We start from the raw sequence: 72089 nt of genomic DNA on the forward strand, positions 1-72089 counted from the left end.
TAGCAATCCGGGAGAGGGTACTTGAAGCTATGTAGTAGCATGTTCTCCGTGTAAACCTGGTACAATGGCTAAGGCCGCCTGCTAGTGACTTACGCCTTAAGCGAGGGGTTGCAGGTTCGAACCCCGACCGAGGTAAATTTTTAAAATTTCTTATATTTTTTTCTTTTGTTTTTTTTTTACATTATATTATTTATTTCATGTGTTTTTCAATACATTAAAGGATCCTACATGCAAAAAAATTTTTTTCATTCGAGAAATTTCAAATACAGCTTAAAAACTGGAAAATTCCCGGAAAATTAGTTTATTTATATTATTATTTTTTTTACTGCTTTTACAATATTTTCACGAAAGCTTAGCATCCGAAAAATGCTCTATGTTTAAAATCAAGCGTCTTTCTTGGTGAAAGAACGCATAAAGGAATAAATAATAAAACAAAATAAAATGGCGGGAAAAAGGCTCAAATTTCAAAACCGTCTAACTCCCTTTAATATTAAGCTATAATTTTCAAACCCGGGCGGAAAGTTGGCCTCTATGAGCCGAACCACCCTACCGAGAAAATTTTTTATAGACCATATAGAGGGGCCACAATGGCCCCTCAAGTATTTTTTTAGCAAACCGGGAGAGGGTACTTGAAGCTATGTAGTGGCCTGATCTCCGTGTAAACGTGGTACAATGGCTAAGACCGCGTGCTAGTGACTTACGCCTTAAGCGAGGGGGTGCAGGTTCGAACCCCAACAGAGGGCAATTTTTTATATTTTTTTCTTTTGTTTTTTTTACATTATATTATTTATTTCATGTGTTTTTCGATACATTAAAGGATCCTACAAGCAAAAAAAATTTTTTTTATTCGAGAAATTTCAAATACAGCTTAAAAGCTGGAAAATTCCCTGAAAATTAGTTTATTTATATTATTATTTTTTTTAACTAATTTTACAATATTTTCACGAAAGTTTAGCATCCGAAAAATGCTCCATGTTTAAAATCAAGCGTCTTTCTTGGTGAAAGAGCGCTTAAGGAATAAATAATAAAAGTAAATAAAATGGCGAGAAAAAGGCTCAAATTTCAAGTCCGTCTAACTCCCTTTAATATTAAGCTATAATTTTCAAACTCCGGAGAAAAGTTGGCCTCTATGAGCCGAACCACCCTACCGAGAAAATTTTTTATAGACCATATAGAGGGGCCACAAAGGCCCCTCAAGTATTTTTTTTAGCAAACCGGGAGAGGGTACTTGAAGCTATGTAGTAGCCTGATCTCCGTGTAAACGTGGTACAATGGCTAAGGCCGCGTGCTAGTGACTTACGCTTTAAGCGAGGGGGTGCAGGTTCGAACCCCGACAGAGGGCAATTTTTAAAATTTTTTATATTTTTTTCTTTTGTTTTTTTTTTACATTATATTATTTATTTCATGTGTTTTTCGATACATTAAAGGATCCTACAAGCAAAAAAAATTTTTTTTATTCGAGAAATTTAAAATACAGCTTAAAAGCTGGAAAATTCCCGGAAAATTAGTTTATTTATATCATTATTTTTTTTTACTAATTTTACAATATTTTCACGAAAGCTTAGCATCCGAAAAATGCTCTATGTTTAAAATCAAGCGTCTTTCTTTGTGAAAGAGCGCATAAAGGAATAAATAATAAAACAAAATAAAATGGCGGGAAAAAGGCTCAAATTTCAAGTCTGTCTAACTCCCTTTAATATTAAGCTATAATTTTCAAACTCGGGCGGAAAGTTGGCCTCTATGAGCCGAACCACCCTACCGAGAAAATTTTTTATAAACCATATAGAGGGGCCACAAAGGCCCCTCAAGTATTTTTTTTAGCAATCCGGGAGAGGGTACTTGAAGCTATGTAGTAGCATGTTCTCCGTGTAAACCTGGTACAATGGCTAAGGCCGCCTGCTAGTGACTTACGCCTTAAGCGAGGGGTTGCAGGTTCGAACCCCGACCGAGGTAAATTTTTAAAATTTCTTATATTTTTTTCTTTTGTTTTTTTTTTACATTATATTATTTATTTCATGTGTTTTTCAATACATTAAAGGATCCTACATGCAAAAAAATTTTTTTCATTCGAGAAATTTCAAATACAGCTTAAAAACTGGAAAATTCCCGGAAAAATAGTTTATTTTTATTATTATTTTTTTTTACTCCTTTTACAATATTTTTACGAAAGCTTAGCATCCGAAAAATGCTCTATGTTACAAATCAAGCGTCTTTCTTGGTGAAAGAGCGCATAAAGGAATAAATAATAAAACAAAATAAAATGGCGGGAAAAAGGCTCAAATTTCAAGTCTGTTTAACTCCCTTTAATATTAAGCTATAATTTTTAAACTCGGGCGAAAGTTGGCCTCTATGAGCTAAACCACACTGTTGAGAAATTTTTTTATAGACCATATAGGGGGGCCACAAAGGCCCCTCAAGTATTTTTTTTAGCTATCCAGGAGAGGGTACTTGATGTTATGTAGTAGCCTGTTCTCCGTGTAAACGTGGTACAATGGCTAAGGCCGCCTGCTAGTGACTTACGCCTTAAGCGAGGGGGTGCAGGTTCGAACCCCGACTGAGGTAAATTTTTAAAATTTCTTATATTTTTTTCTTTTGTTTTTTTTTACATTATATTATTTATTTCATGTGTTTTTCAATACATTAAAGGATCCTACATGCAAAAAAAAATTTTTTTTTATTCGAGAAATTTCAAATACAGCTTAAAAACTGGAAAATTCCCGGAAAATTAGTTTTTTTATATTATTATTTTTTTTACTCCTTTTACAATATTTTTACGAAAGCTTAGCATCCGAAAAATGCTCTATGTTTAAAATCAAGCGTCTTTCTTTGTGAAAGAGCGCATAAAGGAATAAATAATAAAACAAAATAAAATGGCGGGAAAAAGGCTCAAATTTCAAGTCCGTCTAACTCCCTTTAATATTAAGCTATAAATTTCAAACTCGGGCGGAACGTTTGCCTCTATGAGCCAAACTACCCTACCGAGAAAAATTTTTATAGACCGTATAGGGTGGCTACAAAGGTCCCTCAAGTATTTTTTTTAGCTAACCGGGAGAAGGTACCTGAAGCTATGTAGTAGCCTGATCTCCGTATATACGTGGTACAACGGCTAAGACCGCGTGCTAGTGACTTTTGCCTTAACCGGGGGGGTGCAGGTTCGAACCCCGGTGGAGGTCAATTTTTAAAATTTTTTATATATTTTTTTTTTACATTATATTATTTATTTAATATGTTTTTCGATACTTTAAAGGATCCTACATGCAAAAAAAATTTTTTTTATTCGAGAAATTTCAAATACAGCTTAAAAACTGGAAAATTCCCGAAAATTAGTTTATTTTTATTATTATTTTTTTTTACTCCTTTTACAATATTTTCACGATAGTTTAGCATCCGAGAAATGCTGCATGTTTAAAATCAAGCGTCTTTCTTTGTGAAAGAACGCATAAAGGAATAAATAATAAAACAAAATAAAATGGCGGGGAAAAGGCTCAAATTTCAAGTCTGTCTAACTCCCTTTAATATTAAGCTATAATTTTCAAACTCGGGTGGAAAGTTGGCCTCTATGAGCTAAACCACACTGTTGAGAAATTTTTTTATAGACCATATAGGGGGGCCACAAAGGCCCCTCAAGTATTTTTTTTTAGCTATCCAGGAGAGGGTATTTGATGCTATGTAGTAGCCAGATCTCCGTATAAACGTGGTACAACGGCTAAGACCGAGTGCTAGTGACTTACGCCTTAAGCGAGGGGGTGCAGGTTCGATCCCCGGAAGGTCGATTTTTAAAATTGTTTATATTTTTTTCTTTTGTTTTTTTTTTTGCATTATATTATTTATTTCATGTGTTTTTCGATACATTAAAGGATCCTACAAGCAAAAAAAATTTTTTTTATTCGAGAAATTTCAAATACAGCTTAAAAGCTGGAAAATTCCCGGAAAATTAGTTTATTTATATTATTATTTTATTTTACTAATTTTGCAATATTTTCACGAAAGTTTAGCATCCGAAAAATGCTCTATGTTTAAAATCAAGCGTCTTTCTTGTTGAAAGAGCGCATAAAGGAATGAATAATAAAACAAAATAAAATGGCGGGAAAAAGGCTCGAATTTCAAGTCCGTCTAACTCCCTTTAATATTAAGCTATAATTTTCAAACTCGGGCGGAAAGTTGGCCACTATGAGCCGAACACCCCTACCGAGAAAATTTTTTATAGACCATATAGAGGGGCCACAAAGGCTCCTCAAGTATTTTTTTTTGCTATCCAGGAGAGGGTAATTGATGCTATGTAGTAGCCTGTTCTCCGTGTAAACGTGGTACAACGGCTAAGACCGAGTGCTAGTGACTTACGCCTTAAGCGAGGGGGTGCAGGTTCGATCCCCGGAAGGTCGATTTTTAAAATTTTTTATATTTTTTTCTTTTGTTTTTTTTTTACATTATATTATTTATTTAATGGGTTTACATTAAAGGATCCTACATGCAAAAAAAATTTTTATATTAGAGAAATTTCAAATACAGCTTAAAAACTGGAAAATTCCCGGAAAATTAGTTTATTTATATTATTATTTTTTTTTACTAATTTTACAATATTTTCACGAAAGCTTAGCATCCGAAAAATGCTCTATGTTTAAAATCAAGCGTCTTTCTTTGTGAAAGAGCGCATAAAGGAATAAATAATAAAACAAAATAAAATGGCGGGAAAAAGGCTCAAATTTCAAGTCCGTCTAACTCCCTTTAATATTAAGCTATAAATTTCAAACTCGGGCGGAACGTTTGCCTCTATGAGCCAAACTACCCTACCGAGAAAAATTTTTATAGACCCTATAGGGGGGCTACAAAGGTCCCTCAAGTATTTTTTTTTAGCTCACCGGGAGAGGGTACTAGCCTGATCTCCGTATATACGTGGTACAACGGCTAAGACCGCGTGCTAGTGACTTACGCCTTAACCGGGGGGGTGCAGGTTCGAACCCCGGCGGAGGTCAATTTTTAAAATTTTTTATATATTTTTTTTACATTATATTATTTATTTAATGTGTTTTTCGATACATTAAAGGATCCTACATGCAAAAAAAAAATTTTTTTATTCGAGAAATTTCAAATACAGCTTAAAAACTAGAAAATTCCCGGAAAAATAGTTTATTTTTATTATTATTTTTTTTTACTCCTTTTAAAATATTTTCACGAAAGTTTAGCATCCGAAAAATGCTCTATGTTACAAATCAAGCGTCTTTCTTGATGAAAGAGCGCATAAAGGAATGAATAATAAAACAAAATAAAATGGCGGGAAAAAGGCTCGAATTTCAAGTCCGTCTAACTCCCTTTAATATTAAGCTATAATTTTCAAACTCGGGCGGAAAGTTGGCCTCTATGTGCCGAACCACCCTACCGAGAAAATTTTTTATAGACCATATAGAGGGGCCACAAAGGCCACTAAAGTATTTTTTTAGCACACCGAGAGAGGGTACTTGAAGCTATGTAGTAGCCTGATCTCCGTGTAAACGTGGTACAATGGCGAAGGCCGCGTGCTAGTGACTTACGCCTTAAGCGAGGGGGTGCAGGTTCGAACCCCTGCTGAGGTAAATTTTTAAAATTTCTTATATTTTCTTCTTTTGTTTATTTTGAATCATATTATTTATTTATGTGTTTTTCGATAAATTAAAGGATCTTATATATAGAAAGTAATTTTTTTTGATCGGGAAATTTCAAATAATGCTTGAAAACTGGAAAAATCCCGGAAAATTAGTTTGTTTAAATTATATTATTTTTTTAAACACGTTTTACGATATTTTCACGACACTTTAGCATAGGAAAGTTGTTCTATGTTTAAAATCAATTCTCTTTCTTTGTCAAAGAACGCATAATGGAATAAAAAATAATATAAAATAAAATGGCGGGAAAAAGGCTCAAAATTTTAAGATCGCCTAACTCCCTTGAATATTAAGCTATAATTTTCAAACTCGTACCGAAAGTAGCCCACTATTAACCGAACCAGCCTACTAAAGTAAAATATTACAGATAGATTAGGGAGGTCGCAGTGACCCCTTACGTCTTTTGTTTAGCTAATCGGGAGAGGGTATTTAAAGGTATGTAGTATCACGAACTCCGTATAAGCGTGGTCCCACGGCGAAGACCATGTGCTAGTGACTTACGATTGGTGCGAGGGGGGACGGGTTCGAACCTCCTCAGTGGGCAATTTTCAATTTTTTTTCTTCTTTTGTTTATTTTGAATCATATTATTTATTTAAGTGTTTTTCGATAAATTAAAGGATACTATATATAGAAAATAATTTTATTTTGTTCGGGAAATTTCAAATAATGCTTAAAAACTGGAAAAATCTCGGAAAATTAGTTTGTTTAAATTATATTATTTTTTTAAACACGTTTTACGATATTTTCACGACAGTTCAGCATAGGAAAGGTGTTCTAAGTTTAAAATCAATTCTCTTTCTTTGTGAAAGAACGCATAATGGAATAAAAAATAATATAAAATAAGATGGCGGGAAAAAGGCACAAATTTGAAGACAGCCTAACTCCCTTGAATATTAAGCTATAATTTTCAAACTCGTACCGAAAGTAGCCCTCTATTATCCGAACCAGCCTACTAAAGTAAAATATTATAGATAGATTAGGGAGGTCGCAGTGACCCCTTACGTCTTTTGTTTAGCTAATCGGGAGAGGGTATTTAAAGGTAAGTAGCATCACGATCTCCGTATAAGCGTGGTCCAACGGCTAAGACCATGTGCTAGTGACTTACGATTGGAGCGAGGGTGGACGGGTTCGAACCTCGGCTGTGGTCTATTTTTAAAATTATTTTCTTTTGTTTATTTTACATTATATTATTTATTTAACGTGTTTTTCGATGTAATAAAGGATCCTATGTATAAAAAAAAAATTTTTTTTTGTTGGGGAAAATTCAAATAATGCTTTAAAACTGGAAAAAAACCAGAAAATTAATTTGTTTAAATTATATTACTTTTTTTAGCACGTTTTACGATATTTTCACGATAGTTTAGCGTAACAAAGGTGTTCTATGTATAAAATAAATTGTCTTTCTTTGTGAAAGAACTCATAATGGAATACAAAATAAAATAAATTAAAATGGTGGGAAAAAGGTTGAAGACCGACTAACTCCCTTTATTATTAAGGTATAACTTTCAAACTCCAACCGAAAGTAGGCCTCTATGAGCCAAACCACCCTATTGAAGGAAATTTTTAAAAATTAGGGGGGCCGCAGAGGCCCCTTAAGTCTTTTGTTTATCTCTCGGGAAAAGGGTACTGAGCACGGCCCCCGTTTAAGCATGGTCCAATGGCTATGACCAAGTGCTAGTGAGTTAGACCTAGAGTGAGGGGGCGGGGGTTCAAAATCCGGCAGCGTGTAATTTTTAAATTTTTTCTTTTGTTTATTTTACATTATATTATTTATTTAATTTGTTTTTCGATATGTTAAAAGATCCTATATATAAAAAATAATTTTTTTTTATTCTAGAAGTAACAAATCCCTAACTCTTTTGCTCAAACGCAATTCTTCGTAGTGTTGTGAAAAATTAATTTTGTGTCTTTATGGAAAAAAGATTAGTATTTATCACATTACACGCAGGCAAATTTTCCAAAAGAATGTTTAAAAAGTGGTAGGCAAAAAGATGGCGCAAACTTGTCTCAACAGCTACAACTTCAATTTTAAAAAAAATACGACGATCGATTGTAATACTGATTACGTGAATATTGAATCACTGAAAATTGAATTATTTGTGGTACTCACGGAAATGAAGTAGTTTTACTATCGTTTTTCAAACTTTTGTATGGAATTCAGAAATTTCAAAAACTTATTTTTACGTGACCTGCTTTAAATGCGTTAGTTATCCTTTTTAGACCCATGGAATTCATTAGTATACATGGCCAAATGCAGGGTACTCACATTTTGATAAAATTTAAAAGTGGTTTCGAATTTTTCTTAAGAGTAGTGAAAATTTCAGAAAGTTAGCTTCCACTTATTTTTAGCAGATTTAAATACTTCAAAGTATGTATGTTTTTTAAAAACTTAGCGACCACTTAAAAATGATTGCAAGCCGTGCTTATCCTTCCAAAAGAATAACGTGTCATTAAGGTTGACAGGTGAAAAAAGACACCTAAAGCAGAGAATGAGGTTATGTTTTGCATCAAATCTAACCTCATTAATAAACCACAATTTCAACAACATTTGCACCTCACAAAATAATATAACTAAAATAACTCAGAAATAACTTTCAGTTTAGATTGAGTGAAATTATTTTTACCTCAAATATACGTATTTGATTGAAGTGTGGAAAAATTAATTTTTGAAATCAACTACGAATAAACCTCGAATCAACCTTGACACCTAAAAACACCCTCATGTGAACCTCAAAAAAACCTCAATTTTTGCAAGGGTGGGTGTTTCATATCATATATAAAAAAAAATTTCACTGACAGTCTATAAAGTTAGACACCTGTTTTAAAAATATTGCAATCGCATAATTTCAATTCAAGAAACAAACAAAAAAATAATTATTAACATATTTTGGTGAACATTCTAAAAACTAAATGAATTTCTTCAGTATAAAATTCAAAAAATTGAAGAAAATCTCAATTATTTTAACATGAAAATATGCATTGAACTTTTCGTGCAAAATATGTTCAAGTATGCTAGAATTCATACGATTTAAAAAAAATAGAATAATAATCAAATGCGCTATGTAGTCAAAAATTCTCGCCGTTCTAAATATTTCCATTAATTCTTTATATCTAAGGTTAAAAGGGAAAAATGATCAACCATAAAAAAGAAAATTCGAAAAACGAGAGCAAATTATTATTATTTTTTTTAATTTTATAAATATAATATTGCATTACAGCTTACTAATGTATTTGGCTATTAGAAATTCCTTTGATACGATTATTTAGTATATTAATCCATAGTTTCTTTCCGAGTTCGAAAATTATAAGTTTTTATTAAAGGGGGATACGGGGTAATATGGATGCGTAGTGTCGGAACTTAATTTTATCCGTTCTTCAGCTACTATTCGTTTTTTCCAAAAATGAAATAATGATTTTTGGATACTAGATAAAAAATTGAAAAATAAATTTAAAAAAAAAAGATTAAAAAATTAACTCTTAACCGGGATTAACTCTGGACCCCACGGACTACACATAGTTGTGTGAACCAGGTGTGAACTGACCATGCAGCGCCTCGCACGTTGTAGAGCCGAATCTTATGCCTAAAGAACTTTTCTGTGGTTTTTCAACGGAACCTATTTTAGCCCAATGGACCGGGATCAAAACCCGGACTCTTCGGTCTACAAATTTCTAACTAGAACGCGTCACTTCTGGTCATGCCACGCCTCACATGCAGGTCGTCGGGCTACCAAAGCGAGGGTGCCATCCCCTCTGCAGAGGATCAAAATTGTGATGGCATGTCTTCGGCTCATCCTCAGGGATGTTTCCCAGACCGTCGCCAATAGCCCATTGTGCAGCTCTAGTGCGACGTAAAAGAACTACAACAACAACAACAACTTCTCTATAAGCGAGTGTTTTGTTTTAGCCCTTCCCTCAAGAAATAATCATTTACCAGGTTATGCTTCACATCTCTCCATTCACGAATTTACCCTAAACAGTGAGAATGTCCCTTGAGGTTAAACTTCTACACGGATCATTTATTTCAAGATTAAAGAACTCATGCAACAGAAATAGAAAGGAATAAACGTCGTAACCAAAACAAACGGAATAAAAATTAGGCTGAAAATTTAAATTTTTGTTTGTTTAAATAAGCTTCGAGAAATGAGAATAAATTTTCTCTAATTTTAAAAGACTATGAAGAATGGACCTCATTGAAGAAATCCTTATCTTAGGAATTCCTTTAAAGAACATTAAGCATATGTATTATCGTTAAAGAACATTTATAACATGTATGCTTTTGATGATTCTATATGCTTGGTTAGTTTTATTTCCACCCACTAAATGTTTAAATTAGTCATGGAACTAATATAAATGTTCAGTGGTATGCCATGCTTATTGTATTTTCTACTATAAATCACATTTTGAAATCTTAATCGCAAATTGCATACTAGTAATTTTTATAATGAAATACTGTAAAGTATTAATACTCAAGCAAACTCTTTGATTCTATGTTATGTAGGTTTTATAATTCTGTATAAAACTTAAATAATGCAAATATAGTTTTTTAAAAAGAGAATTGTAAAAAAATTTAAATTTCTGTTACATAAAAAATTGCAATTAGTTTTAAGTCAAATATGTTTATGTACGAATGAATTGCTTCTCAATTCTATTTGGTTTTTAGTATCACCCATTTAATTTAATTTGTTTCGGTTTTATTCATTTTTTTGTAATGTCCTGGAAAAAAATAAGTTTTTTCCTGTAAATATTCCTAACTACCAAAGAAAAGCAAAATTTCTTGATAATCAGGAATAAAAATTTTTTTACTACGAGGGGACTGTAGTTACAGACCATGTCAACCGTCATCTATGAAAAGGTACCCCGACATAGAATCAAGTTAGCATGCTTTATATACTAGTGAATGATGTTAAACTTTTGTAGTGGTTGTTACGCCCCAGTACTCCCCCACCAGAATTTTATCTGGGATATAATTCGATGAACAGATCTCACTAGTTGATGTACTTGTGAAAGACCGGGAGAGAGTCTCCGGATTTTTTGAGTGCTGAATGTGAGAGGTGTATTAACATCACAATCGAAGTCGCTCCTGTGTTGCCATTAGCAGTCGAGAGTATGCAGGCGTTGAGAGTGTAGGCGATGTGTGAATGTTCGAGACGAGACTGAGAAGCAACAGCGCAGGAGGTGAATGATGCATTCACAAATAGCAAGTCAACCGTACAATGTGGACTATCCATCGAAGTAGGCGTAACCGTTAAGAGCTTGCGAAGTGGGCGTTACTTGCGTGAGCAAATCACGTCCGGGTCACCAATGTGAGGGGACTGTAGTTACAGACCATGTCAACCGTCATCTATGAAAAGGTACCCCGACATAGAATCAAGTTAGCATGCTTTATATACTAGTGAATGATGTTAAACTTTTGTAGTGGTAGTTACGCCACACTACATTTCCATTTTTCTCCAGAAGGACTCTCTTTCAGCTTGCCCTTTGATTTTTGAGCCCACACACTCTATGGCGAAAGTTCTTGTTTTGTTTTGGTAAATTCTTTTACCCTTAACTGTTGAAGCCATTAGTTTTGTCACACCTTGTAACTACTAGCAGCTATGTAATTGATTTTGGTTGTATGAGCCAAATTTTTGATTTCTTTTAAATAAAACCTAGTTTTGTTTGCAGATATGAATAATTGAAGTTTGTTATTTTTGTGAAATATGACTAATTCATATGCCAATAATACTTCTTTAATGATACTACTTAAATTAAACTTAGGTTGTTTATTTTTTTAAAAATTTGTTTAAAAAGATGTGTGTTATTGAGGTATGTTTCACCTTTTTATGGGGTTGACAGATTTGACCCTGACACTTAAATGGTCTCAACAGAGAATTAAACTTCCACTAATGATTTTATTTGTTTAACTGCAATAGCTTAGCAATTTTTGGGCATTTAATTTCTAAAGAAAAATTAGCAAATCCACCATATAAATTCAAATTAAGTTTCAAGCATTTTACTTACCTAAAATATGTAAAAGTTATTACCAGTATACCAGTATATTACCAGTTTAAAAATCATGTTTGCAAACTCACTGCTCAGTGAGTTTGCAAACACATTTTTTAAACAACTCTCACAAGTAAAAACATCATATTATATAAACAAGGTATTTCTGAGAGCTTAAATAACTTCAGCTTATACTTTTCTCAAAAAAAAAAAAGAGAAAGGAAAAAGCTCAAAATCATTTTTGAAAATTGTACCATTACTGATAATACTGATGATCATAAAAAATAAAAGTAAGGAATTTTAAGGAGTAACACAATAGACTTCTTTATACAATCTTCCAAGTTTTGTATAAAAGGCTTACAGATATATTAATTTAAAATTTTTGATTTATTTTCAAAACAGTTATTGTTTAAAAAGTATGTCGATGAATTTAAAATGTTGTGAAAAAGAAAACAAATTTTAAAAAACCAGCTATGTTTATTAGAACTCCTTAGACTGCCCCAAAACTATTGCTGTTCAGAAATGAGATTTATCTATTTATATCTTATAACATCATATACAGGCTTGAGTTTTTGTATTTTGAAATAAAAAAGTTAATTTTTGCTGTAAATCATCTTTATAGGAAAAACAACAATTTGTTTAGTTTCTATGGACTTTTCTCCTTTTTTTTCTTAACATTCTAGTTCTAGTCACATTAGTCACTAGTCTTCATTCTAGTTAACAATTAAATTACTAAAATCAACTCTAGAAAATTTCTAATACTTATGTACAGTGTTTATGTTTTGTAAATATATTTGATTTTAACGAATCTTTCTCATGGTCAAGGGAAAAGAAAAAGATCCTAAATACTTTTTATATTTTCTTTTTAATATAGTATGCAAAGAAGCACAATATTTGTTCAATATATCTCTACAAATAGTTCACAGCCAGTGGCACACAAAATTTTTTTTCTTTCTTTCTCCTACGCCCACCTGTGTAAACATTTTCGTCAATTCAGGCATTTACAGGGCAGATTAGTTGGCCTCTCTTTCAGGGGCACCATATTAGGTGAGCCAACGTTTGGCACGCAAACATTTATTTCACGTTTTTCAATAAATATATTTATAATTTTTAAAATTAATGTTTGTTTTGTTTTATCTATTTACCTGTATTTTTAATATTTCAAATTAATTTTTTTATATGTTTAAATTAGCATATTTTTATAAAGAATTCTAAAAACTTTGAAAAAATTTTTTTAAAAGTTTTGAAATATTTTTCATAAAACTTTTTTTTAACTTTTTAGTACTTATTTGTTATTTCCTAATGTGATCTATTATGTCATTTCATTTTCAATATATAACTGTGTTTGTGTCAGTTTCCCCCCCTTTAATATTATGAAATGAAAAAAAGGTATTGTAATTTTCTTTTATTATACATATTTGCCACAAATTTTGCACTTTTAATTTGTCTCATACATAAGGGAAAACTGTTCTTTTCTAATCAGTTAGATATAGAATTTTTATTTTTCTATTTCGATCCTTATGAAACATACACTTAATTGTAAAACTTATACTTAGCATTTTAATTTTATTTATTTACTTTTAGTTTTTCATTTTTTGATATTCATAATGCATATCATTATTATTTAAAAGATTTTATTTTTCATATACTATGCACACACAAAGCCACCAGAACAACATATTATAATGGCCCCACTCTCTTTCTTTTTGTTAACCAGCACAAAACTTGTGTGAATAACCCAGAAAACCTTTCAGTGGCCTCAAACTGAATAGCACATTTAAATTCAGTGCCACATAATGTAATAAAATTTTGTTTGATATTATGATTTTACGCTACACACGGTGCCATCTCCTTATTAGTGTGCAAAAAATTAATCATTAAATCTTAAGTTATTCAGTTTTTTATTTATTTTTTGTAAATGTTTTTCTTATTTGCAGTTACCTGAAAAACTGCATATTTTTTCAGACTACTAGCTTTCAGGATTTGGGTGCATTATCCAAGTGCATTAATATGTGGATCCATGCACACATTTTATGCAACTCCCAACACTGTTTCTTCTAGATTAACAATTTTTTAGTATGAGTGATGAATAAAAATGTCATGATGAATAAAAAGCGAAAGAATTCACAATTATTTGCTAAAAATTATAGTTTGTATATTAAAAAGTAAAATAAAAATCACCTAAAATTTCCTAGAGTTAAAAAATTTATTGTAAGGCATCACACATAGTCAAATTGTTGTTTTTATGTTAAAGTTCATTAATATTTTTAATCATTAAATTGTTACATTAATAACTGTTTTAATAATATGCCAATTTGTTCTAAATTAAAACTTGCAAGCCATTTTTCAATAATAAATTTTAAGATGGGTTCATCAATAATTTCTACAGGAAATTGTAACTAACTTTCTAGAAAATTTTTATGAATATCTTTGCGAAATCTTATATTCCAATTTAAACTTTGTTTTATAGTATTTGTGGCAATGATACTTTATTATGCTAATATGCTTGATTTGATACTATATCAATATTCTCAAACCAATTAATATTGCACCTTAGTATGAGAAAATCTGTTCACCAGATTAACAATTATTCACAGTGTTCTTTTTATGCATTCTCCATAGTCTTTATGCTAATATATTCTTTTGCTGAATTGTTACTAAATTGTTAGTATAAATTTTTTACAGACTTATTCTGAAGCTTTGTGTGATTTTTGGAAAAATTTGTTTTAGCTAAATGAAAGAAGAAAAGAAAACATAGTTGTTCATTTTAATCCAGTTAACAAAGGTATTAATTCTTTTATTATTTTAAATATTATAAAGGGAGAGTAAGGGGAAAGTGGGTGCCTTGATTGTGTCAAAATTAATTCTGTTTTTCAGTGGCCAAACTCTGAATTACTCTTCACTAGTCAAAAAAATGCACCTATCATATTGTTGGGGATTAATTCAATGCATCTGTGTAGATGAGCTTTTTTTTCCGTATCAACTTTAATGTTCTTTTGTTTTTAAATCTAGCCTTATTACAATTATAAAATTATTTTTAGTTCAGCTTAATATACGTTTACCAATAATTCATAACAAACAATAAGGTTCATTAGTATCACTGTTCAGTATAACCTCTACTCTTGGGGTTAGACAGGGTAACACCCGATCTTTCTCCTTGATGTGTGTCTACGCTGAGCCCACGAAAGCTACAAAACACTGAAAGACGAAAATAACTGCATTCAAGATTGAACAAAAGTTTCATGGAACAAAGTTTATTGCTTCTTCCAAGCAAAAAACCTTATTTTCATATTTTGTGTAGTTTTTGAAGACAGCAGAATTGTAGTTTATACTTTGATATAAAAAATTCTCTGCAATTTTCTTTTAAAAAAGTGCTATAGTTTTCGTAATGAATTTTGGTCAGGCCCCCAGATGTTTGGTCAGCCCCCTCCCTTGAGTACAGTCTTGACTACATTACATGTAAATTGCTTGCATAATTTCCCTAAATTTCCTAATAAAAGGGAAATGTCTGCTACTTTTTTCTTGAAATTCTAGTAATTCTAAATTTTCCATAGAGTTAGCATTTATTCCTGGTCTTACCCCACTAATGGGGTAAGACCGGGTGATTCGACTTTTTCTAGAAAAAAATCATATATAACGAAAGTTGTACATGTGTGACTTTTCATGACTGTTATCTTGTACAAAACTAAACAATGGATATCTGACAGTTTCTATGTTGAGCAGATCAGCTCCAACACCCTTTAAATCTTAGCTAAACGATCTTTCCCCACTTTTCCCTATATCTGAGAATGAAAGACTGTGATATTGAACTAAATTTATGTATTATTTTTTTAATTACCCTTTTTTTAATAAACTTTTATGATTTAATGATATCTCACTGACATGTATATTTTTTTCCATAAAATTATAATTCTCTATTTATGTTGTGTTTTGTGGATAAATTTACAAATTAGATCACTGAAATGTAACATCACAAAACCACTTATGTATGATCTTTTGTGATGACTACTTGTTGTCATTCTATAATCTATAAAACAAAGATGGCAAATCTACGGCACTCGTGCCACTAGGTGTTCAGATGTAATGGTGGCACACAACAAGTATACTATAAATTGCTTTATTTGCTTACATTTACTGCAAAACGTTTTTAAAAAATCTCTAAGACTGACAACATCAAAGGTTGATTCAGAACCGAGTACCATTGTGTGCAGAAGTTAATATGCAGTTATTTTATGATCTTTTGTCTATTTTAACTAGAATTCTTAAAATTTATATCTAAATGTGCTTTAAAAAATCACAACTTCTCTGAGTTGTTACAGGAAATAGAATCTCAATAGGACAAACTTTCTATGTTGTATACAAATTCTTCTCAAATTTGAGGAACTTTTAGATGAAATTTAATTTTTCATACCATAAAAAGAATTTACTTAATTTATGGGTTCAATTTAATTGTGTGATTTCATGTTTTTTTTTTACATATGCAGCACTATCAACTGATTTAACTTAGGAATAGCAAAGAAAAGTTTAAACTGAAAATATATTGTTTGAGATCCCTGAAGTGCAAACTTGATATATATTCCTTAAAGGAATAGCGAGTTTCGCTGATTTATCTTCTAAAGGCAGAAAAATATTTTTAAGAGCTGTTTGGATGTTACAAAATTCAGTTGAAATATTATCAATGCTATTTTCTCTATTTTGTAAATTTTAGAAAGCATGAAAGTTTTGTTTTAAGATCTCCTTGCTAAAATGAATGATCATTAAATTTCACTTTTTTTAGTGCTTTAATATTTTGGAAAGGAAACTGACAGAATGATCTTGGTAAAGCATTAGAAGAACTTAAGAATACAGATTTGAAGAATTGAACACAAAAAATCGGGTAATTTAATCCTTAGAAAATTGAATATTTTAATACTTGTTTTTAATGTGATATTATATATTTATTTATAATGTAATATAAACGCAATTTGAAAAGTAGTAAGTGCATTAAGAAGGCATCTTAAATTGAACAAAATTTTTTTAGAAACTGAAAGAAAATAAATTCAGATTAAAATAATATTTTCAGTTGTATTGATGCATTTAATTTTCCATGCTATAAAAAATTAAAAACTTTTAACATTAACTATTTTTTTCGCTTACAACGGCCTTCTTCAGTGCAATTTAAAAATCTTAATATCAAATTGAAATATTTTCAAAAAAATTTATTCAACTTATATCTGATACAAGTTAATCCTACAACAGAAAATTAAGTAATAAAACATAATTTGATAGTTTAAAATCACAGTAAGGGTTTAAATATTTGTTTTAAAATGAAATACAATTTGTGGTATACTGGACACTTAAAAATAACAAACCAGAACCATAGTTTCATTGGTAAGAAAAAGGTTCATCATCCATGTTGTTTATAGCTTAATAAATTATGAAATATGTTTTTGATGAACCACTTTTGAAATGACCTTAACTCTATTGTTGAGATTTAAAAGCATTTAAGTTTTAGCAAAAACTTTTAACCATTCATTTTATGAATTTATAATTTTTCATGAAAATTTTTTATTTGAAATTTTGATTAAAGGATTTAAAATAAAGAAGTTCAATAATTGCAGAAACTCTTTATTATTATTTAATAACAAATCTATAGTATATTGCACATTTACAACATCATGAGTATGCTAAACATCTTCTGTGGAATTCAATTTGCATGAAAACTATGGAAACAGCTCTTATTCTTTGTGAAGTAAAACCCACATTTAAAATTCCTAATTGAGACCCGAAGGCCATATATTGGACACTAGATGAACATTTTCAAATTCAAGAGGATTGATTCAAACAGGATACATAATGAACATATTGTTATAAATTTACAACTGCATAAAATGAAGGGTTGAAAAGTTTAAAATGCTTTCAAATATAATTAAAATTAGCTATGTTAGGCCAGAAACTGTAATTGCCTTATAACTACTAGATAATAAGTCAAGTTTCTACTGATAGGGACAGCTTTTTGTTCTATCTTACATCAAATATGCTGCAATTTATTGTTAACTAACTGATCAGTCAAGATCAGGACATACTTCCTTTTATTCTATTGAAAGTAGAATTTCTTAAAATTTTTGAATTATCATTGATAAAAGTAATGTTAATCTAGAGGGTCAGATTCAATAGCCATTTCATCATTCTTGCTCTTAATACAGACGATGAAAAAAATTTTTGAGGATATTTTGAAATTGTAGGTTTGATGAAAAAATACTTCCATCACAAATGTTGAAGGGATTGATTCACTTTGACAAGAAGAACTGTTAGAAATTAGATATAATAAATATAAATTCAGTGATGATGAGTATGAAAACATTTGGTAAAAACAAAAAACCCTTTCTTATGTCCTAGTGTGCAGTATATTGATATTTCCATGAAACTATTTATTTTTAGAGAATAATTAAACGTCAACCACTAAAAGGTTTTCTTAAGGGAACTTAAGAACAAAACTTGGGTTTACATGTTTCAAAAGGATAAACAGAAATTATTGTATGTCTCTTGAAGGTGACGTTGATGAGAACAAGTAAATGAGACATAAATACAATAAGCAGAATTTTATTTAACAGCTGCAACTACTTGGAATCTTCCTGTATATTAACCACAAGTAAAGAAAGTATAGTTATGAAAAAAGTTTTTTTTATAAAAAGAAATCCAAAAATCCTATCTAAAAGTATATGAAAAATATCCATTTAGATTTTTTATGTACATATAATTTTTTATGTAGTAGATAAGCACATTTTGTCAATCTTCTTTGTTTAAGGTGCCTTGGGCTTCTTTAAGCTATGCATTTGGCAATCTCTGATAATAAATCCAAAACTTTCAATAAATTGTTTAAAAATTATTCTTACACTTAAAATATTTTTTTGCATACAAATTACTAATCTTTTGAAATTGTAATTTTGTTCCCAAACTGTTGAGCTGTAATGTATCTTAATTTTAAGTGAACTGATTGTTCATATTTTAGAGATAGATTGATTATATCATAATAATGTTGAGCCAGGCATGATGATAAATATTATTGAATATATTGATCATAGATTTTCTTCCTTTTTTGCTTTTTCTTATTTCTTCTTAATTTCAAGAAGGTGCATAATAAAAACGGATATAAATATGGCTTAAAATAAAGATATGGAACAGAAGGGATAAGTGAAGTATTTCAAAACTTGAAATTATATCTGTTAATGATAAACTATTAATATTATACAGGACATGCCATAGCTGTTTTGGAGGAAAAAAATAGAACTTGTTTGGTAAAATAAAACTTCGGTAATATGTTTCTCAAAATAAAATAAACAATGCATTAATAGCAAATTAAATAATGCTGGATATTATGTGAAATAAAATGATACGTAACATTAAAAAATATGGTACCTTTCTATTTCTCTTATGCAAGTAATTTCGGCTATTTTATCTATCTATTTATTTAAAAAAAATTCTCTTAAAATTAAAAAAAAAAATTTAATTTACTTGCACTCAGTAAGCTTGCATTTGGGACTTGGAAAATGGAAAAGTACCAAAAGTATGCTTTATAAACATATTCAGCAATTTCATTTTCACTTATTTGTCTCCATACCATTAGTTGCTTTAAAATATAAATAGTTATTGAGCTATCAATTAAAATTATTTCTTATTGGGAGCTAATTTAATGATTTGTTATTTTTTAAATTTGTACTTTAGTTCCTTATTTAATAATATTTGTAATTAAACATTTTACCCCAATTCTTAACCTTTTAAAAGAAAGGAATTTATGAATAATCCCTTACTTCACCATTTTCAAACTTCTGTAATTGTTAATTGGATTAAATTAGCATTTCAAGAAATCAATTAAAATTTTTAATCTGAATTCCCCTTTAAAATATTTTTGATGAAAATTTTATTAATCAAGTTATACCATCCTACAAGTCCTGAACTATAATACAAGTTGTACAAGTCAAGTTATACTATAATACAAATCCTAAAAAAAATGCAGAAACAACAAATTGGGTACAACAGATAATTTCTATCACAATTTGTGTCCCTCAATTCTACAACATGCTATGTTAGAATTGTTAATTAAATCATTTATCAAAATCAGGCACAAGTGGTACACACATTGAAAGATTATATTACTATAATTGAAAGACTATAATTGAAAGATTACTGTTATTTATTGTTATCAGGTGATATTCTGTCGTATTGTAGATACTAACTTTCAATTCAAATGCCATGAATTGTTTATATTTTCTGATTCTGGAACATCTATTCCACAGAACTTTCCGTGAAAGGATTACAGTGGTTCAAAAGTTTTTTTTTAAAATTATATTTACATGCATTCAACAATCTGTAATTTAATTAATATTTTGGTTGTGAATATGAACTTACTTATGTAAAATGCCAAAGAGAAGAAACAGCAAAATGTTTTTTTTTTTTTTAAAAAAAAGCATTATTTTTTAACAATAATATTAAATAAATTTTGTAAAGAATATGCATTTATAAAAAATTCAATGCTTATCAATCTTTTTCAATTAAAATAAAACAACTAGATTGAAGAATAAAGAATTGCAATTCTCCAATCACTATTCTCAATGTTTTATCAAAGTTCTTTTTTAAAACTCATAATTAAATCAGATTATTTTATTCATTTTCATCATAAGCAGACTGCAAGTACTAATTCATAATTTCAAATATTTCATTCTTTACATTAAATATATGCAAAATAATTCGTCATTGCTACTAATTAACTTTTTTTGTTGTAATGGGGTTCCATAGCCATAAAAAATTGGAAACAGCTGTTTCAGATAATGAACCTTATCTACAAACATTTGGAACATAAAAGGGGTGTAGATTGTCATCTGCTTATAATCTTCCACACACCCATTAAGAGGACGCTGTATCACGGGAGATACTTTTTGTCGCTTTCACTTCCATAACTAATTTTAAACTGTAAAAATAGTGAGCTCAGACAGAAATGGAGTAAGCCATGAAGTTTCAAGCACTGAAAAAAAATCTTTTATAATATGTCAAAATAAATTATAATGAGATAACTTAGGATTACGCAACGGCAAAGTTCTCTTCCAATGATTTGTTTGCATTTTTATATTTAGAATTTTTTTTAATCAAATGAAACTTCATGACACACTGTAGGTTTGCCTGAACTCTTTCTTCCCTTTAAATTAGTAATGGAAGTGAAAGAAAATTTACAACGAAAATATTCCCCCTTGGCATGGCATTCTCTTAAGTAAAAGTCAACCATCACTGGTTGCGATCTGTGAGCGGGTGGGTGACCACTTTGATCGACCTGCATAGGAACCAAGGGTGTGCTGTATCAGTCCTCGTTAAATTGCTCTACCATAAAATGCTCAACTTGGCAGCTCTAGTGCAACGTAAATAAAGTACCTACCTTAAATATAATAAAAGACTTATAACAGTCATTACCCCGTGTGAAGTACAGCTAGTTTCTAAATTGTGTTTAAATTATTAAAGTGTTTTTTTCTGTAAAGTATTTTTTTAAGGGGTAAGCCCCCTGTTAACTTATACTACTCTTTCCCTTTAAAGAAGTACTGCCTTACCCTTTGTCAGTTACACTATAACCACAAATGATGAATTTAAATTATTATTAAATATGTAAAAAAAAAAGTCTTTCCTTCTAAGTAATCAATAAGTTAAATTTGAAAAATTTAATATTTTTTCATTATATATTTTTAAATTCATATTAATTATATACTTTTTAAATTTATGCCAGGATGATTTTCATTTTACTAAGTATGATTGGAGAATGTGCATTCAACAACATTGCTTCTACTCCAGAAATGAAGGTGCCCTCAAGTAAGTATAATGCTTCTCAATTGTTGTGATTCTCTGTAAGATCGCCAACACATGCAAAAAAGGCCAGATTTCTTATTTAAAAAGGTCACTGGCTGTCCATAATTCGCATTGGGATTAATAATGATAACAATTATGGAAGAGCTGTGATGGCTCCAGCATTTCAAATCCCAACAATGGCTGGTCGTTACAAATTCAGCACCCGGCTCACACAGACAGCAGTGCTGTCGTGAAATATCCTCAGAGGAAGACGGATCATGAGTCCCCTTGCCGTCAGATTAACCATGGGAGGTTTTCCTCTCCATGTAACGCAAATGCGGGTTAGTTATCAAAAATTCCTCCACAAAGGCTTTCCCCATTACTTGATCTGGGAGTTCCCTTGTCTTCTGGATTGTGTTCAAAATGACAAGGCTACAGAGCTGAACGTTGGTAGTCCCAAAAATTGGGTTGGCTGTTCAACGACGGTTACAAAACAATTATGGAATGCAACAATAATCATTGTTAACTGTAATGATCAAATATGATAATTTTGCAATAGTTATCGTTTATCTGTAATAACTAATATGAAAATATCACTACTATGATAGCAGAAAGGATAATTCTTGGATTTGATACTACTGTAATGCTACGAGTGTTATTAAATTTAATTTTGGTAAGGAAAATATGTTACAAGATAAAAAATAATATAAACTAGTTTTTACTTTACAAAATGAATTAATGTTATGCAAAATTATATATATATATATATTTTATATTTTGAAATTACTAGAACACTACAGTAAAAGTCAAAGCTGAAGCAAAAAAGGGGATGAGGTGTTGCCAATTTCTTATGTTAGTATTTGAGGGGGCTAGTTATTTTATTATTTTTGATGACATGAAGAGAGGGGAATTCCAAAATGACCATCAATAGGCTTATGTGATATGTGAATAGCCCCTATTGCTTTAAAATGAGGAAATGAAACAGTGGTAGAGATGGCCTAATTGAAATTCATTGTGTCTGTCTTTTTTTTTTTTTTTTTTTCTCAAGGAAAAAGTTGAGTCCGCCATTTACAATATGTTTGAGCTCTGAATTTATATAAGCTCTTGATAAGTAAATAATGCTGTTATATTAAAAATTAAAAAACAAAATTGTAGTTGAGAAATATCTTTTGGAACCATCACATGCAGATAATTAATCATTATGAATATTCTCTACTTTTTTTTCTTTTTCTTTAGTTTTATATTTCTGATATTTGAAATAATTTTAAATTTTTTAACTCAACATTAAAAATAAGCCGTCATTTACCAAATCAACATCACCATCATTTATAAAATTTCATATGCTATAAAACATTTCATGTATCATTTCTAGAGTAACTTAGTTCAACTTTAATGTTAGATTAAGATTAGCTGACTCTGGCGTCACATGTGTGGGTATGGGAGGTCTTCATCTTGAAGTGCCCAATCGAACTATCCTCACTGCTTTTGACTGTTTTTATTAGTAAATTTTGCAGAATTTAACACTGGGGCATCAATGTTAGAATAACATAAAATAATCAATTGTGAAATAACCAAAGTGAAATGTTCTACTTATTTAATATGACTATCCAAGCTTTTATTTTAATAATTATAAATTTGTATTTTCAGTGTATCATTTGTATATTCCTGAGCAAGAACTAAAGCCACCTAATATGTGAGTAAACAATTTAATGTGTCATAAAAATTCTGTACATGGATCAATATAAAAACTCATTTTCAGTTCGAAAAATCCCGAAAAAGTAATGGGAATGAAAAGCTTTGAAACTTTTTATATTAATAGATGCATGTAATGGCATGAAAAGAAAAATATATGTCCTCTAAATTTTACTTAATATTTAAACAAATTACTTAATTTCTGAATTTTTTAAAGTGAGGAAATGATGTTTTATTATATTTATTATGTTATAAACACAAAATGAATTTTTTAATTTCTGTTATGTTCTGATTTTGCTTTACATTTTATTTTCAGTTTTTTACGTGATATATTTTTTTTTCCGAGTACTTCTCATACTACTGATATATTTTGCTTTGGCTATATTGATACAATATTAGAAAGCACTCCTTTTTGCAAATATGATCGTGTGAGCAGATGAGGAGATTATATCTAGACTTTTTTGTTTTCCGGCTTTTTAATATGTATATCTTTTTAATTTTTTTTTAAAAATTACTTTATCTTATTTTAATAATTTTTCTTCTTCTCTTCATTAATCTTTGTATTTTCCATGTTTTCTCCATAGTTTTAACTTGATTTATGAGTTCTATATACTTGCAGCTTTTGCACAGTAAATAAAATTTATTATTTTTCTTAATTTTCTTTCTTTTTTTTATCCTTTTGTTCTTTATTGTGCTATATATTAAGAAGTTAATTCAATAACAAAACTGTAGTTAAAAAGTAAAGTATTAGTTTACATTTTATTATTATTTTTTTATGAAATCATTTTTTCCAATTTTACAGTATTATTCAATATTCTGAATTTGTATCTAGCTTATAAATAAGAATTACAATTCAGTTTTTCTTTTATCTAAGTTAGTACAAACTTGAATTTTCTGTATGATACTTATGATTTAAGGATTTGCAAACAATGAAATTAATAAAAATACAAAAACTGCAAATCATTTCATTTCCCTTTTGTTGAAAATAATCAAATGTGCATCTTAACCAAAAATAATTCTTTACAGCTTCCATTTTATTTGTATTACAATTTTTTTTGCAATTCAGGGTTCAAAAATTTTAAAAATGCATTGGTATAGTGTGAATCTCATTAATTTCTAAAAATAAGTTGATCAAATTCGATTCGGTATGTTAAATATGATGTAGTGATGTAGAAATGAATAAATTTTTAAATATTTTCAATTTAATAAAGAATCTTTGCAACTACAATTTTATAAGCATAACTGCAAGCTTGTGACGTAGGGATAATTTTTGCACAATGATAGTACAATAATACAAAAAAAATTTTTTATACATTTATTGTTTCTTTTTTTAATGAAATGACTGTAAAATAAACAAAACAAAAAAAGAAACATTCAGAGTTTAACTTTTAATTTAATAAGAGTGATAAATATAGTAAAAAAATGCATAAATTAAATTTTTTTTTTTAACGTTTTGCATGTTTCTTTTTTTAATAGATCAGAAAAAAATTAAAGAAAGTTTTGTTGAGCAGAAAAAAAGAAAAAAACACATTTTATCTGACTTTTAGTTGCTATATGTTGCAAATTTTTATTTAACCCACTGGCGGATAAGGAAATGGGCAAAATTGGGAGAATGTTTCTCACCTACACACAGTTCCCCTATCCATTAAAATGGGAAAACCGGTTTTGCTATGCAGAAAAGACTGCAGGCTAAAATGCGACTTATTACGTGCAGAACGGTCAGTGGGTTTAAGGGAGTTCCTTTTCTTCTTTTAAAAAAGTATTCTCAAATACGCATATTGTTAAATTACATAAAAATTAAACAAATCAAATTTTATTTTTTATTTCACAGTTTAATTCCAAAAATTTCCTTTGATAATTTGTATAAGAAAGCAATAACTCTTTATTTTATTTATAATTTGCCATGATTATTAAAATACATAATTTATTTACATAAAATTGTGTCATACTTTAATGTTTCTTTATAGATTAAAATGAGATTTAAATTCCTTTCACATTAAAAATTATCTTTTATTCCATGTAACCATTTTTAAAAATTATTTTATTTTTTTCAGGTTTCAACCTTCATTTAGTAGCAAAACTTTGTCAATAAAAGTAAGTACTGTTTAGTATTATAATTTATTATTATTTGCTATTTTACGCTTTATAGCTGAAACTTTTTTTCTAGTATGGCGGGTTTTGTATAAATTAAATTAATTTTTTCCTAGACTATGCTGACTTGTTACAATGAATTTTAGTACTTTTTTTCATAGCTTACTTTAGCTCTCTTTCATAAGAATCAATTTCTAAATTTCATTCAGGGTAAGAAATAAAAAAGATTACAACTGAGTGTTAGTAAATTTTACTTAAAATAGCAATTATAAATGATAGATATTAGCTATTGCATTAATAATTTATGCTCATCTATTTTTTACTCAATTATTGAACAAGGACGAATAGTAGACTTGGAATCAGCCAAAGGTGAATAATGGATGGGCCAGCTGAATATTCTTTAAATATCTATTTGTAATGATAAATATACCATAATTTCGTTGAGTTACACCACCCTGGGATGTAAGCTGCACCCGCCAAATTAGGCTAAAAATGAAATGTTTTTCATCAGAAATGCTGTATATAAAACTTTACTACACAAACGATAGTGTAGTTAACGCATCTGTTACAAATAATAAATTATTAAACTCTTAAAGTCATTAAAATAATTATTAAACATGCAGTAAATTAATAAATGTGATCTTATTTTAAATCCCAAATTATGCATTTCGATAATTTTCATCATAACATTTAAAATGTGCGCACAGTTGTACCGTGTACGATTGTGCATATTTCAAATGCAAAGCAATTGCAGATGCATTAAATAATAATTTAAAATACTCCAGTTTTATGTAAACCAAGTGATTATGGACTTAAAAATAAGATAAGTTAATTAAATTTTAATAAATTGATGTAAAGAATCTTAAAGGAACTTTATGTAGGATATAGAACAATTGCGATCGCTTCACATAACTTAATCATAAAAAATCCTTACAGTGATTCTAAATAATATTAATAATAATTAAATAAAATAAAATATAAATCTCCAAGAAAAACCACCTCCGACCTCTTCTATTTACGGCCACTTTTGGAAGGCACAGAATTTTTTTTATTGACTTTGTGTTGAAAACACCTTTAGGAAAGAGCAATAAAATCTCTCTGCACCAAATTCAGAAAAGGTCGAAATAAAGAAACATGAAAAAATATCTAAACAAATAAGTATAATATTTATTCTTATGTATTTAAAATATTTGTGTGTATTTATAAAAATATTGTGTCTCATGTAGAAACCTCTAAAAACTATATATCTCAAATAAATAGACCTCTTTTTTATCTTTGATCGAATTTTTATGATATGAAATTAAATGCAAGCTTAAACAAAAGATATAGTTGTTAATTTATTTAAAAAAATTCGATCAGTCATAATTGGTAAATTAGTTTTTACACATAATTATATAAACTAGTGGGCTGCGCCTCCTGCTCGCTAACGCTTGCCGACCCCCGAAAATTGCTACGCAATTTTATATGGTTTGCTTTGCAAACCATGCTCGCTACTAACTTAGGTGCATTGCAAATACACAAAATTCTAAGAATTCAAACCTATCATTCAAATACATATAACAACTTTTTTTTTAAAAAAAAAATTACATCTTTTTAGTAAATACTAAGTAATTAAAATAAATTTGAATTCAAATAAACATGTAATTCGTTAAACCTATTAGAAATGTGCTATAGAATAAAATCTTAAAGTGTAACAGCGCGACTGAGACTCATTTTTCAATGAATGACTAATAACAATAATAAAACAAATAAATTCGTAATATATAAATTTGTGGAAAAAAAAGCGCTTTAGACAAAACACTAAAATGGAGATCTATCAGCAAAGACTACTCACTTCTGCCTAGCTTAAGGTTATTTCAGTTTCCGTTTTTAAAAGTGCTATATGTTACGCCACCTCAGCTAGATTTGGCATATGACATTTTTAGCGGCAATCATTGGTCGATTTTCTAGCTTTGCCATTCGGGGAGTTGTAATGAGGCTTTTTTTGTCGCCGTGTAAGAGAAATATATATATAGATAAAGGATCATTTTAATTGAGTCTGAATTTTATTCATCAATCCAGTTTTTCTGGCACTAACACAAGTAGCATTTTTGCAACAAGAAAATGACACCAACTGAAATTAAAATCGTTTGTGAAAATTATATAATTTCAATAACATTTTGAAGTCAATGGAAACAGAAAAGTGCTCAAATTCTAACCAAGCTATATGCGTTTGCATACCAATGGTGAGGATACAATTGTTTATAATTAGTAAGTTGTTGCTATTGTGATGGAGATCTGTGAAAAGCACACAATGTGATGCTTTTCACAGACACATGTGAAAAGCATCACATTGCGTCTGTTGTTTACCTACACAAAATTTTTGAACAAGGTGTTTTTTAATCTCTTCAAAGAAGAGAAAATTTCCACAAAAACTTCAAATACTTTTTTTCTGACAGCTTTGATAAAATTTTGAAGTTGAAATTTTTAATTATAGGATGTATTCCTCGTTGAATATGTGGTATGCTCATTATAAAAAGACTTTTTAACATTAAATTAGCCATTTATTAAAAATTAATTTAACTGTCAATCTTGGAATCTCGTTAAATAGAACTCGTATTGACTGAATTCAGGTATTTAAGAAAAATAAATTTTTCTTAAATTAGTTTATTCTGAATTTTTTCTTTTCTTTTTTCACCAGCTGAAAACAAATCACAGAGTGCAATTCGAGACTGTCATGAGTCACTAGGCATAAATAGTTTCATTGGTCTGTTGTTTCATTACTTTTTCCTACAGATTACATGTCATGGCAACATTGTTGCATAAAGATATATTTTGACATAAACATGGATTTCTATGCTTGCAAATAACTATATTTATAAGCTCCATGATTATAACTACAAATTAGTTTGTTGAGAAATGATCAAATAAGCAAAAGCATAATGTACAGGAGAGAATAGTGTTTTCCTCACTTCTTCACCCAGGGTTCCCACGGTCCTTAAAAGTCCTTAAAAACTGCTTAGTTTTTATTTTGAAAATTAAGGGCCCTTAAAAGTACTTAATTTTGATTCATGGTCCTTAAAAGTCCTTAATTTCTAGTATCACTAGTTCCTTGGAACAATTTTTTTATCTTAGGAAAATATTCACAGGTAAAAAGTAGGTCTTTCGCCTAGAATGAGACCCTGCATTGAGGGTAGAATATTTTGAATGCGTGTGAGGGTAGGGATTACAAGCAAGTGGAAAAAAACATGTCCTTATTTTTTTTTTCTTTTATTAATTTTTTCATTAAAATATTTCTTTCTGGATCACTCTGAAAGAAAAAAATTTAGTGTGGGAAGAGGGGAGCGTGATACTGCAGGTGGGTAGAGATCTTGACTTATTTTTAGACAGTACTTAGAGGTACTTTATCAGCTGAGGAACTGCATTGACCTTCTACATCCATAGGTTTCGAGAAATTTAATTCTTCTGAAAGCACACGTGGTAGCTTTGATGCTTCATTCAAATGTGAAATTGTTAGAAATGCCAGGAAAGTGTGTTTTTAATAATTTATGGACACTTGATGAAAAATATAAGGAATGGATCAGCATCTAGTGATCGTCGCAAGGCAAAGTGGATTTTTTTTCATTGTATCAGATTTTCTTCTGAAATTGAATTTTATAAATGACTCCATTTTTTTAATATTAGGGATATTACGAATATTCGGCGAAGTATAATTTTAATCAGAAAGTCGTTTTCTCATCGACACTTTTTTTTTTAAATGAGTGAAATGTTTGCTTTCTGTTTTCACTTTTGTTGGGTTTTTTTATTCCATAGCGGCAATTAACATTATTTAATTGCCGCTATGATTTTTATTGGGAATTTAACAGCGTTTCTGATATATTTTATCTCCACTTTTTCTTTTAAAGTTATACAGATAAATAGATAACTGGTAAAATAGAAAATTGAATTTCTACGTTGCAAGTTTTGTCTTAAGAATTTAGGAAAATTTTCTGTTTCTCTTTTGCTTTTTTGATTAATTGTGTTTTTTTTTTTTTTATTTTGATAGCATATTTTAAAGAGCTTCTTTTTCGTCATTTTTTCTAAAAATCCGGCGATGGGAAACACTTAAAGTGTATTTTTCAACGTTAAATTTTTCTTATAAAAATTGAGAACGATTTTTTTGTTTTTATTTCGTTTGGCTTTCCCATTTTTTTTATTTTTTAAAAAAAGCTCTTGTATTTGTTATGATACGGCAATTTTAAAGAGCGCTGCTCTTAGACATTTTTAAATCGATGTATCGCTATTTATCGACTTAATGCACATATCGGCACGCCGATATAATTATTTTTATTTTAGACAAGGCATCAGGAATCTGATCTAAGACGCTCGCGGTTTTTCTTGCCTAATCGATGTATCGCGAATTATCGACGTAATGCACATATCGGCAGGCCGATATAATTACTTTTTTTATTTTAGGCGATGCATCAGGAATCTGATTTAAGACGCTCGCGGTTTAACGTGCTAGGATTCTTGCCTATGCTAACGCTATCACCGCTCTGACGAAGACTATTTTGATTTCGTCTTGCTGCGAAGATGTTGATTACATTTTTAGCTACGAATATGATGTTCGTTTCGTGATATTGAATAACGAAGAGTAAGGATCAGCGTTGAAATATAAACTGCTGTTTGTAGAAAATGCAACACCATGAAGGAATCATCAGAATCAAATGAAATTCGCAGCAAATGTCAATTATAGGATATTATGCAAATTAATAAAGTTTCAGAGCCATCGCGCGTGCGTGGCGCGCGCAGCGCCCTCTGAATTGATGCTGAAAGCGTATAAATAAAGTGCTGTAGCGGGACGTTGAAAATAGTCTATGATTATTTGTTAGTGGCAAACGTTTAGTGAGACCTGAGTATGCCTCCACGACGGAAGAATAAGAAATTCAAGCAACTTACGGAGTTTGAACGAGGGAGGATAATCGGCCTTCGAGAAGGAGGATTTTCCTATCGCGCAATAGCAGCTCGTATGCAGCGGAACAGTTCCACAGTGATGCGAGTTTGGAAGCAGTGGACCGACGAGCACCGAACAACTCGAAAAACAGGCACTGGACGACAGAAGGTGACGTCAGAGCGCGATGATCGACACCTGCTCCGCATGGCGGTGAATGATCGCACAGCTTCCTCCAGGCAGCTGGCAGCACATTGGTCTACTGCTACAGGTGTACAATTGTCGGCTTCGTCAATTCGTCGTCGTCTGCTGCGCCGTGGATTGCGTGCAAGGGTGCCATTATACAGGATTCCCCTCACGGCGGATCATCGACGGCTGCGTCGGCAGTGGGCTCTTGAGCACAGAGACTGGCGAGTTGATTGGCACCAAGTTGTCTTTTCAGATGAATCACGCTTCAATTTGTGGACCCATGATGGCCGTGTTCGTGTTAGACGTTATGCCGGTCAACGCTGCTTTCCTGAGTGTATTATTGAACGACATAGTGGTCGAACACCCGGAGTTATGGTCTGGGGTGCGATTTCGTATCATGGACGATCCAATTTGATACGAATTGAGGGTTAATCTCAATAGCAACAGATACGTCCGTGAAGTGCTACAGCCCGAAGTCGTTCCTTTCCTTCAAGGCATCCCTGGAGCTATCTTTCAGCAGGATAATGCACGCCCACATGTTGCGCGGACTGTTAGAGACTTCTGTTCAGCACAACGCATGCAACTTCTTCCTTGGCCTGCTTATTCGCCGGATATGTCGCCTATTGAGCACGTGTGGGATATGGTTGGTCGGCGTCTCACTCGTGATCCGCGTCCTGCAGTTTCCAAAGACGAACTTTGGTTGCGCATACAAGCGATATGGAATTCTCTTCCTCAAGCAGATATTCAACATCTGTTTGACTCCATGCCACGTCGTATAGCAGCACTTATTGCAGCGCGTGGTGGCTGCACCAAATACTGATTTCGGACGCTTAATTTGTTTCTTTTGTTTTGAAAATTTCATCATTTATTTGTATCAGTACAAGTCGTTTCTGCATTAAATTTCATTTGATTCTGATGATTCTTTCATGGTGTTGCATTTTCTACAAACAGCAGTTTAGAACGCGATGCATAGTTTCCTTATGCGCCATTTTTGACCTTGGGATTTTACGTTTCTTGAAGATTATTTTCAGCGGGACTTATCTTGCGTTCGCTGTGCGTTTTATTTCGACTTGATATAACATATCAAATAAGTTTTTTTCAGTGAGACTTTTGCTACTTAGCGATCATTGCGCATTATTTCGTCACTTTTTTTTCTGTTTGGATTTAACGTTGTCAATTATTTTCAGCAGACCCACTGTTACTTGGCGATCGTTGCTCAATCGCTGTTATCTTAAATTTTCGTTCTGAACTTAATATATTACTGAAACGAAATCATGAATTAAAAAAAAAAGATTCTTTATTGATTTTTTTTAAAAGTGATACAGTTTAATATTTTATATATTTTGTATTTAAGTAATTTATATTTTATCATAGAAAGTAAATTTTTTTAAAAATTTATTTAATTCACGTTGCACCCCAGAGCCCAAGGTTAAGAAAACTGAGATGGACACAGTAGGCCTTGGCCCTCTATGGGCTGACGCGCCATTGAGTTTAGTTTTTTAAATATAATAATTTGATTAGTTTTTAAACCAATAAATCTTCAGTCGCTTTTAGTTTAAAAAAATTAGAACAAAGCCTACATTTAATTAATTTGCTTTTATTTTTAAGGAAATTGAAACAGAGTTTGCATTCTTTCTTTTTTTAATTTGGTTGTTATTTAAAATGACTAATTTCTTTTAAATTAAGTAAAAAGTTAAGCAATGTTTTAACGCTTTTCAGTAATTTAATAATAGTGCTCTTAAATATAGAATATATATATATATATATATATATATATATATATATATTTAAAAATCCCTTCAATACATGTTCGTTTAATAATTTGTCAGATAGTGAGTATTATTTTTAAATCTTTAGTCTATTTCATTTTCGAAAGGAAAATAATAATAAATAAATAAAAAAACTTACATTAAAACCATTTGACCATTAGTCAATACAACTTTACTATTTTAAATAAGTAATTAACAAAAGCCTAACAATGTTTCAAAAGCACATTTATTTTTCAACAAATAATTTAAAAAATGTTTTATTTAAGTGGGCATTTTCTTTTTTTTCTAATTTGTAATGTATGTAAAATATTTTATAACAGTTTTATTATTATTTTTAAAAAATCTAAGTTGTTTTTAATTTAAAAAAAATTAAAATAAAGCTTGTGTTTGTTTTTACTTTAAAACAAGTCAATCCTTAAGACAGTCTTAAGTCAATCCATCTTTATTTCAATTGAAAAAATTAAGCAATGCTGTTGATGTTATAGAATCAATTTTTTTTTTAGAATTAACATTTTCTTTTGTTATAAATTTATTATTGATTGATTTAAAGATCTCTGATTGATAAATTTTAAACATATGTTAAATTGCGATACATCGCGATGTCTGACTGACGATCTATCATGATATAAAATTTCTTACAATGCCCAGGCCTATTTTTACATAAACAATAAAAATTCTTGAGGATTTTTTTTTAAAAATGTTGTTTGATCACTGGGTAGGTTTATTTGGCCAGATATTTGACTATTCGACCAAATCACTATTCATTATTCCCTATTTTATAATAAGTAATATATATATATATATATATAATTCATATTTGCATCCAATTTTCATTACCTTTGATTTATTTGAAAAACTATTGTTTTATAATTTCAGACAATACTTTATTCCGAACAAATTTTTTTTATCATCGATTATTTTAGTTCCTTTAATATCTATACAAGATACAATACTTTTTTATTGAATAAATTCTAATTCCTCAGAGGTGCAGTATTGCTTATCAGTGTAAGCATAAAAATTTTTATAACTAAACGCGGACTATTTTATAAAGATTTTTTATCTTTTTTTATAAATGATGTTTCTGATTCCACTATGTTTTGTTGTTTTTTCCCCTTCATTCACAATAAATTTTGTACTTAATGAATTATTTCATTTCATTTCCAATTTTTAGATATGGAATTTTTTCATTTTTATTTCAATTGATCATTACATTCTGCCTTGTCCTGTGTTTCAATATTTATGTTAGCACTTATTTTAACTATCATTTCTGTTTCTCAGTTCTGTTTAACTATCATTTCTGTTTATTTTAACTATCATTTCTTAATTTTAATTAATAAGTTTTCCTTGTAGTTTATTTATTTCTTTTTTCTTGATTGTTAGGTACTAAATATATTCTGATTTTAATCATTAAATTTTTTATATTTTGTGATTTTAATAAATCTTGAGCTTATTATAATTAGGTTTTACTTAGTTTAAAATAATTGTCTTAACCTCAATAAACTTATATTTGTTAGTTTCTTTTTGTCTTGGTTTAGTATTAGTCACTCAAAATAATATTTTTATTAATTTAATGAATTAACCGTCATAATTTATATATTTCAATCTGTTTACACAATTTCTTGCTATTTTTAAAATAGAAAATTTTAATGTTTAATCTGAACTCTTTGAGTTTTTATTTATATTCTTAAAAGCTTATGTGAGGTGATTAAATGCAATTTAATTTTAATTAAATACAGATTATTTGTATTAAACATTTCTTTATTTAGTTTTTTTTAAATTTTTTAAAGGGTGACTGAGTTGAAGAAAAGCTATTCCATTTTTTTTATCTATTATTATTAATCTATGATGTTTTATTTGATAATAAATAATCATTTTTAAGGTCCTTAATTTCTACAAAAAAAGTCCTTAATTTTTTTGATAAAAGTCCTTAAAAGTGCTTAATTTTTGCTTTGATAAAAGAGTGGGAACCCTGTTCACCCCATACTAACCTTTACTACTACTTGCATTTACAGTTGGTAATATGCTTACATAAACACTAGACATAATTAAAGGAGCAATTGATACACCTTTATCTTATAACAATCGAAATGAGAACAAAAAAATCACTTCTTTCCTTTATGATGAACAAGAAAAGTATCTTTAGAATATAATTCTGCAGAAAAAAAAGGAGAAAAAATTGTTTCCTTTCGTATTTTTTCCAGCTATTTTATTGCTTCAACTCTTTCTTTACTCTGTTTTTTAAATTTAAGATATATTAATATGAAGATGCAGAGTATAACAGTTTTGGTTACACCTATCATTTCAATTAATGTTATTATAATGCTTTTTAAGTTTATTGTTGAGTTTTTGAGAAAACAGTAACTTCGTTAAGTCATGAAAAATTCGTGGAATTAGTCGTGAAAAAGTCATGATGCAGCAGATGAAATGTAGCAGATACCCTGTAAATAAATACCCTTTCATAACTGTCTTTTGTAAGCTAATGTTGCTTAACAAGAGGTCCTTAAATCAGTAGTTGATTGGCTTTATTCGAAATAAACAATTTTCACCTTACTATTGTTACAGATGGATTAGGTGTCTATCACACTGATCAACCTTTTAACGAAACTGTTCAACCATTGTCCAATCATCTGCCTCATAACACTTCTTGGAAGGTTCTCCTACCTCCCATATCTGCACGCAACAGTAACTCTTGCATTTCATCTACAAATGGAGATTCTGCTCACTCGATTTATTCGCAGTCGGCCCTCCGACACGCGTCTTCGTCCCATTCATCACAGCATCCAGGAGACTGATACGAAACCTGTGTCCTCAGTTTTACAAGTTGTCCTATAGACAAGCTCCAGATTATGACACTGCAGTTAAGTTAAAATACGCCTTCAGAGGTATGGATTTGTAACATTTTACTTTTAAAAATATAATGAGCATGACTAAAAATTTATGTAAACTCTTGCTTACAGAATATGCATGATCATATGAATGATTTTCAGGGTGATCTGTGGGGGAGAGGAGGATTTATTTTGTCAAACTATGAAAAAAGATATTGCTGAAAAACAGGGTATGTAGCATTTGTAAGAGATACTTAGAGGTTCTTATATTTGGTTTTTAAAAGCCCTTAAATGTTTTTTTTTTTTGAGATGACAATTTTCAGTGAAAATGAACCACTCATGGGTAGGCATTCACATACACTGAGAACTGGGTACGCATTCCATACAAACACATTCATTAAGCTTGTAATAAATGCTTAATTTTTTTATAGTGTTTATATTTTTTTTTTTTTTGCAATGATAATGCTCGCAGTTATACATTCGTGTACACTGAGCAGGATTCATTGAAAAGGATAGTATCAGGATTTGTAGTTGTCCTGATATTTATGATTTTCATGATTAAAAATTTGTCCTGATTTCTAATTTTTAGCGTTCTGTCCTGATATTCCTTAATTTATTTTTCTTACTCACTCTGACTCACTTACTACATTCAGAACTTTCAATTTCGATGAACACGAGATTTGAAAAGAATCATCTGATTTTTTTTAATTACTTTCATTTGAACAATTAAGAAAAACTAGTCTTCTCAATATCAAAAATGGTGAAAGCTAGTAGTTGAGAAAGTGAAATTCTAAACAAAACTGAAATGGAGTTAGCTACTGCTTCTTTATCTTCTCCCCAACAAAATGAAGGAAAAAAAATCATGAAGAAAAAAATTTAAAAGAAAGTAACTAACAGTAATTCTAAGATGAAATACATATTTTTACATAATTCAATAAGGTAAATATTAATTTAAGGAGTAGAGTTAGCTACTTCACATTAAATATAGTTCTAAAATTGTTTAAAAAATAGTTTTTATGGGGCTAATAAAATCAATAATTAGGTTTTTTTGCCAAAAATAAATTGTTTATTTCACCATAATAAAAATAAGTTATTTATTATCATGATTATGTAAAAAGTTTATTAATGTCTTTACTTTACAATGCTTTAATTTTAAATGTGGTAATTTATAAGAAAGACTGTCAATAATAGGTAGAAAAAAAAATTTCTTTTATGTGCTTAAAAATATTTTTTGAGCGTTTAAAGGGTGCTTATTTTTTATTGGAAAATTTTGATCAAGCACCCTGGAAAAAAATTTGATTGTAACAAAAATGTATACCAACTCGAAAAAGTAATTTTGAAATGTAGTACTTTCAGAAATGAGGTATCAGAAAGATGGAAAAAGAGAGTCCTCTTTTTATTTTTAAAATATACATTTTTAAAGTTTATTTTAACATTTTTTAATTACTTATGCCATATTGACTCACTGTCTAAAAATATTTTGAAAAAGTTATTGTAACTTAAAAAAGCAGAATAATATTTGGATAAATTTCAACCTGAAAAAACTTCCTTGGAATTATTAGACTCAGTGAATTTTCTGCTTCATTATCTGTAGTTTGTTCCTAGAACATAATCTTACTTGTACAAATTTGTTATTAATATAATATAGCAGTTGTTTTACTTTGTTAATAAAACCATAATTAAACCAAAATAGTTTGAGTTTAATTTTGGGCACCCCCAAAAAATTAAACTCCTGATTGTTCTAGCTCGGTTTCAAAACAAAACCTTACATGTATGGATTGTTCTTTATACAACATAATGGACATAACCAAAAAAATTTAAATTCCTGTTTATCAGTGGTTTGGTTTTAGAACAAAATTTTTCATATATAAAATTGCACTACTGAAAATAATGTAAACTTATGATTATTATGGTTTTCAGGACCTTTGTGTATCAAAGGCTTTAGCGAGTTTTATTAATATTTTGTCTGGAATCTTTTTTTTCATGTGTATATAAAATTGTTTTTTTTTCTCTTCTGATTTGATTTTTGGACAAATGATTGTATGCGTAAAATTGTTATTAAAGTTGTATAATGGGTTTGATCAAAGACTCCTGGTTATTTTTGTTTTGTTCTTGTTAGAACAAAATCTTGCATGTATAAATTGTTATTAACACAACATCATGGGTGTAACAAAAACGATTTGAACTCCTGATTATCTGGGGTCTGGTCTTAGGACAAAATTTTTATCTATGTAATTAACCTTCTATAAGCACAACTAAAAATAATGTAAACTTCTGATTATTATGGTTTTTAGGACCAATGTGTATCAAAGTGTTTAGTAAGTTTTATTGATGTTTTGTCTAAGGAAGATCTTTCCCACAATATTTCATTCTAGTGAATTCTGCACCATGACATTTTGAATCTGCGTCTTATAATATTTTGTTCAAAAGAGATAACAATATTTAGTCAGGAGTAGTTCTGTCGAACCATATTTTTTTCTTGGGGAGATTTTGCCTGACAATGTTTTTAAACGACCACATTTATTTACCAGTCATCCCATGAACTTCAATTTTATTTTGTAATTTTTTGATGATGATTAATTCTTTTTGAATTTAAAAATCTTTCTTAAGAAACTGTTAGTAATAAATGGTTTTGATTATATAAAACACACTTGAGTTACCAACAGGGTTTAATAAATTTTAATTTGGTCACAATAACAGTTATACTGGTTACACCTAAAAATAATTTTAAATTATCTTTTCAAACATAATTTTATCTTTACAACTTTCGTTATTTGTGATAGAAATTTATTAATTATTTTTTAGTGTATTGAATTTAATAATGCCTGCACTTAATTTATTGTTTGTGACTTTATTTAAATTATTAGAGACTGTACTCATTTTTTCAGTAGTAATTAATTCAATGGCTTAGAGTGTACTTAATTTAGTTACAAAATTAAGTCAGAAACTGTCATAAAGTTCATATGGTAATTTTTATTCAGAAAAGTACTTTTAGTCTAAAGCCATTGAAGGCATGGGAATCATCCCCTCTGCAGATAATCAAAGGAGCGATGGCATGTCTTTGGATCAGCCTCAGGGGTGTTTCCCAGACTGTCACCAATAGCCCATTGTGCAACTCCATTGCAGCTTGAAAAAGTACCTTACTAAAACTATTGTGTAATTTAAATTTTAGAAGAAAAATGTTGGAGGGTTGTTTTACCAAAAATGCTCTCATGAACAATTTGAAAATGTGACTTATAATTATATTGCTCCAAGCTCTATATCTTTTTTTTTTTTTTTTTTCGGTTTCAATATTTTAGACTTCTTTTTTAAATACTGTAAAAGTTTTTTTTCTGCTTTATTTTTATTTTTAAAAAATTAATCAAGTAACATTAAAAAAAAAAAATCAAGGTTTATTCCTACTTAGGTCAACAAAGAAAATTTTTTATTTTAGTTACTTTTTATTATATAATTACAATTTTTTATCCCATATAAAACTAAGATTAATGAGTGGATTAATGTTTAAAAAAAGCTGTATTGACATCAAGTGTCATCATCCACTACAAGTTTTAAAACAAATGCATTTGAAGTTGAGTGGATAAATAAAAAGATATTTTATTAACGATTGAAAAACAAGATATATAAATATATTTATAGGGAGAGTTTGAATTAATGGTAGGAATTGAAGGAAAAAAAAAGGCTTGTGGTAACAGACAACTATTAAAGTATAAATTTGGTGACGTGAACCACACGTGCTACCACGTAATATTCTTTATTGAATTTATCTGACAGCGAATATAAAATAATTAAATATTTAAGTTTGCGCAAGAAACCATTTATTTGTACAAATAATAGTTATAAGTTAGAAACTGTCACTGATGTTTTCTTTGAAATAGGTGAAAAACTGAATAGCTTATAGCTGAATATTTTTTGTGTACATTTTATTTTGAATAAGCAAAATTACAATGGCTTAGAAGTTTTTTAATGGGTTAAGATTGACCTGATATCTATTAAAGACTCTGTCCATTTTCAGTTCAAGTTCTTCATTACACATCTGTTTGTTAGATTATTGTATTCTGTTCTGTGCAAATTTTTTAATACTGTTATCACTATTACAGTTATAGCACTGGAGATATGTGTGCTAGTCATTTATATCAATCATCCCCCACATACAATCCTGTCGAGAGCGTACACAATAACAACAATCTCATAGTCAGTACAAAAATTATGTTGATCTCTCCCTCCTTGTTATGTGTGACGGATACAAGGTAGATCCGAAAATGCTTTTTAGGTTTTCTATAAGTTGATTTTTCTTCTACTTGTTTCATTATCATTATTGTTCACTTATATTTTTGTTTCCTTCTTATTTCAGGAGCGGTCGAGATCCTCCTGTTCATAGGTACAGTTCCCCTGATCTTGCTATTCCTCATGAAAACACCTCAAATTCTCTCCATCACTTCAAACCACCACCTTATCCTTACATGCAAAGATCTAGCTGCAATACACCTGATTTAACTAGAAACAGTGTATTTTAATTTTTAACATAATTATTATTACAATTCGTAATCAATTTTATTTCCTTACTGTTAACCGCTTTCACTGATTATCCCGAGTTATCTTGGGTATGTTTATATTGCAAATATTTAATATCACGAGTAAACTCGGGCACGTCAAAATTCGTCAATATGTTTTTATCACCTTTTTATTCGGACGGAAGCAAAACAAAAAATAATAATAATCTGCTGTGATTGGAAGTTTGCCAATTTTCGTTTGAGAGTTTTGCTGCTTGCGGAGCTGCAGACGTGTTTTGTATGCACGATGGTTGAGGAATTTACGTAGAAAAAAAGTGGTGTTCGTGAGTGAAAGTAGTGCAGATGATGAAGCTGTGACCATATACAAAGACCGATACTTAACTTTTTCCATTTGCCCGAGATAATTTGGGATAGTAAACTGATGGTGGATTAAATATTTTTTACATATATTAAAAATAAAAAAAAATTAACTTAGAACTTGTGTATTATGTTTTGTTTTAGTTCCTTGTATTTATTCATGAAATTAAAAAAAATGTATTGGTTTTTTGCTTTTTTTTTTTACCTAACTTTTAAAACCTAACCTTTATGATACTCCGAGTGATGGTATCTCCTCTTTGCAGGTCGTTTCAACCAATCCGTCGGCAGTTCTGAGCAAACCTAATTTGCCTTACAAGATTGCTTTGGTGGGATGTGCCAAAGTCGTCACCTCCAATCCGATTCAGCAGCAGACCGTAGCCTCCACTAAGTTGGTAGACTCGCAAAACAATCTCCCCACTCACTCCTACGAGAACTGCAAGGCCTCGGAAGCCGAAGGGCCGACCAGATTCGCCATCAGGAGGGACAGCAATCGACCTTCTTCCCTCAAGATGGAAGGTGGAGAGGAGGCGGACCCCCTGATGGGACCTATGCTTGTTGCAGCTATGAATGGACTCTGTTTGTCTAAGCCAAATTTTTTGGCCCCCACTTTGAGTACACTCAGTATTCCAAATGATACTAGGGTATGCATTTCCTTCGTGATTAAACATACTTGACAAGTGTCCTGTTTTTTAATGAAGACTTCTGTATTTCATGACTATCTCTTGTTTACCCGTATATTCTTAAATTTCTCCCTTTTTGTTGAAGAAACTTTAAAGAAAAGAAAAAAATTGGCAATAAAATATCTGCTGATAGCAAAAATGCTTCTCTTATTCCTCAACAGATGGTGCTATTGCCTGTACTCCAGTATATTTGAGTGTTTATAGTTTCATTAATTATAAATCATGGTTTTAAAAAAATCTTCTTTGAATTAAGATTTATTGACACAATTTTTTACTTCGCTAAGTGCTTATATTATTTCTAATTTTGAATTTCTCTTTTTGACTTACATGATTATTCATGACGTGGCAAAACTTAACTCGTAGTCTAAAATTGTTGCTAGTAAAATCTCCGTTATTTCATTTCTCCAATGTTGGCAGGTATGATTAAAATATAAATAAATTTCTAGGGTGCCATTTTTGTACTAAGCAATTTTTATTATTCTTAACTGAATTCTTTTCAGTTTGTCTGCAGTAAGAACTCCCCCCCCCCGCCACAAACTCTGAAGCTGTCTGCTACTATGAAAACAAGAATAGTGCATTTCAGGGAGGGTAGCTTCTCTTCACTCTAGGGCTAACAAAATAGACTGAAGAAAGAGATTCCCTTTCCCTCACCCACCCCAAGCCAAAACCTGTCCTAAACAATGACCTCTCACTCCTACTTGAAATAGTTATACCTCGTTACCATAGTCGCCGCCACGGGTCCAGACGAATGGATAGGGGAGTTCTTACTTTAGACAAACTGTACAAGTCTTGTTTGTGTCCATATGCAAAGTTATTCAACACTCCAGAGGGATAAGGAAAGACAAGAAGACTGTCCTAGTTCCTACCCCATCGTACTCACATTGCCACGCTTTTTGTGACTGACTATAATAAATGCACACTTTCTTCACATTCAATAACAAAAGTACGTAACGTCTATTAACGTTTAGTAAGAGTAACGTCGATTTTTAAGAAATGAAGTAAGTATTTTCTGTCAATCTTTTTTTTTTATTTGTATATATTTATATATGTTAATAAATTCAATTATAATAGCTCATATATGAGTTAAAATAAACTTCTGATACTTATACCTACCAAGTTGTCCGGATGAATCCAGTCTAATTGAACAAAAGTCATTTAGGGTGATTTTTTTTCTCTCACTCTTTTCTCAAGTTGAGCTCAGGTTAAATAGTTAACCCTTAATTTATTTCAATATAAAGGACTAGTTCAAGAACCATTTTAACTATAGTTGTGATTTGCGTTTAGATCCAGGCTCTGGAGAGCAGGCTATCAGAAAGTCAAGTGTTTCTTGAGTTTGAAAGAATTCCAAAAAAGAAGCCCAACGCAGATTTCACGACCGCCCTCCTTCCGGAGAATGTTCTGAGGAATCGTTTTAAAGATGTCTTTCCCTATGAAGAAAACAGAGTTCGCCTCACTCCAACTTCAGAAAACAAAACTGGTTACATAAATGCTTCTTATCTAAATGTAAGTTTTTATTCATCATCTGAAAAATTAATTACTTAGTGTAATCTAACCCAAGTACATACCTGATAAGTCTCCTGTTTTTTAATGAAGACTCCTGTATTTTGCGACTATCTCCTATTTACCTGTATATTTTCAAAATTCTCTGTATTTGTGTAAGAAATTTTTTTTTTTTGTTAAATTTTGCCCATAAAATATCCTCTAATAGTAAAAATACTTTTCTATTCCTCGGCAGATAGTGCTATTGCCAGTACTGCAGTATGTTGAGTGTTTATAGTTTAAGTAATTATAAATAATGATTTAAAAAATCTTTAGGTTAAGATTTATATACGCATTTTTTACTTCACTAAATGTAAGTAATAATATTATTTCCAATTTTGAATTTCTCTTTTTGACTTACATGTTTATGCATGATGTATCAAAACTTTTGAAGTGAGCTTTGCTTCTAATTTTTGGTAGTTTAAAAAGTTCTTAAAAAAAGTTTTAAAATTTAACATTCATAAAATTTCTTGTATCATAATTCACTAAATATAAAAGTTCTAAAATTAAAAATAAACTTAATCCCAACTGAATGTTGAAGCTAATTTTGAGCTATAATGCATTTGTTTTATTTTAAATCATTTTAGATGCCATATAATTTTTTAAATTAAAATATTTCATTTGAATTTATATTCAATAAAATATGTATCATTTTTTTTATTTTTTACTTCATTCAGTAACATTATAGTTAATATATTTTAAAGTAAACTTTTTGTATTATGTGATGTGATAAAAAAATTTAAAAAAAAGTCATCTCTTCTTTTCCATATTTTTATTTTTTCTGCAGTTTTTTTCTTTTCTTTTTTTTTTTTTTTTTTTGATAAAAGGGAGAAAAAAAAATTTAAGCATTAGTTTAGTTTTCATCAGTTTTGAAGGAATTTAATGTTTAAAAGAATTTAATTTTATGCAAATATATTTTTATTTTGGCTGATAAAAAAGAATTAAACTAATACAAAAATAATTATTTAAAGAAATTTAATTTCAAGCATATATATTACTAAGTAGACTAATTAAAAGAACTGTGTCTAAAACACTGACATTTTGGTCATTGTTTTAAACACAGTGTTTGGTTGTATTAAAATATATAAATAAAATAAAATGAATAAATAAAAATTTTTGAAAAAAATGCCGAGAACATGTCTAGATACTTCAGCATGTAGCCCTTCATTCAGAAAGTTGTGTACCCTACTATATGAATTTCAATTAAAAGATTTTGATATTTTATTAAATATTTTTTTAATTTAATTTAGAAATAAAAATAACCCTTAACTAAACTTTAAATATAATTATTGTAAAATAGTGAGTTATTTCCTCAGTATTAAGATAAATTTCATTTCAATGTAGTTAATCAGAAAGTGTATACAATGTTCCAATTTTTTTCTCTAAATTCCACCTTTTCATTGCAATTTAATTACTTATTAATTAGTATTAAAATGTATAAATTAATATAGAATGAATAATTAAAAATTCCTGATTGTTTCTTCAGTGCTCTTTTCTCATATTATAATTTTTTTAAAAATTGTGCTAAGTCTGAAATAGAGCACATTTATATTTCTTGCAGAGTGCACTCCTAAGTCTATGTATGCCACTGACTCGTGACTAGAGATTTAAATCCAAAACTTGTTAATATCTTAATTATAGCCGTAGTGGCTCAGGGGATAGAGCGTTCGCCTTCAAATGAGGTGAGCCAGGTTCGAATCTCAGCAATGGCTGGTCAGTACCATGTAATTAACCAGTCAATACCCATGTAATTTATGCATGTCACCATTGAAACTATCATAAATATATAATTAATTATTGACTAGAGTTTTAAAATCGAAATACTTGTAAATGTAGGTGTCCATAGGATCCATGCAAAGGTTCTATATAGCTGCCCAGGGTCCTTCCTCTTCCCAATACAGCTTCTGGCAAATGGTATGGGAAGATCATGTCATGGTTATTGTCATGCTAACAGATGTTCAAGTAAGAAACTTGTTTAGTAGTATATAGGGCTTAAATAAACTCAAAACATAGTTTACTTATTAAATTTGTTATAAAAATTAATTATAAGAAATTTTTTAAAAAAGGGAAAGAATTTGAAAAAATCTGGCATTAAAAATATTTTTGAAAGCACATTTTCTTGAAACATAAATTAAATCAAGAGTTTTTATCAATAAACTTTTTATAAGCACTATTTAGTTATACAGTTTATTTATTTAATAATGATGCATTTATGTCATTTTTAGTTTCATTATTCCTAATTACTATATAAAATTCAGAGATGATTGTGGTCCTGAAAAATCCGGATTTTCGATTTTTCGTAAACCGTGATGCGGAAGTTTCCGGAAATCCTAGGTCCAGAAGTTTAAAGAAATCGTTGATCACATTTATGTATAAAATTCTTATATATTTTATTTAAAAATATTAGAACTAGAATTTATGATTGGCATCTCTTTCATTTGTACACAGTTTTTGGTAGAATAATAAATGTGAGTAGAGACAAAAGAGAACTTATATTTAGCTGCATTTAATTTATTTAGAATTTCATGTTTTGAAAATATCAGTGATTAAAAGTTTTAAAGACATTAATTTTTTTAAATGGGTCAATATTGATTTTACTAAAGAAATTTGCAGGATTTTCTACTTGGGCTCACAATGATCCTGAAAATTTGAAAACAAAATGATGACAAAATAAATTATAATCAATCTTTTACAAATTTGTTCAGTTTTATAGCTGTAATTGAATGGAGAAAAAAAATTTATTCATGTATATGAAAAAATTCCTGGTATAAAATGTGTTTAAAATATTTAGGAAGAAGGGCGTGAGAAGTGTTGGCCCCAAGAAGATGGTAATAAACTCCAAATTGGAGAGGTAAGTACAAAATTAGTGCTTTAATACTACTCTTGTAATGAAATAAACAAACACTATCATTTATAGTTTTTGAATCTAAAAATGTTGTTACATTTTTGGTGTTCCGAAAAGATATATTTATTATTTCTATTTTTAGTATTTTTTAAAGATTTTTTGTTCTTTTTTTCTGCTTCATTAATTTCCTTTTGCATGGTCATTTTTAATAAAATATTTAATAATAAATTCACACCTCCAGTTGATATAATATCTGGGTTGAAAATTTTTTTTTTCTATACGATTTTAGTGATAGTGAGATAAGTATTTTTGCCAAGGTTGGCAAGTTTCTGCCTAGGTGGTTAAAACCACTGGTAGAAACTGGTTAAAACTGGCATGGCAGAAACCCTTTTCTGCCACATTTGTGGCAGAAATTCAAAAAATGACATAAAACAGGGTGGCCAACCACCTGGAAAACCTGGAATTATCAGGGGATTTTTTTTATACTGGAAAAAACCTGGAAATATCAGGGAAATTTGGATAAAAACTTGGAAAATCAGGGAATTTTAAAGAAGAACTGGAAATTTTTTCTTTGATAATTTTTTTAATTTCACTAATTTAAATTATTTACTAATTTTCCTAAGCTAAATTATTTCATCCATTATACCCACTTTTTTTTTAACGGAAATGTATCGCCAAACCGTTGAAATATCATCAACTTAGCGATACTTTGCTTGCATCAAAATTTGCTCCATTACAGCTCTGTCAAACTAGAATACCACATAAAATTCTCCCACCGTTGCTAAACGAATGCAGAAACCTTTGACCGCTATGGGACTGTGCAATTTAGGAAAGATTCTGGTGGAGATGGAAAAAGGGATTAGGATATTAGCTTCTGTTTTTAAATTCTGTTCTTGGGCTGAATCCATTTATGGCTCAAGTTTGTTCCGATACTTTGGCGGTCATTTTTTTTTTCTATTTTGACAAAATGTTTTTGTATTTTTAACTTTATAAAATTCTCCAAAAATCGTTGGATATAATTTAATAATAATAGATTTTATATTGCACTCTATTTCTGAAAACTTTTCTACTCCCATTCAAAGAAATCTGTGAATTATTTTTTCTCAGCAAACCAACCAATCACACATTTTTTTTACAATCGCTAGCAGCAATGTTTGTCGATAAATTGTTACAATTGTTGCATTAATGCTAATTTTTTCTATTTCATTTTAACCTTTTATAACATACTAGGAGGCTCTGCCCCCTGCTCGCTAATGCTCGCCAACCCCCGAGAATTACTACGTAATTCTATGTGGTTCACGCCGTGAACCATGGCTCGCTGCGCTCGCTCATCAATGAACGCAATGTTCTAGCACAAAGACATAGCATATTATCATCAAAGACATAGTATTTTATCATCAAAGACATAGTATTTTATCATCAAAGACATAGTATTGTACTTATGGAGAAGAATTCTATCAATGTTCTTATTGGCTTTTAAGAAAGTATATTAGCTATTTAGATTGTACATAGTGAAAAAATCAAAACATTGGCTAAATGAGAAACATATTAGCAAAATAAATTATCAAATATTGCAGTTACTCACCTAAATTCAACTAAATGTGTATAATAAATTAGTTAATGCTAGAAATTCTGAAAGTTTTAGAAAAAAATTTTATTATTTAAAAATATAAGCTTTAAACCCTAACTTTTCCTTGTGAGATTATAACCCTCAAAAAGTCTTTCATTTTCAGGAACACAAAAATTTGTTTTATCGCCAAATGAAATATTTTTTGGTGATCAGCATTATTGAAATAAATTTCTATATTAATTAACATTTGTGATAAAGTACATAACATTTTAGAACAAAATAAGGATGTTTTACATACAATAAATTAAAATGCATAGCTGTTAGCATTACCCGAGAAATACCACGTGGATGTCGCCATGCTGCATTTCTAATCGGGGAGTTTTGATTTTGGCAGTTCCCCTTGCCTACTGCCAATAGAAGTTTCAATTAAATTTTTTTCCAAAAAACATTTTTTTCTGCAAAGCTCTAAGAAATTAACACTAAGCATTTAGAATTTCTTTGAAACACAATTATAGATTTGGCATCTTGGAGCAATTACTGAAAGGCTGTCATATAACTTAACTCTTGACAGGCCAACATAAAGTTGTCCATGACTAAAAACTTGTTTAGTCAATACTAAACTGATTTTCTCAAAAGTCAGACCTTGTGACTTATTTATAGTCATGGAGAAGGCCAGCCTAATTAATTCCTAATTGAGTTTAAATTAAATATTATCATGTTTTTAGGGCATGAATCTGAATTGAACAACCTGATAATGCTCACTCTGGTTATTGTTTCCGTTTTTAAAAGCGCTGTATGTTGAGCCACCTCATGTGACATTTGCCATGTGACATTTTTAGCAGCATTCATTGGTCGATTTTCTAACGTTGCCATTCGGGGAGTTGTAATGAGGCTTTTTTTTTGGTGCCGTGTAAGAGAAATATATATATAGATTTTCTACATAAGAGAGAAGACTTCTCAGCTTTTTGGGCTTTGTATTTCAAAAATAATTATTAAAATATTGATTGGTTTAAATTAACCTTTCGATGTTTAAAAAAAATTAATGATTCAAATTTTGCGTCTTTTTTAAAATTATTTCAATTCCTATACATTTTATTAGTTTATAACTAACGGATTAACACTTCTATTTTCTGCCAGTTTTTACCGGTTATAACCAGTTTCTGCCAGCAAAAAGCCAACCCTGATTTTTGCTCTTTGATCTCTCTGTTCTAGTAAATAATGATTAACTATCTACTTTTTCTGAATTAATCCTATATTCTTAGTGTAATCTTTTCTATTTAAAATCTGTAATTTTAAAATATAGTGATAATAACAGGGCTGATTGTGCTCCGGATTTCCGGAATTTTCACTAACAGTGATCCGGAAGTTTCCGGAGAACGAAGGTCCAGACGTTTAAAAAAATCATTGATCACAGAAGTTTCCGGAAATCAAATTTTCAAAGGTGGAACTTAAAAACACAGTTTATTTTATTTGTTTGTAAGGGAGAGCCAGAGAGATACTTTATAAGCTCATATTCATGATTAATTTTCATTTTTTATCAGTAAATAGTTGTTATAATCGTAAACTCAAGAAAGAAAGACATATATGTAAATTTTAATTACTTCTCCAGGTAAGTGTAAATGGTATAGGTATGTGTAAAATTTTAAATATTTTCAAGTGAACTAAGAAATATTGAGAAAAAGGAGAAAAAAAACCTTGTTTAAATTTTTTGCTAATTTTTCAATTAAACTGTTCTTTTTTTTTTTTTTTTAACAATGAATTTTCCGGAATTTTGACTTGGGCTCACAATCACCCCTGTAATAATAATCTCCTTTTTGACATATAAAGAACTCCGTGTGTACCAATCACGAGAGTCTTAGATTTTAAAAAGGGTAATGAAAGTCCAGAAAAACTCAAGATTTTTTTTTAATGAGTAACAGAATTTTTTATTTTCTCAAGTTCTTAAGGAAGTGATAACTCGCATTCGAAAGTTGTGTGTCGTAATAACATTGTATTATAAACATTAACCTATGCAAAGCTATGTAGAAAGAAATAGTCAAAAACATGAGGATAACTACAGAAAAACTATCAGTAAATGATGTGAATGTATGATGGAAGAGATTTAAAATTTGAGAATCATATTAAAAATATTGAAGTTTTTTTTTATAAGGAAAAAAAAAAGAGGGGAAATAACATAGAAATGGCTAAAAAAGTAAATGATAGATAAGCAGCGAAGTTATGATCAACAAACCCACTTAGATTTACGATAGATTTGTCCCAAATTAAGCATGCATCAGAAAGAAATGACTCAATTTGGGTATTGCAATAACGTCCAAATTTAAAAATTTTGAGGAAGTGTTCGAAAAATTATGTGTATTAAGGATGCAATAGTTGGGAACTAAGTGTGTTTAAAAGTGTTAAATTGAATTCGAAATTCATGTGTCTCATTAACATTGTATTAAAAACATCAAAATTTGTATAATCAATAGATAACTGCTGCAAAACAGAGAGTCAGTGGAAAATTACAGTGGGAATTCATTCACTTTCATTTAGCAATTTTTCACTTAGCAATTCATTCACTTTCAATTAGCAATTTTTGTCGACTGGGAGTACCCTCCTGGGTCTCCCAGTCCCCACCATTGAATATCACTCTTAACAGAATAATTTTGCTTGATCCCTTTAAGGGTTTTTCCTTTATTTTTATATTTTAAATATGGCCATTTTTAATCTACTAAGATTTACTTAATAAATCCAAATTTTTCTTAAACAATTTTATTCATTTCTCTGAGATAATTATCACTATATCACATCCTAATTAATATGTATCTGCAACAACCAAAAATATGCTTAAAACTACAATGATGTAAGTAGTTTTAAGCATATTTTTACTTGCACTGTATGAATCCACTAATTAATTTAAAACGATCGCCGCCACCAAAAGGATCTTGTTCTACACGTGACTGCTGAGCATCAGACATGCCAATGTTCCACGAATCTGTAGAATTCCATTTTTTTTATCAGATTTACTTCATATTACTCAATTAACAGTTATAAAACTGCAAAAACTTTATATATTAAACTGGGAGACTCTCCACAAATTCTACTTAAGTAATCTAGGACTCCATCGCTTAAGTCTCTAGTGCAAGTAAATAAATTTTCCTATCATGAAATTTCATAATGGAGAATTGGGGGTCATATTCTTTCTTACCATTTTTTTAAAAAAGCTGAAATCAAATCTTGTAGGATGAAGATTAGTGGTTTCGAAAATTTGACTTGATCTCTGTATGTAGTTTATTTAAAATTATTTTAATTCAGTTAACAATTCATCAAGGACAGACTTTCTAAAATGTACTGAGGGATCATCTTCAAATTTATATATTTTTTAACGTTTAGTTGGTTTTTAAATCAGCAAGACTTTTAAATTAAAAAAGTATTGCCCTTTCATTAAAAAAATATGTTAATTTAACTACAAACAGAATTATAAATCTTCTCTTCACTTTGTAAGAAATGATTCCAATTGAGAGTTCATGAAGTAATGACATTTTAAAACAACTAACAGTAAAAAAGTGAAACTACGCAATATACTTATGCAAAATAGTTTTAAACTTATGCAATTTTATTTAATATAATAATTCTTGGAAATTGGTATTTTTATTTTAGTTTAATTTGTTAAAAATTTGAAATCATATTATAGTACAGTGCTGTTTTTTTTTCTCATTCTTTCTATCTCTTTTTAGTTCCAAATCACAAGGAACTTCAGCATGTCATCTTCCACCTACACAACGTGTTCTCTCTCATTATCTCATGTCATCTCACACCAGCAGAGACCTCTATGGCGCATCCAATATACAGACTGGTCCGACCACAGCTGCCCCCACGACCTCCCAGGTTTCATGTGTAAGTCAACTATTTTCCATTATGTGTTTCAATTTGATTTCTGCTCTATCCATTTCATTGCTGACATAAAATATCCTCAGTGGGTTAGAATCCTTTTTGCCTTTGCACTAACCATAGCAGGTATTTTTCTCTCCATTTATGGCAATAATCAAAAGTACCACAGTGGTGACATTATTCTCATTTGTTGAACGTGGTGAAAATCATATCATGAGTTAGAATTCACTTGCTGTTGGAGTAACAATCGGACATAATTCAAGTTCACATTAGTTCCATTAAAAGGTCCTCTATGAAGATTATACTGTCCCAATGCTTGATTCTGAAGTTTCCTTGTCTTCTTGATTGGGTTCACACTGACAAGGCTACGGAGTTTTACTGTGATAATCGTAAACCAAAAAATTTTCATAATGTGTCCCCTCTCAATTTTTCATGTCTTCCCACATTTACATAAAGCATTTGAAATATGGAAAATTTATCAGTTTTGCATATTGCTTTGTGAAGCCCACGATGGGTCAATGATTAGGGCTAACACCCCTGGTCTCCTTCATGTGTTCTAAGTATCAAATAATAAATGACGATTAGAAATAAAATAAAGGAAACCACTGCAAAAATGGGAAAGAGTCCTAAACAACTTAGCAGATCTGTTTATAATGACATTGATTTTAATTAATTCTGTTTTATTTAAGAAATGCAGATTCTAATTTACGATGATGAATCAGATATAGTGTATGTTAAAAGAATAATTGTTCAATAATATGTGATAATGTTATTCATTAAAGAATACTACATTGTATGTTTGTTATAAGAACTATATCTTTTTCATCTATTGTGTATTACTATTAGAGTTTCTGTTGTTATAGCAGAGATTATTACTGATTATTAAGATTTTTAGTAATTAAAGATAGAGTTGATGTTCTATATAATTTAATGAAATATCTGTGTAGCAATATTTACTTTACATTATCATTCTTTCTTCAAAGTAATATTATTATTAACTCATATCAGATATAATTTTACTTGTTTGAATGACAAAGTATTTGTTTGCCATTGTATGACTTCTTTGCCAGTATTTAGAAATTAAATAATTTTTTAATCACAAATTAATGTTAATTTTTTTTAATGTACCTATCGAAAGAGACTTCATAATGCATACTTTCTGAGTTGTGTAGATATAAATACCTCACTTTATTTGTATTATTTTTTTTAAGGATATTTATTTTCTTAAAACAAAAAAGTGGCAAAAAGCAATTCCTCGTGCCGATAGGATGCTTAAGTTCACTGATCGTGTTTGTGCTTTGCATTTTGGTGAAGATTAAATTGAGGCCCATTATCGAGTTTCATTACTTGGTGGGGTAAGTTTCATGTTAGTTTTATTTTGGGCTATGTAATGATATGTCAATATTTAAGATTAATATGAATGTTTCATGTCATTTCATGTATTCTGCTTCTGTGATAATAGAAACAATGTGTTATTTCATATTTTTGGGTGTTTATTAATTGAAGTGTTTATTAATTTTAATTTATAGCTAATGGTTTCTAAACATGAAAAAGAAATTGTAATGTAATCTGTTAAAAAAATTTTCTGGCATTTGCCTGGACATTTTACATTTCATGATTATTTTGAACTTCATAAATTTCTTGTTTAACATATTTACTGGTTTAAATTTATATCTACTCTTAAGATGAAGTAGAGATTGTAATATGGTGTATAAATTTTTTTCTGGCATAAGTAATTTATTTATTATTATTATTTTTTGCCTTTTATGAATTTTATGTTTCAAGTATTAATCAATTTTCGTTTCCAGCTGGGGGTCTTTACAGGTGATTTCTTTTTCGGCTTTTATCATGTTTGACTTATTAATTAATTCTCTAAAGATATATTTTAGAGATTAACTTATATTTCTGAAATTAAATAAATATAATTGTTTATTTTTATAGCCAGTGCTTCCTAAAGATGAAGAATAAATTGTAATAGGATATATTAACCTGCAGTTTTCTTTGCTTCTTTAGATTTTTTCTGACATTGCCCTGGAACTTTAATATTTTCTATTTTTTGCCATTCATAGATTTCATGTTTGAAGTATTAATTATTTTTATAGCTAGTGATCTCTAAAGATGAAGAAATTATAGTGTGGTGAATTAATTTATTCTTTCTTGTGCTAGAATTTATAAATTGTACTTATATAACTGTGAGGTATAATTATATAACCCAAAGCTTGCTCTTTGACTTAGTTTAAAATACATAATTAAGCTTATTTGAAATCACTTTAAATGTTTTGGATCCTAGAGCGTTTTTTCCTTATGAATAGTGTGTGAAGTATCATCCTTTGAGTCGTCAAGAAAGATATGGCTAAATAATTGACTCCATTGAAGCTGATGTTAGTAAAACTATGCAGCTCTTTGGGGTCAGTCATATTTGGCCAAAGGTTAATGAAGCAGAAGCAAGAGTGTTCTTCCGATGATAATTGCCATGGTATGACTTTTTTTTTCTATTAATTTTTAGTTATCCAGCATATTAGTCCAAATTTAAAGATTGATATTTCTTTTTTTTTTTTTAATGTTAAAAGTATTTAATTGTTTCAGTCATGTTTTCCTAAACTTTTTATGCTTGCCTTTTTTTATACAGAAATTTATTATTATTTTTTTGACAATGTATTTTATTAACAGTTGTTAAAGTTTCTAAAATTAACTATTTGAACAGAGGCAGAGTTTACTAAAAATTGCATCAAAAAGGACAATAAAAGCATAATTTTTATTTAAAAAGTATTAAGAGAAAATCAGTTTTAATACAGTTCTTTCAAAGTTTAACATTCAATTAATTAAAATCAATAGCTATCCAATTGAATTTGAAAATTAATTTTTATTTTACGTTTGATTAATTTTTGAACTACTAAAATCGTATTTAACTTTGTGAATTTGTTTTAGAAAAATGTAAAAAAAGGCAATAATGTCTGAAAGATAACTTCTCTTTTACCAAAAAACTAAATTAATAAATGTTTGCTTTTGCATGATGTATGTTTAGCCCTGAGAAAATACTACAACATCACTATAAAACAAAGTCTCAAAAATAAAAACCAAGCAATATTTAATAATAATTTTGACTTGTCTGAAATAATAAAAATGAAATTGGCAGATAATTTTATAGGTTCGTTTCAAAAAATTTCTATAAAATAATCATCAATGTATCTTAAAAAATATATTGGCCTGCTTTATCTTACGTAAATTTTTTGAAATCACTGAAAAATCAATAAAATCAATTACGTTAAAAAAGAAAAACAACAGATTATCTATTATTTAAATGAAACGGACTATTTCTTTAAACGTTTTTACAGTACTTAAAATTATTTATCATCTCGTGATGAGGAGAGAGACGGAGACTCTTCTCCCCCCCCACCCCCACCCCCAGAACTTGTTTTTGACAGAGCTTTTACTCTGGCCGTTAGGCGGAGTTCTGTAGCTAGGTACAAAGTTGTTTGGGAGGGTGAAAAAGAGCTGCTTCGGTTTTTTAAGCGCGAGCTGGATATCCTACCGCTTTAGGATCCATGGGCGTGCCACAACTTTATCAAAATTTTATGAAGGACTTTTTTATGTTTGAAAGAACATTAAATATTACTGTCAGATTTTTAATAAGTTGTACCAAACAAAAGTATTGAATTACAAATTAAAATAAGAAGTAGATTTTTTAAAAATATTTAATTGTTATTAATAATATTTTTAAAAATATTAAATAAATAATACAAATTTGGGCTATAATAACTTTAATGTGCACCTATGTATTAAACAAATAATGTGCAACAGATATCTAATTGCAAAGATATAAAACTTTAAAAAGGTTGGTATTAAAACTTGCATAGCAGCACACAAAACACAGCTACGCGGGAAGTCTTGGACATGGGCCCAGCGCCCTACCAACCAGATTATCTTAACCTTTGCCTTTTGGTTTGGAAAATTTTGCTGCTGAAAAAAAAAGTGTCCTCCTCTACAAATGATATTGATAGAACTAAATAAAAACTTAATAAATAGTAGTCTGAAAATATCCACCCCGCTAGAGGGCGTATTCAAGCCTTGCGATCGCGAATTTCGAGGGGGGGAAAAGTAAACGGTAATTTTGGAACTTCTTTGAGTAACTATTTTTCTGGCTATTTTTCTTCAATTTACCAGCATGCATTTTTGATGTTTTTACATAATTACTCTTATGATTAACTTATTCATCTGCCTTTACTGTGATTTTAATATAAACTTGAGTACTGTTGAAGGAAAAGAATTTTGTGATGTTTTAAGAAACGTTTATTGGCTGTAATTGAAAACCATTCATCCCTTTGAACGATAAAAATGAATTGATGCTGTTTTTGTGACCCATAATTTGAAATATTGTGGCACTTATGAAAGTCTGTCTAAAGTTATGATAGTGTTATTTACTTGAGATCGTGTTCATTAAATTTCCTGGTTCAATATCATTTTAAGTAAGCTCTTTGAGATGAAGGCCACAGTCTGGATGTTCTTAAAAGTTTCCATGAATGAGCTTCAACAGTTTATGAACTTTTGAGAAGTAACTTCTTGACAAGCATTATAATTAGGACTCGGTAAGTACTTGGGTTTCTTGTTCATAATACATATGCTCAAATATAGTTTCCTAATTGACGTTCGAAATGGCTACAGGTGGAGTAGAGCAGAACTCTCTACCTATGTTAACACTTGACATGCTTTGACCATTATCGCTTGGAGAGACTTAGAAGAAAGAGGTGCGTTAGTTTCTGTCTTGATTTTTCATAAAAATTGAAATCTTTTAAGTTGAGAAACTATATGGAACTGAAAATTAAATTAACCATAGTACTAAAAGAAAGCATCATGGAAATTTATAAATAAATTATTAATTAAAAAGGAAAAATATCGTAGTATATTCCTATACAACTGAAGAGAGGGATCGGAGAAGGGCCAAAAGCATGGAACCGGTCTCACCAGATGGTGCATTCGAGCGTTACAATCGCGAATTGCTCTTCAATTTATATGTATATTAAAAAAAGAAATTCAATTGGTAAATATAAAAATATTTAACTTCATTTAAATTATTAATTTTACAACAGCCTTTTTTCTTGTTTTCCCTCTTTACTACAAGAAATTCTGAAAATTAATTGCTTTTATACTTGTTCTGTGTTGCATCCCTTAACTTGGAAGTCCATGAGATAAGCGATTTAACTAACTGGAGATTCGGAAGAATATGTTGATTTGATATGGTGAGATCTATTAATTTCTGTTTAAAAAAACTTTTAGGTTTTGTTTTTGTTTCCAGGTAAATTAAATTACGATAAAATTAATTTCAGTTTTTCTACAAACAAATTGGGCAATGAAACGTAGCATCGAAAGATGGCTAAAAATCACTTTCCGTTTGCCAACTATGAAAATTTACATCATTTAAGACAATTTTAGTTTTAGCTGCTTATAGCACTTTTACATTTTGACTTATTTTATTTAAATTATGGTCTTCATTTTTGTTTAATTCAATTTTCATACTTAGATTGAAATTATTAAACAGTAGTTCAGTTAATTAGATTGAAATTATTAAAGAGTATTAACAGTGCACTTCCTGTAAGAACATTCATCCAAGAGTAGATCAGTATAATTTAAATTAAAAGTTAAACACTGGTTTACTATTGTCAGTTTTCGTACAGTTCGAAAATTTCGCATCCCGCAATGGACTGATCGTTAAGACACGGTTCCCAGCACATCACCGAAGTCAAGCATCACTGGCTGCGGTCAGTGTGCGGGTGGGTGACCACTTGGATCAGTCTGCGTAGGGACCGAGGGTGTGCGGTATTAGTCCTGTTCTACCGTAAAGTGCTCGACTTCGCGGACCCTCTGCGGATGATCAAAATTGTGATGGCATGTCTTCGGATCATCCTCCGGGATGTTTCCCAGGCCGTCGCCAAAAGCCCATTGTGCAGCTCTAGTGCGACATAAATGAACAACAACCTATCAAGAAACAGATTTAGTTTAAATCTAGAAAATTTGGATTACTTTAATTTCGTAACAAGCAAAGGTCTGAGCTAATGTGTTTTACTGAACTTTAGTTTATTTTTTTTTCCTAACAGAATAAGTCCCACAGTAGACTGACTTATCGTAAGGACACGGTTCCCAGTAGAACACCGAAGTCAAGCATCACTGACTGCGGTCAGTAAGCGGGTGGGTGACCACTTGGATCAGCCTGCGTAGGGTACGAGGTTGCTCGGTATTGGTCCTCGTTAAGCTGTTCTACCGTAAAGTGCTCTACTTCGCGCACAGGACGGCGGACTACCAAAGCAGGAGAGCTATCCCTTCTGCAGAGGATCAAAATTGGAATGGCGTGTCTTCGGATCATCCTCAGGGATGTTTCCCAGACTGTCGCCAATAGCCCATTGTGCAGCGGTCATAGTATGACGTAAATAAAGTACCTTCCTACCTACCTAAAAGGACTGAAAATGTTTCATGGCATATAATGGGTTAACATTATGAAATTAACTTTTATAAATATGACACATACTAACAGAAATTGGATGCATTCTTAATAATCATTTGAAAAGGATCTTTTTTTAAAGAACTCCGCTAAATAGTGAGATTTATCAAATGCTATTTATGTTTCTTATCAAACTAAAATGTCTCCCTAAATAAACTAGTGATGAATTTTTCAGTAAAAATTAAGAAAAGTTTGTTTTGTTTCAACGTGAGTGGCTTGTAAGATTCTTTGACAGTTCCTTGTGGGCCAAGGATTTACGAATTTTTAGATTCTACTCTTCCTCGCCATGGTATTCGATTCCTTTAAGTGCTTTGAAATCCTCATTAATGTAGTTAAGTCAACTTATTTTCTGGGCCTGCATGTTGTTCAGGGTCTTAAAGGTTGGTACTTTATTTACGTCGCACTGAAGCTGCACAATGGGCTATGGTAATGGGCGACGGAAACATCCCTGAGAATGATTCGAAGACATGCCATCACAATTCTGATCCTCTGCAGAGGGGATGGCACCCCCGCTTCGGTAACCTGCACGGGAAGTCGAGCACTTTACGGTAGAACAGTTTAACGAGGACAGATACTACACACCCTCGGACCCTTCGCAAACTGACCGCAGCCAATGATGCTTGACTTCGGTATTCTACTGGGAACCGTGTCTTTACGATCAATCCAGTGCGGGACTCAATTTGTTTAAAGATTCTAGATGTTAAGAGTTGGTCTATTCGGCAGATGTGTCCAGGAAGTCCACTGAAATTTATTGTGGTGGTTAATATCAGACTCTATACAGCTCATTGTATGCTTGATTTCGTCCCGCAGTGGACTTATCGTTAAGACACGGTTCCCTGCAGATCACTAAAGTTAAGCATCACTGACTGCGGTCAGTGTGCGACCACTTGGATTAGTTTGCGTAGGGACCTAGGGTCTGCGGTATAGCCCTCGTTAAACTGTGCTACTGTAAAGTGTTCAACTTCGCGTGCAGGTTGTCGGGCTAACGTAGCGGTTGTGCCATCCCCTCTGCAGAGGATCAAAATTGTGATGGCGTGTCTTCGGATCATCCTCAGGGATGTTTCCTAGACCGTCGCCAATAGCCCATTGTGCAGCTCTAGTGCGACGTGAATAAACTACAACTAGTATGCGTGGCCGGGATAGCCTGGTCGGTAGGGCTCTGGGCCCATATCCAAGAGGTCGTGGGTTCGATCCTCGCCGGCCGAAGACTCCCCGTGTAGTAAATGGTGACTGATGCACGTTAAATCTGTCGAGTCTCAAAGTCCTCCATGTTCCCACAACAAATCAATACCTCTGGGGGTACTGATCCAGGAGTTTCCTTGTCTTCTGGATTGGTTCAAAATTGCAAGGCTACGGAGTTGAACGTAAGTAGTCGTAAACCCATGAAATTTGTGTCGGCTGTTCAAGACGGTTAAAAAAAAAAAAACTAGTATGTGTGATTTCATTTACTATTAATATATTGCATCCAGAATCCTCTGAACCATTATTAAAAAACTCTCCGTATATTTTGAGACAATTTTGACTTCGCCCGAGATCTTTAACCCTATAGAAAATTTAAAAAGCACTGATTAGGAAAGTTTCTCGCACTTTTGATCTTGAATATTTGTATTCTCATATTAAACTAGATTTTAAAATTAAAAAAATTTCGGTATTAATAAGGCTTTTTCCGTGCAGATGAATGCGACCGCCTTGAAAAGCTAATATTTAAGAGCCAGATTCAAGTTTAGTTTAAAATTGGAATAATACTATAGTTCTCATAAATATCTCATCCTATCGCGTAGCTAATCTTTTCCAGGAACCGCCGTTTGGATGGAAAATATTGTAGACGTCGAAATTCATGAATTCCAGGAACTATAAACGTTCTTGTTCTAAGATTAAACGATAGTGTTAAGGATGGTGTTTCGGGGCACGAACTTGCAATCTTTTCAGGACCTTAATCTAGCCCAGTGAATACCAGCTGGCTGCCCGCGGAGCCTTTTTTTGTGGCCTGCGAACTATAATACATTAGTTGTCATTTTTTGCCGACAATTTTCGTAAAAAAATCTACATGGGTTTAAAATACGTTTCTGTGAAATTTAACATAACAACGGTGCAAAAAAATTTATTTCTCAAGTTTTGCATCCAAGAAAATATTTATTCAAATACAAAAATAATCGTGTATGTTGCTCTCTTTTATTTCGTGTTTTATTTATTATTTTCTTTTTTTAATTTTGTGAATATAATTTAGTATGTGTGTATCAGAAATTTTCTCGTAGAAATTCTCCAATTTAACTTTTTGGAACCACTCATTTTGGACGAAATTATTTACAATTGTAAATTTTGTAACCAGAATTTTTTAATATTCAATTAAATAATCTACTTCGTTTTTGAATTTTTTTATTCAATACTTATGTTTTGTACAACTTGATAAAAATCAGACATTCATATTTAATGTTCCTTCAAACATAAAAGAGTCCTATATAAAATTTTGATAAAGTTGTGGCCCTTAACCTAGTGTCACAGTCCAGGACGCTTTCACGAAAAGGCACACGATTTCGGGCACCACTTGGCGCGAAAACTTTCAAGTCAAACTTGCGTCATCGCTAAATTTCTTTCAGTAGCGTTTGAAAACAAAGGATGTTGATACAAAGAGATGCAAAATTTGCGTATGTGTGTGTGTTTTTTTTTTAAATGGGACGTTTTCCCAAAATTGTTAGAGCAACTCCCAGCAATAATTATGAACTCAAATCAAATCTTCAGCAACAGAAATATGATTCAAAACGAAGATTGAGAGTGAAGACGTAGTACAGGGATGGCGAACCAATGGCACGCGACACAATATTTTGGGCACTCCACCGATCATAATTGTTGTTACACTATGAATTGTTATTACACAAATGTTATTACACTATGAAGCATATGTAACAATTAAATTAAAATTCACAAGAAACAAACAAAATAATAAACAATTATTAATAAAAAAATTAAAAATTAATACTAAAAAAACAATTAATAACCGCAAAAAACAAGCTAACAGTAAATAACTAGCAAAAAAATCAACAGTCCTGCCTAAACTAACATTTTACAACCTAATATAAGTTATTGGTCATCTAATCTGCAACAACAGAAGTCACACTGATATTACTTTAAGTTGAATTACGTGTATAACTGAGACATTGCAAAATATATATATATTTTTTTCAATGTAAATAAAGAGTTTTGAGTATTTAGTATTATTATTTTCCCAATAATCACGAAGTCAAAATTATTTGACGGCACGTTTATGACCTCATTAAGTAATTTTTTAGAGAAAATGGCACGTTGGTGTATTAAGGTTCGCCACCCCTGACGTAGTAGATGTAAAAAAATGTCTGTTTGAAGCAACGCACTCAGCATAGGATCTCATCAGGCTAAAAGGTAATTCTTTTATAAGTTATTTTTTTGTTCGAAATGTAAAAGTTAAAAATAAACATATTAAATTTTATTTGTGAAAGAGTAGGGCGGTTTTTTTTTATTTTAATAAATAGGTAAACGTTTTGTTAAGTCATATTTTTTATTTAAAAACTGGTTATAAATTTATCTTATTTAACTTTAAATGTATTATTCTGAGTTTATTTTTAAACTATTATTGTGAATCTCTTTAAAAATTTATCAAAGTGGGCAAGAAATGAGTGCAATTCTCAAGATGAAGTAAAGGTAATTTTTCTAACCACAATTTACTAAAACAGTGCAATTTAAATTTGTAAATTTAGTAATTCTTTGAAATTTACTTGTATATTTTTTAACTACTTAATCTTGCGGGGAAAGAAATTTTTAATTTTTTGAAATCTGAACTTTTTGAATTTGTATTTTATTTAAATCGCCTGAAAATATTGTTAAAGGATGAATATTCTAGAAAAATATAAAAAAAAAAGGTTTGTTCGATCACAGAAAAAAAATTTCTAAATATTTTATTTAAATTAAAACAAAAATCCTAAATAATTAAAATAAAAGGCATGAAGTACGTTTGAGTACGCATAAGTACATAAAGTACGTACAAATTTCATTCAAGATATGAATGAAATTTGTTATAGATATCCATCAATTTATTTCGAAATTAATTAATATTCTTTGTTGATTAAATCTAAGCAAGGAAAGAAAGACTTTTGATTTATTAAATCAGAATTTTTTTTTATATAAGCTATGAAGGAGATAATATAAAAATATCAATCATGAAAAATCTACATAAAATTTGAATCCAAAAAATATCAATATAAAATTAGAATCCAAAATATCAACATAAAATTAAAATGCAAAATAAGTGAATTTGTACTTAATTATCGTTATGAGGCATTAAGTTTAAGATAACATTTAAGCACTTCAGTCAGTCGGAAACTGGTTCAAATTTTCACTGACTCTAAACTCATTTTGGTCATAAATGCAAACAGGAAACTATTAAAACTAGTATAAGCTGCGGTGCTCCGAATGAGATTTGAGAGTTCTAGTCAATCGGGAAGTTGATGAATTTTTGATCGCAAGTTTCAATCCTCACAATTATGGAAACAAATTTACTAAAAGGTAGTAATAAACTATTAAAACTAGTATAAGCTGCGGTGCTCCGAATGAGATTTGAGAGTTCTAGTCAATCGGGAAGTTGATGAATTTTTGATCGCAAGTTTCAATCCTCACAATTATGGAAACAAATTTACTAAAAGGTAGTAATAAAATGATGTTGTAGAAAAACTTCATTGGAAATTTGGATAGATGAATTGTTTTTATTTAGAAACGAGATAATGAAAACAATTTCGAAAATCGTACACCCATATAAAATTTATTTTGATAGGTGTACGATTTTCGTCTATTTCGTTCGTAAATTCATTGTTGTTTTTTCATATTATTATGTTTTCGTCTATGTGATTGAAATGCGAAATAAACATACTTCGAGTTTTGATTTATGTCAGCATATTTTAAAATCGTAAAGCATTTCGCAATTTATTTTAATAAACTTTAGAAAATTCTAGTTTGTAAAAATAGTAAGTATCATTAAATTCAAACATTGACGCGGAACATTCAATCGGAGATTTTGAATTGGCGACTTTAGTTGGAACAATCCAAATCGGAAATAAGGGGGGATAAGGTATAAGATTATAACAACCTTCGAAAGCTTAAGAAGAATTGAAACTTTTTTCTTTTTTTTTTATTAGATGAGAAGTGGAGGAGTGGGTGAATTGTAGTTTGAAAATGTTGAATCTGTTTTTATGAATAGGGGTTTTGTAATCTACTTCCAAGGGCGATGTATTCTTTATATTTTTAAAAATTTCATTTTCAAGTAAGCGATTTTTTTCAATTTTCACTGCTGCATTTATTATAGTTTTTTTGTGTTTACTCAATTGTTTTTTTTCTTTTCATTTGTTTCTTTAATAGGATTTAACTGATTTTTTTCGTTTTACTAAGAAGTTTGCTTTTTAAAAAAAATTTCTTTTTTAACAATGAATTTTTGTGTTTACATTAAATTTTGATGAAAATTAAATAATTATCAGTTATTATCTGTTATTGAATAGCTAAGACGCATTAACTGTTTTTTATTATAGTTTTTCAATTTTTATATGGTTATTTTAGGTAAGAATAATTTAGAATAATTTATTAAAAACATATGTTTAAGTTTGTAAAATTATGAAAATATCTAATTCTAACTGGAAGAAATTTTTATTTTATTTTTCTATAAATCCATGTAAAAATTGTGTTAATTGGCGACGAAGAATAATTAAATACTATCAATTAGTTACACAAGTACAAATATTGAAGATGCAGCTAGTGCTATTATTAAACACACATAAAATATAACATACATTTTAGGATTTTAATAGTTTAAAAATCAGCCTAACTTCCTAATTTTAAGTTATTTTGGCAAAGTTTCATAGTTTTTAAAATAGCTCATTTCAACTTCCATAAATAAAAAAATAACTATTTACTAAGCAGCTAAATAAAGTAAGTTATTAAGCTTTATTAAAAGTGATATCTAATGGTATGTAAATTTGTAAATATTAATCACTATTTTACAGGCACTACTAGCGAAATATTTAGATGATTAGTGTTTATTTGCTTGTTAAGTGGAGTTTTAAAACAATATTCCAGCATGTTTAAAATATTTAGTTAATATTTTATTATTATATTAGCATATTTATGAAACTAAAATGGATGTTTTTAAATTGTTTATTAAAAAAGTTAATAGCATAAACCAAAAATGCTTGGCATTACTCCAACCCTGAACCGTAATCAACTAAAATTCAACTTCTTTAGTCAAGTTACATTCTTTATAGCAGAGAAATTAATAAAATATTGACAAACAGTTCTGACATTAGAGATACCTCAAGGAGAACACAATTTCTTCATATTTTTTAATGGCATTTCCAAACAATGCAATGTATAATATCATTAGGATATTTTGCAGATATTCGGTCTTTTTTAAACACCTACAAATTTTATTATATTGAATTGAGTATCATTACCATCATTATATTTTAGACGTTTAAAAATATTTGACAATATACAGGGTGTTTTGCGAAAACTGCCCTTAATATGTATTTTTTTAATCCTTATCAAATACGAAAAAAAAAAAAAAAACGATACATGATTGCGAATTAATGTTTAAGTGATAAAATTTGTCGAAATCTGGCAATTACAGAAAAGGAAAACGCATGTAATAAATAATAGGACAGATTTGATTGCAGGAGGAAATAGAGAGAATTAGAAGGACAATCATTAAGAACATCTTAAGAGTTTCAATATACAATTAAACCTTTTTTAATGTTTATTACATTTACCTTCCTCTTCTGTAATTTTCCGATATTGAAGGAGTTTTTTTTTTTTTTGCATTTTAATATTAATTTACATTTCTATTTTTTTTTAAAAAGGATTAAAAAAATATCTAGTAAAGGCGGTTTTTACTGAATACTCTGGTTTTGAAAGCTTTTTCTCAAAAAGAATGAATTTATAGAGTTCAAATACATACTTTTTGGAGCAATTTACTTGAAATTGTGAATCAAATGTCTTATAATAGTTTAATATAATGGGATAGTTAAATATAATATGTATATTTAACTATCCACATGTTAACAATCATATTGAAGTAATAATTGAATATTGAAGTGGCTCTAGTAGAGTGGGATAAAATATTCATGCATGATACCTACAACTTCTAAAATGTTACAAATTTCATGTATGGAATGTAAAAGGGAAGCACATTCGAATTTTCAATTTCAAGTTACGTAAATCGAAAAATATTTTATATCCGTATTCTGCAGTCAATAGCTGAATCACCGTAAGTAAAAACAAACAAACAAAAAAAGTTCACAACTGAGATCTTTATATATTTGGTATTTTTGTCTGGTAAACTACATATTGCGAAAAAGCAAATAAATTTTGTTTTATTATTTCACTGAAATTCTAATTTAGCTTTCCGTTCTTAGCTAAAGAAAGAAACTAGTGGTCCAGCCGTTTTTCTGGAAATTTAATGTAGTCACCCAGGTTCGAAATCCAGCAGTGATTGGTTAATATGAACTCTGCTTTCGTTTCACAAAAATCACAGTGCTGACTTAAAATATTCCCTGTGGTTGTCTCATCATGGGTTCGAGTCCCCTTGCCGTCAGGCTAACCCTGGATGATTTTCATGGCCCTTGTCTTTTGGATTGGGTTCAAAGTTGCGGAGTTAAAAATTGGTAGACGTCAACTCAAAATTGTGTCTGCTGTTCAATGACTGTTATAAAATAAAATAAAATTGCAGGACAGCGCTTCATGGAGATCTCAAACAAATCACCCTATTTGCTTTTTGTTGATTGTAGATTTTGAAGAGATAGATTATATGTGTAATATAACTTTTACGTAATTTCTGTGACAATTTTTTAAAAGCTTCAAAATTTAACATTAAGTAACAAGGAAAGAAAATTTGAAGCTAGAACGAGCTGAAAAAGGAAAAAAAAATAGGTAAAAAATTAAATTGAAGCAAGCAGTTTAAGACTTATTCATCTTATTATTTGAGTGCAGTAAAATCTGTTTCAGGACCAAAATTTGAAGAAATACGCAATAAAAATATACTATCCAAAAACGATAAAAAAAAAATATATATCACTTATTGTATGTAATAATAAAAATTAAACGTAAATTTTTTTTTAAAATCCTTGCATTTCATTTCATTTATGAATTACTTTTTTCTTAGCTATATTATTTCGAAGTAAAAATCAAATCATCTACCGCTATTTAAAGCTTGTCTCAAAAAAATAAGGAAAAAAATCAAAATCGAAATAGTCTATAGATTTGGAGAAAGCGTGATGAAAAATAGGTTTCTCAAACACAATTATTAAACCCGTTTATCCAAAAATAAGTTCATGTAAGAATTTTTTTGATAATTTTCATTTTTCATTATTTTACTTAACTGTTGAACATTTTTTAAAAGAAAATCAATTGAATAGTTTACAAAAATTTAAGTATTTAAATGTTCGACTTATTAAAATTGAATAACTCACCGATTATTCAATTCAGCGATTCAGATAACACCTAATTTTCATAAATTTCGTCAAAATTTTGCATTTTGTCATTTAGAATAGCATACTTTAATTTTGAAAATTTAAACAACAGTTCTAAATTTGATATACTTTACATTTCAAAATTTTTCGACTATTATTAAATAATAAAAAATAAAAAAATCATTATAATTATTGTTTGGAATGTCTTTGGATAAACGAGTTTAATAATTGAGAACAAAAATTTTTCGTTTCGCTTAAATAATTTTCTTCATATAGTGAAATATTCAAAATGTCAAATTAAGATTTTCAGATCCAAAAACTAGTCCGCTCTTCTGTTTAAAATATTGGTTATTGGATAGGTGTTTGTTCAAAGAAATATCTTTGTCTTTGAACTTGAAATATCGTCTGCACTAATTAATTAGCATATTTAGGATTTTTTTTTTGGGGGGGGGGGAATTAGACATAGAAAAAATTCCGAAGTTTTGGATTTTATAAGGAACACGTACTCCCCCTCTACCAACGTTGATTCTGTCATATTACAGCGACAACTTAGTTTTGGTCGTTGCAAAAATTCGCATTTAGAAAATGTTAAATGAAAAAAATGTTTATGTTTGAAAAATTCAGGAAGGTATCTCCTTTTTAATCCCCTCCCCTCAATATACCGCATAAAAAACCTACAAAAGAAACACTGTCGAATTAATTATTCGATATAAAAATTCGAATTAAGTATTCGCAATCGCTTCACAAGATCAAAAAGCGTTTTGTCTGTTTTTCCGTTAGTTTTGAATTTTCTTCATTTAAATTAATTAAAAAACAATTTTTTTATATAGCTGGTAGTTTGAATATCTCAGATCTAAGTCCTCCACGAAGGCAACTTTCGCCCAATACTTGATCCAGAAGTTTCCTTGTCTTCTTAGTGGATGTAAAAAATTTCACTTTTAATGTTGGATCAGACGAGATTCGTAAAAATTCAAAATTGGCATTTTAAAACTCGTTCCCTCAAACTACGATTGAGAAGAAGGGGAAGCAGAAATGGGGAAAAGCAGTTTCTATTTCTTATTGGTGACTGATCTGTTGCGTCACAACTTCAAAGCAAATCTTTCTTTCTTTTTTGATGTTCAGTATTCTAAAATCTGAAATACACTTTTTATTTCAGTTGTACCAGATGTTCTTCTGTTAGCATGTTCTTCAACTGTAGAAGATAACTTTGGCGTGGTGTTTCATTCGATTAGTAAGTAATCTTTAATTTTTAATGTTCTTCATTAACTATTTTTTAATTAATGTTTTTTTTAAAATGTAATGTTCTGATTTTATATTTGTGGTAGATTTAGCCTTTTTTAAAAGCTGTTTTCTTCGAAGAGATTTTAAAGCCTTGAGCTTATTGTAATGTATGGAAACATATTTTGACTTTTTCGTAAATACATCTTTGAATGCATTTTTTAAGTGATATTAGAAATGTTTGAAACTTATCTTAGCGCAATTTTTGAAATATTTTGCTTCATTTCAAACCGCGGATATTTTTGTCTAGAACAAAAAAAAAAAAAAAAAAAAAGAGTTCTATAGTCCCTAGTCACTCTAGTGATATTTTTTGTTGTAAGTTTATTTCCACCCTTTTTTTATGTTTTGGGATCAGACGTAGTTTAAGTCAGGATTACCGGAAGTGGTTTTGCTATCTGAAGTACGCAGTATCGTTTGAGTTTCGCGCAGCACCCTTCTTCAGTGTCCCATGCTATTTTAAACTTATATAATTTTACTAAATTAAGAATTTAAAAAGTTTGGCACCCTTAATATTATTTTTTGTCATGTTTTGGCCTAAGCTTAAGCGAATAAGAAATAATTTTAGATTTCAAATTTCGCAATTTATTATCATTAATTTTATTAAACTCACTTGAATTCTATTTTTTGCAGTTTTTCATCAATTAATTTTTTCTTGCATTCGATATACAATAATTCTCTTTTTTTTAAAAATGGTGTAACTAACCAGAGATTTTGCTTACAGGCTGCAATTACACCAAGAATAGAACTACTAAAAATTATTAAAAAACCTGTGAAAACTTGGGTTGGAAAATATCTCATGGCATGTTCTCTAAATCACTCATTGAAAAAATAAATTGCACGATTAGCATGCAGTGTGACCAGAGCCATGTATCACATTTATTTTTGTAGCCAAATATATGTTGTAGTTAATTTACGTCGCATTAGAGCTTCACTGTGGGCTATTGGCGACGGTCTGCGAAACATTCCTGAGGAAGATCCGATGACATGCCATCCCAATTTCGATCCTCTGCAAAGGGGATGGCACCCCCCACTTCGGTAGCCCGACGACCTGCACACGAAGTCGAGCACTTTACAGTAGAGCAGTTTAACGAGGACCCATACCGCGCACCCTCGGTCCCTACGCAGACTAATCCAAGTGGTCACCCACCCGCACACTGACCGCAGCCAGTGATGCTTTACTTCGGCCAAATATATATAAATATTAAAATATAAATTATTAATTAGTTTATTATTTTTTTACTAGCAAGTTATTCATTCTTAATGCAGGTGTTTGATTAATTGTTTTGATTGTGTCGAAATGGTTATTTCCTGTTTGAATGCTTATTTCTTAATGCAGGTGTTTGATTAATTGTTTTGATTGTGTCGAAATGGTTATTTCTTGTTTGAATGTTTATCAATAGTTTTAAATCCGCATTCTAAAAGGTTGGATAAAAGTAGAGAATTTATCGTCTGCTCCTGCGGTTAAAAAATGGCGTTCCCCGAAATCCTAAGGTTCCCTGGAAGAGTTTAAAGGGTTTTAGTATACATTTCAAAGTAAACCATATGTTTCTTATTTTATGAATTTTCAGTTCATGTATATACACCAGAAAATAATTAATCACTAGATTATGAGTGCGATTTTAACTGTCTGATATAAAACCTAATTTAAGATTATTAATGAAAAATGAAAATGAAATTTTATCCTATGAAATTTTATTAAAATAAATAAGTTTTTAATTGGATAAATAGTCTGGGTTCCATCCATAGACGAAAAAAATTTGGAACCATTTGACAGTTTATTATCACGAGATTTTATCTTTTTCTTCCTGGAGACCAATTCTATTTTGCCCCCCCCCCTTCTTTTTTTTTTTTTAAGAAATATCGTCTGAAGTGGAAATTTATTTCAAATAGAATTTTAAAATTTCTATTCTTATCTGCTTCAATGTTTCAAACCACGTATTTTCTTTTTTGAATTAACATATAGCATTTTCCTGGCTTTTAAAATGTAGACAAAATTTTCGAAAATTTTTTTCACTTTTGTCTCTCGAATTTCAGCCTTTTTATCAAAAACTCTGATTCTCTTAAAATTTCGCTTTTTTTAAAATAAGCATTCCGCTTTTCAGAAAATTCAGCCACTGAAACATAATAATTATTTTTATTTCCGATTTTCAAAGGTAAACAGATAATTCAAACTACAAAGCTTCCAACCCTTTCCGCATTTTTACTTATTTTAACTATTTTCTCCGCTTTTACGCACAGAAGATAAGATTTTCCGCATTTTTACCCGCCAGCCAGATAGCTAGTATTTTCGTAATTCAAACGACGCTGCTTCAGACAAGTCTTTTAGAAGTCGCAAGCCTGGAATCTGCTAATATCTCGATTCTTATTCACGCGATATTAATATCAAGCATAGCTTTTCGTATTTACGTGATTTAAAAGTTGCGTGTTGCGATTCTTATTTATGAGATTTAAAATCCGATATCGTGATTTGTATTTACGCCTTTTCAAAAACCTATGTAGCGATTCGTATTCACAAGAGTTTAAAATCCAATGTCGTGATTCGCTCATGCGGTTATAATATCAAACATCGATTTTCGTCTTATACGTTCTTTAAAAATAAGGCATTGGGATTTGCATTCAAAATTATGCCTCATAATTCTTATTTATGCAATTTAAAATGTACGCATCATGATTCATATTTACGCGATCTAAAAATTATGAATCGTGATTTGTATTTACGCGATTTAAAAATTTTATATCGCAGTTTGTATTTTGTCATTTTCAAAATCGTATATCTAGTTTCATGCTCACGTGATTTCAAAATCCATAATCGTGATTCATATTCACGCTATTTTAAAATCCAGGATTGCAATTTGCATTCGCGCAATTTTAAAATCAACTATTGCGATTCTTGTAGGAAGTAAATTTTTTCTTGAGATAGTTACTCTAAAGGTGACTGTTTTTCTATCGACGATTATTAGTATATGTAGGTGTTAGAACATCAGCGAAACTGGAATAGAATATATTCAAAACTTTTACTCTGGGCTTGCAAAGAAAAAAAAGTAGGATTTGTCACAAGATGTTTGAAGATGGGCTAACGGCTAAATATAGCAAACATAAAAGATATAGCACTTAGAAAGTGATTATTTTTTTTTGTGGAAAAAGAGTTAATTAACTCAGCATCAAAATGCAAAATTTAAAAAACAATAAATTTAAAAAATAATGTTGCTGTTATTCATGCTATAAAATGCAAAGTTCTTATCAAATGGAAAATAATTATCTAAAAAGTTGCTGATTATCATGTAATTTTTCAAACTAAAATAGCAATTTTTGTATGTTAAGGAGTTACTATATATTTCTACTTCACAGTTATTGATATGTTTCACAGGGCTCTAGTTAGATCAGATAATAATATAAACATAGGGATTTTCCAATTGTAAAAGTTGATTTTCTTTTCAAAATAATTTAAAAAGTCATGTTACTGATATCTTTGCTTTAAATCATGTAACAGTATTTATTAACAGAAATGGAATGTTAATGTATGTTCTCAGTAGTTTTAATTTGCTAAACCAGACAGTTTCTCAAGTAATAATTGTCTCTTATGTTAACTGAAGAAAAATATAATTTCTAGCTTTATTTTTTCAATTGGTTATTTTTCTTTTTACTAAATGTTAAGTATCGATGTAATCATTTATATAATAATAAATTAGTACACAATTTTATGTCAACACATTGTTATTTATTATCTTAAACTATCTGGAATTTATTGTTAACCGATTGCGCGTACGTAAAATTTACTTGCTTGCAAATTCAGGTTTTTTGCCTTTTGGCCAATCTCATCCCTGATTAAGGAACATTGGGAAGCTATATTTTTTTGACGATAGTCCAAAATAAAATGCAAACGATACCCTGCAGCTGAAGGAGAAATTAAAGATAACAAAAGAATAATATTTAATTTTCGTTGCTAAGGAGACCAAGTTTGTTGCTAAGCAACCCATTCTGTTGCTAAGCTATGAAGTTGACACAATAAAAAAGAATGAAATGGAAACTGAAGCATTTTAATTTAACATTTTGTGTGTTTGCTCGGAATAGCGTATTTATTAACAGGGTGTTATTAAGTAACAGACTATTTTTGGCAGATTTCTGTCCGAAAAACAAATATTTTCTCTTGACTCTCCTTTGAAAATAAAATTTGAATCGATTATTAAATTATTTCCGATTTTCCACGGTTTTGGAATTTGAACGCCCGAACTTTTTATGTCATTATTTGAGTTTTACGTTTTAACTCGATTATGGGTTAGAGTCCCTTTACCGTCAGGCTAACCGTGATAGGTTCTCGTGGTTTTCCTCTCCATGTAACGCAAATATGGTTTAGTTCCCCCACGAAGACAAGTTTCACCCAATACTTAATCAAGGAGTTCCCTTGTCTTCTGGATTGGGTTCAAAATTACAAGGCTTCGGAGTTGAACATTAGTAGTCGTAAAGGTGAAAAAAAACTGGAAAATCCGCAGAAGGCGTGGGGGGGGGCAAATCAGAGAGAAATGCATTTCCACTTCATATGGAAGAGAGAGCAAAGCATTTATTTCGCAAAAAAGGAATCTGCATTCATATAAATAAAACAAGATTCAATGGTAACAGATTGTGACAGGGGTAGAAGGAATTATGGTATTTGTACCCAAGATTATAAAATTGTACGAGAATAGCTGATTTAACTCTTTCTTCATAACGAGCACATCTATGGTGTTTTAGTGTAAATTTTAATGCATGTTTGGTTTGTACAATGTTACTGAGGTTGCACTGGAAAGCTTATTTCATTTATTTATTTTTTTGTTTTCCCCTCGGCTACCGCATTTCTAGATTTGTATTTCTTTTTATTTCATTTTTCATTGACAATTGTACATTTTCTGTTTCAAATCACTTTTGTTTTCCTCATTCACATCTGGCGAATCTTGAGAATGGAAGATCTAGTTTTGAGCGTTCGAAATATTTGTTTCTATAACATAAAAGATGGTAATGAAAGTTGACATGTATTGAGTGCTCAAAAATTGGCTCCCATTCTCAAGACTCGCCAGGCGTAAATATCTCTTGATATTTTTTTTGAACGCTCGATACATATGAACTTCTATTACCACCTTTATATTTTTTTATGAAGTTTTTAAGCCATTGAAGTTTTCGCTTCAATTTCTTGGTATGAATCATTTAGTAACACAGTATTCTTGTGATATTAAAATATAATTTACGTAAGATAATGACACGTTCTTTTGGATTGTAAAAAAAATAAAAGTAATTAGTTACAACTTTCTGAAAATCAATACAGTTATAATTTCTTTTTTACTGCCCGCCTTAAAAGCATTTTTTAAGGACATCAAAAAATGATGCTAATCACTGAATTTTCTTAAGTCGAATGAGACAATGGAATGTCCCCAGGAGTTAAACTTAAATAATTAAAAGGTCAATTATTTCAAACAAGTTAAAATGTCGCCGTTCTAAGAGTTTGAAAATCTATTTTTTATTTGTAAATTTCAAATTTGTGAAGTGTCTACCACTACAAAATTCCAATTCACTAGTATATAAGGCATGTTA

At 30.0% G+C, this 72089-nt stretch overlaps 1 protein-coding gene, 1 long non-coding RNA gene and 1 other non-coding gene across 4 annotated transcripts; all 3 read left to right on the top strand.

Annotated features, from left to right (window-relative positions):
• Nucleotides 1-9705: 9705 nt before the first annotated feature.
• Nucleotides 9706-35793, top strand: LOC107456428 (uncharacterized). 2 transcript variants are annotated; one of them, XR_015434211.1, is made up of 8 exons: nucleotides 9706-9936; nucleotides 14308-14407; nucleotides 16400-16498; nucleotides 21371-21453; nucleotides 23077-23122; nucleotides 25176-25215; nucleotides 34642-34961; nucleotides 35067-35793. It is a non-coding gene; the product is annotated as an uncharacterized LOC107456428 (transcript). The 2 variants fall into 2 exon arrangements; XR_015434210.1 differs by lacking the exons at nucleotides 9706-9936; nucleotides 35067-35793 and adding an exon at nucleotides 12557-12669 and having other exon boundaries at nucleotides 34642-34772.
• Nucleotides 35794-39238: 3445 nt separating this feature from the next.
• On the top strand, nucleotides 39239-44062 carry LOC122274022 (tyrosine-protein phosphatase non-receptor type 14-like). The gene is made up of 4 exons (XM_087164978.1): nucleotides 39239-39409; nucleotides 40036-40413; nucleotides 41737-41955; nucleotides 43828-44062. Exons 1-4 carry the CDS (start codon nucleotides 39365-39367, stop codon nucleotides 43978-43980), a joined length of 795 nt encoding a protein of 264 aa, XP_087021104.1. The 5' UTR covers nucleotides 39239-39364; the 3' UTR covers nucleotides 43981-44062.
• Nucleotides 44063-44763: 701 nt separating this feature from the next.
• LOC147810121 (uncharacterized) lies at nucleotides 44764-50366 on the top strand. Its single transcript, XR_015434212.1, has 2 exons — nucleotides 44764-44842; nucleotides 50123-50366. It is a non-coding gene; the product is annotated as an uncharacterized LOC147810121 (long non-coding RNA).
• The last annotated feature ends 21723 nt before the right edge of the window (nucleotides 50367-72089 follow it).

The sequence above is a fragment of the Parasteatoda tepidariorum genome, chromosome 5, assembly GCF_982258835.1.
Source record: "Parasteatoda tepidariorum strain Cologne lab strain chromosome 5, Ptep-v5.0, whole genome shotgun sequence".
In the NCBI taxonomy this organism is placed as follows: Eukaryota; Metazoa; Arthropoda; class Arachnida; order Araneae; family Theridiidae; genus Parasteatoda; species Parasteatoda tepidariorum.

Coding starts and splice junctions, on each gene's coding strand:
- LOC122274022 (XM_087164978.1), top strand. CDS start 39,365: ATGCAAAGATCTAGCTGCAATACACCTGATTTAACTAGAAACAGT. Junction 39,410..40,035: donor CTGATTTAACTAGAAACAGT/GTATTTTAATTT, acceptor TCCTCTTTGCAG/GTCGTTTCAACCAATCCGTC. Junction 40,414..41,736: donor GTATTCCAAATGATACTAGG/GTATGCATTTCC, acceptor ATTTGCGTTTAG/ATCCAGGCTCTGGAGAGCAG.